At 42.6% G+C, this 72,089-nt stretch overlaps 1 protein-coding gene and 1 gene segment (V, D, J or C); both read right to left on the bottom strand.

Moving 5' to 3' along the window:
* Positions 1-22,098: 22,098 nt before the first annotated feature.
* Positions 22,099-35,314, bottom strand: LOC141133533 (T cell receptor delta constant-like). The segment is given in 5 exon segments: positions 22,099-22,406; positions 27,473-27,589; positions 27,948-28,019; positions 34,145-34,402; positions 35,235-35,314. Coding segments are annotated over 3 exon segments (414 nt in total).
* A 35,367-nt stretch (positions 35,315-70,681) lies between these two features.
* LOC141114435 (olfactory receptor 10G4-like) lies at positions 70,682-71,593 on the bottom strand. Its single transcript, XM_073608146.1, has one exon. It carries the CDS (start codon positions 71,591-71,593, stop codon positions 70,682-70,684), a length of 912 nt encoding a protein of 303 aa, XP_073464247.1.
* Between the last annotated feature and the right edge of the window lie 496 nt (positions 71,594-72,089).

The raw sequence follows: 72,089 nt of genomic DNA, 5'->3' as shown, positions 1-72,089 counted from the left end.
CCTCGTCCCGGTTACTATTGCCAAGCGGAGGCAATAGTAACCAGGGTTTGCAAATCCTGCAAACCCAGGGGGATCAGGTACAGATGGGGGTTCCCCTTTAAGCTCTTGTACTCTCATAATTCCATGCTTCCTCCCTACCTGACCTACGGTGGTACTTTCAGGAACTGCAGTTTGATCTACCCCCCTCTCAAAAAGAGACGCCATCTTCATCCACTCGTCCAAGATCTTCTCAGCCACTTCACAGGCCTTCTCAGATGTCTCAACAAGGCTCTAAAGCCCTTCACTCCCTCCAAGCTCAACGCTTCCAGGATGTGCCCAACGGCTAACAGAGTTGACAAGGTTCGCCTGGGATGTCCTAGATACCCTTGCTGCTCCCTCCACCTTGAGCCTGATATTCCAATCAGCCTGATGACTCTCACTGCCCATCGTGGAATCTGATCCACACTATGTTACTGACCTCATTCAGCTGGGGCCCAGATGACTTAGGCACTTCAGTTTGTGCTCTCATGTACTATCTGTCACTCACTGGATCCGGTTACCCCCTGTTCCCCCACCCCGTTTTAGGTTACTTTATTCCCTGAAGATCCTTCGCCCTGGGGTGCCCCAGTTGAGTGATGGCAGCACTGGGATCTGGAGAACTGGAACTCTAATTGTGATACTAGACCTTCAGAGTATTATGACCTTCACCCTCACCCTCTTTTTCTATTTTGATTGTGTATACTCCTTAAATGTTTTCACTGGTGAGAGCATTCTGATGCTCAATTGGGGGGCCTTCTAATGATGGACAGGATATCTCCATTTGGTTTTCGGAAAATCGTCGCCCATAGTGGGCTGCAGGTTGCGACCCTCTACGTTTAAGTTGAGGTTCAGGAGACCCGGGCTTCAGAGCTCAATGCTGCATTTGACTCATACTATTCCTCTGTGTGATATGATTACCTATATCTAATCTGGTTATCAATGCAGGTTTATTTGCTGTTTGTTGGTTTCCCACCTCTGTTCCACCTACTTGTAAGTGGGTGCTCCTGGGCGTTGGTGACCGGCTTCAGTAAAACAGTTAGATCTTGGTTGTGAGGTTGTTCTTCCTCTTTTTGGTTGTGCCTTTAAATGTTCTTTTAATGTGTTATGTGCCTAATTTCCTTTTATGTACCGATGATGATTCTATTATAGAAAAATGCAGAGTGGTTCTGTTGGGCCACTGCTCCCCTAGTTGTGCCGGATCTTGGTCTGCGCAATAGTCCTGACCAATCACCGACCCCCTCCCCCCAGTGGGCCCTTTGTCCCACTACTGTACGCAACTATGTTGTATGGATATTTTTTGCTCTGAGTATTACTCAGTTTCTTTATGTTTTTCTACATGATCCCCTTTTCTTTTCTCACGCTTGACCTCTTTTTCCTTTCAACCTTTCTTCTCTTTTCTGAGTCAGCGAAAAAAAGAGCGAAAATTTTTAAATATCTCAAGAGGCAGCAGATCGATATAGCATGCCTGCAAGAAACCCTTTTTCAACTGCCTCTTGTCCTAAATATTTTGATGCTCAATATCCTCAGGTTTTCTTGGCCAATGCTCCGACCAAGCAAAAGGGGGTGCTCATTGCCTTTCGCAAATCAGTTCCTTTTAGTTGCACTAAACAGATAGCAGATCCAGACGGTAGGTAGGTTTTTGACCCATACCCATCAAAAGGGTACTCGCCTTCTTGTGGGAGACTCTAATCTGGCTTTGAACCCTTCTCTGGACAAATATACCTCAGAACACGTGGCCCCCTACCCTGACGCCAATAAATTTGTTTGATCTCTACAAATTCATGATCTGGTTGACCTCTGGGGGGAGCTTCATCCCCTGAATAAAGATTACACTACACGATTACACGATTACATTATTCGCATCCCCATCATCATTCTCACTTTAGAATAGATCATGTGTTTATGCCGAGGAAACATCTCCCCTTAGTGGTTTCCACTTCTATCCTTGCCACACCATGGTCAGATCATACTCCCGTTTTGGTGGTTTGTCGCTCCATTCTTGATAAACCTCAACACTCACCCTTGGTAATGAATGATAAAATGAAGTATTATGGATTTGAGTCACCCCTTCTCAATATTGGAAGGGGTACTCGTCAAGGGTGCCCACTCTCCCCTCTTTATTTTGGCTCTAGAGCCATTGTTGGAGGCGGTTCGTTCCCATCCAGATATAATGGGTATTGAAGTAGCAAACTCTCCTCATAAAATACCCTTATTTGCTGACGATATCTTGTTAACTTTAACTTCCCCTAGAATCTCTCTACCAAATTTACTATCCCTTCTAGACACTTTTGGCTCTCTTTCGGGTCTTCATGTCAACCCTTCCAAATCTAAAGCTCTCTCGGTCAACATCTCTTCTCCAGTATTGACGGATTTGAAAACAGCCTTCCCCTTTCAGTGGTATTCTTCTTTGTCTTACCTGGGAATCCGCCATACCTCAACATATGCAGGACTGTACCAGGCCAATTTCCCATCCTTATTTAAAAGATTGTCTGACACGCTTTCCTCCTGGTCCCATTTACCTTTGTATTAGTTTGGCAGGATAACTGCAATTCGCATTTCTTATCGCCCAAAACTGCATTATTTCTTTTGGGTCTTGCCTGTTTTAGTCCCTTCACATATTTTACGTATACACCAACGCAAGCTTTTGAGGTTCATATGGGGTTCTACCCGTCCTTGAATCAATAAGCAGGTTTTGTACGCTCGATGGATCAATGGTGGCCTTTCGGTCCCTAACTTGCTGGCCTACTTCACTGCAGCAAGCATAGCTCCGCTTTCCCATCTTCATGAAAAGTATCAGCTACGGGCCTATGGGCCACAACTGACCTTGTTGATTATAACCCCATACCTGTTTTTTCTTTACCCTGGCTCCCTTCCGCTCATCGCCCGGCTGTAATAGGACCGTGTCTAGCCCACTCTTTACGATTATGGGACACTGTCAAATATTCTGCGGGTTTGATTTACCCTCATCTCCCACTTTTACAACTTCTCCATTGCTCATTGTTTCTGCCAGGTTTTGAAATCGGACCAATTTTCATGGTGAACCATGAATGGGTTCACGGACATCCACTCCCTGTTCATCCCTACTAGGACATTGATGTTCGATGCCTTACGCTCTTCTCATGATATCCCCTTGCGAGAACACTATAGCTACCTACAACTTAGGCATTTTCTCTAACAACTCATTAAATCCCGCACTACCCCATATACTCTGACTCCCTTTAAGAGTATATGTAGAGCTAGACCCCATTCTCTGGGCCTGATATCTCTGATATACTCATCTATAATTTCTGCAAGAAAGCCCCCCTTAGACCTTATCATCTCCAATGGGAAAAAGAACTGGGGAGGCAGCTTGACCCAGAGGACTGTCAGATTATGACAATAGCCATTTCCAAATGTTCAAAAAATTTTCTTATATTGGAGAAAGCCTATAAAGTGTTGTATAGGTGGTATTACACACCTGCTAGATTGGCCCGCTTTATCTTAACGTACTCTCCTCTCTGTTTTCCAGGATGTGCACAAGAAGGCTCCATGGCACATGTTTGGTGGTCATGCCCGAGGGCGTGCAGGCTATGGGTCAGGGTCTATGCCCTTATTCGCAATTTATTTCATGGTAAACTTAAAAGGGACCCCTATGAAGGCCTTCTAGACAAACCTATTGCCGAATTGCTACAGCTGGCACAACATCTTTTTACTGTAACTAAATTGACTATTGCTAAGGCATGGAAAATCCCCATGCTCAGTTTTGAGGCGGTCAAGAATCGTATGAACGATTTCATTAGGAATGAAAAATTGACAGCCATTTTGTTAGACACTCATGACAAATTTCTTAGAGTTTGGCAGCCATGAATTACACATACTCAGCCTTCCCGGTTTGACAGTACGCTCCTTTCGATTTAAGGCTCCCCTGGCGAGCACCTCGTGGACTCTCTTCCTCTTCTCTTATCCTTTCTTATTCTCCTTTTCTTTTTCAGACTCTCTCTCCTCATATTGGTTGCTTCCTTCTCTTCAGTTCATTATGCTTTATGCATTAATCCCATATGCCTGTCAGGCCACCAGGGATAGTCCTGATCGAATTGGTTATATTTCATAACATTGTATTTTCAATATTTGTTTTTTAATTTAGTTCTAATTTCTAAGTTGCATCCACATCGATAGGGAGATTCTTGATCAAAATTTTGTTTGGATATGCTGGGGTCTATATGTGGACAATTTTGTTTACAGATGCCTTATGCTCTCTGGAAAAACTTCTTCTGGACTTACAATTTTTTTTCACCCCCTGCTTACCCCATGGAGCACTACCGTTAGCTCCAGCATATTCCTACTGCTCATGTCCCTTTCTTTTCATTTTCTATATATATTTTCCTTTTTTATTTTGTCTTTTGTTTATTGCACATAACCATCTGAATGCTGACCTGATATGTTGGATTACATGCTAATAAATCTTTGTGAAAGAAAATACACCTACCTGCTTGCTCACAGCAATTCATGGAATGTAAGCTGAGCTGTGCATGCACAGCTCAGCTTACAGCAACCAGCCTGTGCCAGGATGACTAACTTTTGCGCATGAAGAATTACAAAAATGATTGTGCTGAGTCTCTGGGACTCTTACTTGTGGCACAGAAATCAAAGCGTATTTTATGGTTAAAAGAATGCTTTTGTTTTATTTAATCAAGCCCTCATACTGTCAATTTGGCCACACCCAATGTTTGCCGTTACACGCGCCACATTACTACTGTCCTTGGGGCCCCCAAAGGTGTCCCCGGTCTTTAACAATATTATAATGTATACTAAAAAAAAAAGGCTCTTCACTGGCAAAATGTTTGGGTTTATCTTGAAGAAAAGATGGCAACCCTAGTCCCTTCCCTCCAATCAGCTCTTAGAGTTATCCTCACTGAGCTGTGCAGAGTGTAATTTCATCTCTCCACCCACTGTTTTCTGACAGCTCAGATAAGCTTCATAAATTCTGCACTTTGAACAGCTGTGAAGAAGACTGCAGATAAACAGGTACAATGTATGTAGCAGGATTTTTTTCATCTCTGTGTATCACAGGCCAATCACTTGACTGGGTATATGTAAGGGTTTACAACCACCGTTTTCATTTTTGAGTGAAGGTGAAAACTCAAAACAGATGTGAAGTCTCTGCTGTTTTCCCTAGTTTTACCTAGAGACGTGGAAGGTTTTGAACCTCTACCTGGACTTTATTGCTGTTTTTGCTTCTAGAGATTTTCCCTCACTTCCTGCCCCACAGATGGAACAGCAAGTGAAAGGAAATCCAGCCAGAGGTTCTGTACATAATGTTGTCTTTGTGCCTTCTAGTTTCTGTAAGCTGCATCACAGAATGCACACGCTCACATTTTTCTGCAAAATGAATTCAGTTGGAAACAAAAAGTCACCAAAATGTGACAGAGCAATGAAAAGCACAAGTGCCAAGCTATGCTGCAAAATGATCCATGCATGCACAGTATAATAGCCCTCTGTATGTGGTTCACTGAAGCTTTTAACAGATTAAGGCTTTTTTTTATTACAGTGTCCTTCAGTGACTGTTGAGCATACTTGATGTGACTAGATCCAACAAAATTGGAGAAAATCATATCTGTATTCTAAGCACACATTTCCATGCACGCTACCTTTAACAGTAAATCCTGCATAAACAAATCGTAGCTTATGTGTGCACGGATTGCAGCTGCATAGTAAATTCTGTATTAATGCAGTTTTCTTGCTGGTTCAATAGCAGTATGCAAACGTAAATCTTTACCCATAATTAAACCAGTCCCAGGGTATCTTAATTTTTATGTACGGCATGCCAGGTGTCTATCACCTGTGTTAGGAAATCTACTGACAAATCAGAGGTTAACAGATGTAGCTTGGCACTCCTAGGCAGAGGCGTAACTAGAACCTTCAGGGCCCCGTGCAGGAAACTATGAAGGGCCCCCTAACCCCCACCCTCCATCTGAGCCCTCAGCTTCCAGTTCTGGGAGGACGTCCATGGACATCCTCCCAAAACCCTGCCTCTCACGTGCCCCCTGGGGTGCACATTCACAGCACTCTGTGACTGCAGACACAGGTAATCACAGATCATGGTAAACGGCCAGTCACAGCGGCCATTTACCATATGATCAGCTGATCACATGTAAACAGATTTGCTTGGGTTATTGGCAGTCCTTTCCTCCCACGCAGTGTCTGTGTGAGGAAAGGAGAGCTGCTAACCAACAAGAATGTCAATACATTGGAACCTCGGATTACGAGCATAATCCGTTCCAGGAGTATGCTCCTAATCCAAAGTACTTGCATATCAAAGCAAGTTTTCCCATTGAAGTCAATGGAAACGAAAATAATTAGTTCCGCATTGACTTCAATGGGATGTAATACCGCATGCCGCCAGAGGCGAGGGGGCGCCGGAGGAGTGCCCATCAGTGCTGCCTATCAGTGCCCATCAGTGCAGCCTATCAGTGCTGCCCATCAATGCCCATCAATGCCCGCCTATCAGTGCCCATCAGTGCAGCCTATCAGTGCTGCCTGTCAGTGCTGTCTATTAGTGACACCTATCAGTGCTCATCAATGCCACCTCTCAGTACCCATTAGTGCCACCTATCAGTGCTCATCAATGATGTCTATTAGTGCCCTTTAGTGTTGCCTATCAGTGCTGCCTATCAGTGCTTATCAATGCTACCTATCAGTGCCGCCTATCAGTGCCGCCTATCAGTGCCGCCTATCAGTGCTGCCTATCAGTGCTCATGAGTGCTGCCTATCAGTGCTCATCAGAGCCACCTATCAATGCCCGCCTATCAGTGCCTCCTCAGCAGGAGCAGCTGAGAGTGTCCCTCTCACACAGTCCACAGCCTGCACTGACAATTCTCTCTCCCTCCTCCCTCGCATGGATGGGGAAGGAGAGAGCCGATCTGCTCCTTCTCCTCCCACTCCTATCCTCCTGTATGTACTGCAGGAAGTGTGAAATCCAGCAGCTAAATGGAGGAAGAGGCAGGAGGAGAAGGAGCAGATCTGCTCTTTCCTCCCCCATTTGTGCAAGGGAGGGGGGAGGGGGAACTGTCAGTGCAGGCTTTGGGGTCAGAGTTCTGCGGCAAGCAACCCCACTGGGGCCCACTGACAGTGGCGGAATGCCATGGCCCAGTCGCAAGTGCGACCTTTGCAACCCTGGTAGTTCTGATCACTGCCCCTGGGTAGAAATAGGGAGATTGTCCAACATGTGCAAAATAAGTAGATATGAAAATAAAGTCAATCATTTCCAAAATGACATATATATCACCACACAAATGATACCATGGTTGGAGCCCTGGACCGGTGCTATGTGGGACCAATATTTGGGTTATGGTCCCTTAAAGGGAAATGTGTATGTTCACAAGAGTCTCACCCGTGATGGGTGAAGAATTTGGGGGTAGCAATGTAAAGGAAAGGACTTACTCGCAGCCCTCACAGTATTAGTAGAGACGTATTTTGGACCCAGCATTTTGGAGGTTCGGAGTGGCATTCGGGTGGGAAAAGAACACCCACTCCTGACTACAGGGACTCCAGTCCCTACTAGGTTAAGCAGCCCCCAGGAAGCATGACATACGGTAGGAAATTCCAAGTATTAGGTTTGGTGGTGTGTGTAGAAGTGGAAAGGAGACCTTGCTCTGTGTTGCATGTGTGCTACAAAACGTCTGAAGCTGGACGCTGCTAACCCTGGGGTAAAACCTACCTGGACTTTTGCTTATTTGATAGTTTGATTTGTGCTGAAGATAAGTAGACTTTTGTGTTGCATCTTATGAAGCTTGTTTTGCTGCTGGAAGCTCTTTTTGTGTTTGCTTAAAGAAAAATAAAGACTTTATGTGCTTTATGTTTAAGATAACCGACTGTTGTGGTCTTAGGGTGCTACATCCCCTAAATATTACAAGTTATAGAGTTGGTAAGGTTAAATACACCAGTCCATCCTGTTCAACCTAAATGTCTGTGTGTGTGTGTGTGTGTGTGTGTGTATGTGTGTGTGACTGTATGTCTCTACCATTTTCAAGAAACACATCTAAAAGTTTTTTGAATTTATCTACACTCCCCACTGACACCACCACCTGTGGCAGGCAGTTCCACATCTTTACTGCTCTAACAGTAAAGGACCCCTTACGCAGTTTGAGTCTGAACCACTTTTCATCCAACTTCATTGTGTGGCCGCATGCCTTCTTTAGAGATGCTAGGTTAAATAGTTTTTTCCCCAATACTAGAGAGACACCATTCAAAGATTTGTATATTGTGATCATATCTTCTCTAAAGCATTTCTTCTCCAGGGAGAATCATTTTAATGTTTGTATTCCTCATAACTGAGGTCATCCAGTCCCCTTATTAGCTTTGTTGCCCTTCTCTGGACTCTCTTCAGTTCCAGCACATCCATTTTGAAGATTGGTGACCAAAGCTGGACGACATACTCAAGATGTGGCTAAACCATAGTTTTGTAAAGTGGTAGATTCATAGTTTTATCTCTTTAATAAATACTCTTTTTAATTAACTCTAATATTCTGCTGGCCTTGCTTGGTGCAGCTTGGCATTGCATTCTATTGTTAGTATGTCATTTACTATCACCCCAGATCCTTTTCCATCCTCGATTCCTGCAGAGGTTTTTCCCATAGTGAGTAACTTCTTGTAGGTCTTCTTGTAAATTTGCTATATCCTTCTGTGAAGTTATTGCCCTGCTTAGCTTTGCATCATCAGCAAACACTGAGATTGAACTATTTATTCCAACCTCTATATCGTTCATGGACAAGTTAAACAGAATTGGTCCCAGGCTAGAGCCCTGGGGCACTCCACTCACAACTTTTATTGGGCCATTGTGTTCCGACCTCTCTTTTTTACTATTAATATATTTGAAAAACTTTTTGGAATTTTTTTTACTCTACTCAGCAATAGGACTTTCATAATCTATTTTAGCTACCCTAATCGCACTTTTGCATTTCTTATTGCATTCTTTGTAGTTTTGGAATGCCGATGGTGAACCTTCAGCCTTTTATTTTTTAAAGGACAGTTTTTTTTCTCATTAATATGCCTTTTTAGGTTATGCTTAACCACCCAGGTTAACATACTGTATAATCTATAATCTAAAAACAGAGGGTAATTATCTATTTTTATGAAGGAGTAGTAAAATATTGTAATTTAGTTTAGAACTGTGATTTGTAAATGAGGGTCATTAGTTCAAAAACTACAAACACTATTAGTAGTAACGGCAGATAAGAGCCTTTTCATATGTTACACACACATTGTTAAGGCAATATGGTGGCCATGACAAAAGTATAGGACCCTACAAGGGGACTTGCAGTGCTGATAGTCCTGTGCACAGAAACACATCTGAGCATATCATTAGGGGTGAGAAATTCTTCTGGATAAATGAACAGATTTATTCTCCATGTGCTCTTAAATGTCCTGAATATAAATCCACTTGCGGACTGTTCACCTGCAATATACTGTGAACAGAGGCCCGGTACAGACACATCAACGTCCCTACCTGTTTCCGGGCTTTGGGTGCCCCCCGACACCCACTGTGAATGTACACAGTGGGAGTCTGTCAGCAGGTCTCGGCCAATGATTCATGGCCGGGACCTGCTGATCGACTGTGTCCAATCACAGCCCAGAGTCCTGTGTTGACAATCAACACAGGGATCTGTGCAGAGGGAATGATCTCTAGTAAAAAGCAGCACATAATACGCACATTATACATTGTTAGGCACACATTACACCTCTTCATCACCCTAGATGTTAACCTCCTTCCCAGCCAGTGTCATGAGAACAGTGATAGTGTATAGCAGGGATATGCAATTAGCGGACCTCCAGCTGTTGCAAAACTACAAGTCCCATCATGCCTTTGCCTCTGGGTGTCATGCTTGTGGCTGTCAGTCTTGCTATGCCTCATGGGACTTGTAGTTCTGCAACAGCTGGAGGTCCACTAATTGCATATCCCTGGTGTATAGTATTAGCACTGATCACTGCATTAGTGTCACCGGTGATGTCAGTGTAAGTTCTCCCAACATCAGTTAGTGTCAGATTGGCCGCCGCACTATTGCAGTCCCATTATAAGTAGTTGATCATCGCCATTAGTAGGATAAAGTTTGTGTACAGAAAGCATTCACACATCTAATTTCTTGCTGTATGACTAGCTTTTCAAAGGAGTTTACAGAGCTAAAGTTAGCATATCAAGATTGTTTTACTCTGTCCTATTGTAGAAAGTATTTCATGATAGTAATCATTTTGACTTGCATCTACAGGGAAGATGGAAATGCAGTTTCCCCTACTACAGCACTGATTTTTATCCAGTGATTATAGCAGGTAGATCATTACACCTAGTAGCCAGTCTAAAAACTGTTCTGCCTCAACAACCTGGTGGGTAAAAATTGCTCCTGTAGCTCTACCTTTTTTTATAAACTAGCCTGGCCTCCAAAATGCATGTACACAAAGATGTACATGTCATCTGTTTCTCCACCACTAGATGGCAGCAAATATTACATAAGAATTATTATCATCCTATGCTTGACTTTTATATGACCATATTGCAATTTGTATTTCTTCCATTTTTGCAAATTAGATTACCACCATTGATTTTTAAATAAAAATTGTTATTTAAAGGAATTATCCTGATACACAGATCCTTATGGTTGACCCAGAGGAGGATAATATTCCAAATTATAAATAAATAAATAAATTATGTAACCTATGGTTGGATAAATCCATTGTGATTCTTTCCTTACAGTAGCTGCAGATGCGTAAAGTGGTAGTAAACTTGGACATATAAAAAAAACAACAACCCTGCAAGGTAAAGGCATAATGTGCTAGTTTGCATTGCATAGCAATGGACAGGTCAGGTCACCAGGACATTGGAAGAAATGCTGCACATATAGTTTTCTACAATTTCAGCAAAAACTTTAACATTACCAAATAAAGAAGCATATTTCTAAAACTATAGTGGTTTCTTTTGAGAACAAAAAAAAAATTACATTTTACTGGAAAGAATAATTAAGCAAAGAGTAAAAATAAATATTATTTCCATGAAATACCACACTGGAACGTATGGAAGAGCCCTGGGGCCATCATAAAAAAAAAACTGGATTCTGACTTTGAAACTCAGAATTCTGAGATTGAAATTCAGAATTGTAAGTTTAAAAAAAAAATACAGAATTCTGAGATTCAAAGTCAGAATTCTGAGATTCAAAGTCAGAATTCTGAGTTTCAAAGTCAGAATTCTGAGATTAAAAGTCAGAATTCTGAGATTAAAAGTCAAGTCAGAATTCTGAGATTCAAAGTCAGAATTCTGAGTTTCAAAGTCAGAATTCTGAGTTTCAAAGTCAGAATTCTGAGTTTCAAAGTCAGAATTCTGAGATTAAAAGTCAGAATTCTGAGTTTATAAATATAGTCTATAGGAAGATTTTAGGACCAATTAGCAATAATGTAGTAACACCCACAGATCATCATTCTGCAGACATACATGTCTTCTGCTCTGTATATGAATATGTAAATCTATCTTAGTTACAGCACACAGTATAGGGAAGCAGGCAGTGCTGGATTCTCTGGTTCCTCTGCTGTCTTATCCTTCTCTGTCATCTGCTCCAACATAAAGAGCCATGCTGAAAACCTGTGTATTGTGTGTGAGTGGTGTGGGGGGGTGGGGACACAGCTTCCATAGATAACAGAACACAATGGCCAGCACAGCACAGCTCTGTACCCCAACTTGTAGGAAACATTGCACTTTTGCCCCTACATGAGGGAATTGTGAATGGCTAGAAAGCAGCAGGACAATGTGTGTCTATGTTCATAATGGATTGATCATAGCAATCTTATTTGGACTAATAGAGATGTTTCACATACAATTAACCTCATATTAAACATAAAAGCAAACACATAGCATTACTGAGAGGTAGTGTAGTGGTTAGAGCAGCAGACTTATATTGGTGAAGTTCTGGGTTCTAGTCCAGGTGAGGTTTTTTTTTACATATATATTTTAAAATATGAGATAGTGAGGGCTTAAATTTTATTTTATCAATATATCCAAAATTGATTTCAAGGTATATTAACAAAGACACACTGATATATTGAGCACACAAAGTTGTAGTATATGCTGCCTACTATAAATTAGAGAGTAGAGATTTCCAAATATAAATTTTATTCAAAGAAAAAACTGTGTATATATTATTAGGGGGATCAGATGGGATCATTAGGGTGTCATCTTCAGTTTCCCCTGGGGGGCAGTTCACAATTTCAGGAGACTGGTCATAACAAATCAATCATAATTCACTCATCTGGATTAATATAGTTGTTTCACAGATAATGAACCACATATTAAACATTAGGAAAGCAACAGTTAAGAACCCTTAAGTGATAGTATAGTGGGTAGAGTACCAGGCTTATAGTGTTGAAAGTTCTGGTTCTTATCCAATTCAGAGCATGTATTTTAATTATATATATTTTCAATATATTGATTTTATATTAAACTTATTTTAAACTATAAGTTACTGAGAACTTAAATTGTATTTTATTTATATATCCAAATTGATTTCAAGGCATATTAACAAAGACATATTGATAAAACTGTTGTATAAACTGACCTCTATAAATGAGAGAGTAGGGATTTTTTTTACAAATCGGTGTATATATTGGGATGATTTTGGTGACATGGAGCGCCAGTTCTCAATGTCAGGAGATTGTCCCTGGATTCTGCATGATAACCATCATATCTCATAACTCAACCACCGATGCAGGGGCATTTTTCCATCCAGTGACACCACCGATGCAGGGCGATTTTTTTCCATCCAATGACACCACCGATGCAGGGCCATTTTTTTCCATGCAATGACATCACCGATGCAGAGCCATTTTTCTTCTTCACTACTGTTAGCTCCTTATGTGTGCTCCAGTTTTAAACTCTAAGACCCCTTTCACACCGAGCTGCCTATAGCGTTGGCGGTAAAACGCAGCTATTTTTATCGGCATTTTACTGTCGGATTAGCGGCGCATTTCGCCCGCTAGCGGGGCACTTTTACCCCCTGCTAGCGGCCGAGAAAGGGTTAAAACCGCCCGCAATGCACCGCAATAGCGGCGTTTTGCCGGCGGTATCCCAGCGCTGCCCCATTGATTTCAATGGGGAGCAGTGGTGGAGGAGCGGTAAACACACCGCTCCAAAGAAGCTGCTGACAGGACTTTTTTTCCTGTCCTGCCAGCGCAGCGCTTCGGTGTGAAAGTCCTCAGGTAGAGTAATGTGAAGTCCTCGGGGCTTTTACACTGGAGACAATGCTGCAGCTGTTTGAGGGCGGATTGCAGGCGCAGTGTGAAAGGGGTCTTACATACTACAAATATATATATACACAGATACAGTATTTTGCTCTGCATGCCACTATTTTCCCAGAATCCCCACCTGAGAGGGGGGAGGGGCACAGTAACCAGTGTATATAATGGCAGTGCAGGCCATGACCTGTATGTACTGGCTGTGTCAGGGCAGAGATTAAACACAATGTAGTGTCAGGGCAGTGAGCAGAGTGTAATAGCAGTTCTGTCCAATCAGCAGTATATGAGGCAATGCCGACATCCCAAGTCTCCCATAATTGATGGCGGGGCTCACAGACACCCGCGAGTGTGGCACCATCTCCCGGCTGTCAACCACAACAGCCCGAGCCGCCCCTCCTCCAGGCCAGGGGTAGCAGTGGCATCACTATGGGGATCAATTGTATGAAAGCAGGCGCAGCAAAGGACTTCCTATGTGTCCCAGAGTGTAACTCCGCCCTCCTCTCATAACCCTCCACCTCCCCCAATCACTGAGTGCCCCACCCTCTGCCAGTACCCAGGGGGAAGTTCACAAACTGTGCCCCTCCCCCCTCTCAGGTGGGAATTCTGGGAAAATAGTGGCATGGAGAGCAAAATACTGTATCTGTATATATATATATATATATATATATTTGTAGTATGTAAGACCCCTTTCACACTGCGTCTGCAATCCGCCCTCAAACAGCTGCAGCATTGTCTCCAGTGTGAAAACCCGAGGACTTCACATTACTCTACCCGAGGACTTTCACACCGGAGCGCTGGGATACCGCCGGCAAAACGCTGCTATTGCGGTGCATTGCGGGCGGTTTTAACCCTTTCTCGCCCGCTAGTGGCCGATATGTCATTGGATGGGAAAAATGACCCTGCATCGGTGGTGTCACTGGATGGGAAAAATGACCCTGCATCGGTGGTGTCACTGGATGGGAAAAATGACCCTGCATCGGTGGTGTCATTAGATGGGAAAAATGACCCTGCATCGGTGATATCATTACATGGGAAAAATGACCCTGCATCAGTGGTGTCACTGGATGGGAAAAATAACCCTGCATCGGTGGTGTCACTGGATGGGAAAAATAACCCTGCATCGGTGGTGTCACTGGATGGGAAAAATGACCCTGCATCGGTGGTGTCACTGGATGGGAAAAATTACCCTGCATCGGTGATATCATTAGATGGGAAAAATGACCCTGCATCGGTGATGTCATTACATGGAAAAAATGACCCTGCATCGGTGATGTCATTACATGGAAAAAATGACCCTGCATCGGTGGTGTCATTAGATGGGAAAAATGACCCTGCATCGGTGGTGTCATTAGATGGGAAAAATGACCCTGCATCGGTGGTGTCATTAGATGGGAAAAATGACCCTGCATCGGTGGTGTCACTGGATGGGAAAAATTACCCTGCATCGGTGATATCATTAGATGGGAAAAATGACCCTGCATCAGTGGTGTCACTGGATAGGAAAAATGACCCTGCATCGGTGGTGTCATTAGATGGGAAAAATGACCCTGCATCGGTGGTGTCACTGGATGGGAAAAATTACCCTGCATCGGTGATATCATTAGATGGGAAAAATGACCCTGCATCGGTGATGTCATTACATGGAAAAAATGACCCTGCATCGGTGGTGTCATTAGATGGAAAAAATGACCCTGCATCGGTGGTGTCATTAGATGGGAAAAATGACCCTGCATCGGTGGTGTCATTAGATGGGAAAAATTACCCTGCATCGGTGGTGTCATTGGATAGGAAAAATGACCCTGCATCGGTGGTGTCATTGGATAGGAAAAATGACCCTGCATCGGTGGTGTCATTAGATGGGAAAAATGACCCTGCATCGGTGGTGTCACTGGATGGGAAAAATGACCCTGCATCGGTGATGTCATTGGATAGGAAAAAATTTCTGTGTCAATGGTGTAGCTAAGAAAATGGCGCTGCATCGGTGTCAGTGGGGATAAAGTGCAGCCAATCAGTGAAGGGGAGATATGGGCGTGTACATTGTAGTACACACAGATTATAGTGCAGAGCTCAGGGCTGAGTTGTGAGATATGATGGTTATCATGCAGCTTCCAGGGACAATCTCCTGACATTGAGAACTGGCCCCATGTCACCAAAATCATCCCAATATATACACCGATTTGTAAAAAAAATCCCTACTCTCTAATTTATAGTAGTCAGCATATACAACAATTTTATCAATATGTCTTTGTTAATATGCCTTGAAATCAATTTGGATATATAAATAAAATACATATATATAATATATTTTAAAATATGTTTAATATAAAATCAATATATTGAAAATACATAACTAAAAAGCATGCCCTGAACTGGATTAGAACCTACAACTTCCAACACTATAAGCCTGTTACTCAAACCACCAGGCTATCACTTAAGGACACTTTATCAGTGCTTTTTATGTTAAATATGAGATAAATTGTGTGTGAAACACCTTATTAGCCCATACAATTAATTGCTATGATTAATCTGTTATGAACATAGACACACATTTTCCTGCTGCCTTCTAGCCATTCACAATTCCCTCATGTAGGGGCAATAGTGCAATGTGTCCTACAAGTTGGGGTGCAGAGCTGTGCTGTGCTGTGTTCTGTTATCTATGGAAGCTGTGTCCCCCCCCCACTCACACACAATACACACGTTTTCAGCATGGCTCTTTATGTTGGAGCAGATGACAGAGAAGAAGGATAAGACAGCAAACCAAGGAACTAATTAATACAGTAGAGGAACCAGAGAACCCAGCACTGCCTGCTTCCCTATACTGTGTGCTGTAACTAAGATAGATTTACATAATCATATACAGAGCAGAAGACATGTATGTCTGCAGAATGATGATCTGTGGGTGTTACTACCTTATTGCTCATTGGTCCTAAAATCTTCCTAATAAAGACTACTATATTTATAAACTCAGAATTCTGACTTTGAAACTCAGAATTCTGACTTTGAAACTCAGAATTCTGACTTTGAAACTCAGAATTCTGACTTTGAATCTCAGAATTCTGACTTTGAATCTCAGAATTCTGACTTTGAATCTCAGAATTCTGACTTTGAAACTCAGAATTCTGACTTTGAATCTCAGAATTCTGACTTTTAATCTCAGAATTCTGACTTTTAATCTCAGAATTCTGTAGATTTTTTTTTTTTTTTAAACTCACGATTCTGACTTTGAATCTCAGAATTCTGACTTTCAAACTCAGAATTCTGACTTTGAATCTCAGAATTCTGATTTTCAAACTCAGAATTCTGACTTTCAAACTCAGAATTCTGTAAAAAAAAAATTTTTTTTTTGCAAACTCATAATTCTGTATTTTTTTTTTATGATGGCCCCAGGGCTCTTCCATAGGAACGCATAAAGTAAGGAGAGAAAAACTGGTGCATCATTAATTTGATGTTTGACATCTGGCTAAAACTATTGGCAATATAGGCACTTGCCAGCAAAAAAAAGTGCCAGCCTTTCATTATAGATTCTGTCTGCATCTGACCATGATGTATAAAACAATTTTCTCCATTTTATACCATCATGCCTGTAACCTTGATCCATAAAATCCATTAAATGCTGAAGAGGGAAGGTATTGTAACGGGTTAACATTTGGCACTGCTTTGCACACTAGATTTTAAGATATTGCACAGAGCAAAAATCTGAAAAGGTTTCTACACTGGAGAGGTAGAAGTTTTCCATTTAATGACTGTCAAGCATTATTTTGTAGATGGCATGGAAGTCACAACACGATTAGCTATGTTAGGTCACAATGGCAATATTTATAATATGAAGGTGGTTGTGGAACAATCTACTTCTAGAAGTGGGAACTAAACACCACCAATTCACCCCTTTTTTTTTTTTAAAGAAATCTTGAGTGACATTTTGGATGACTCATCTGGAAAAAGTCAATTTACTAGGACAACAAGAAGAGAAGAATTTACTAAAAACATTGCAAAGTTTCACAACCAGTAAATTCAGTGCCAATGTATTGCTACAGATCAAGCTTCACCAAAACTGACACATACAGGGATATTTACTTTTTTTGAGTTGGCATTTTAATTGGGTTAATTTACTTCAGGTCATAATACTATGGTGAGTAGATTGGAGTGAAGATTCTTGCACTATACAGTGTGAGACATGGATAGAAGAGTGCTTTTGTATTCACTTGAAATGGGACTTGATCACTTTTGAATTGTGTCTTAATAATTTTTTAATGCAGATTGGTGGTTGCTATCACACCACTAGCATTACAGTAATGGTTCTTTATTCCTAATTTCTTTAGTATTCAAATAGATAAAAGGTTGGAATCTCTGTGAGGTTTTTATTGCTATTTATGCCTTCTTACACCAGTGACCCCTGTTTAACTCATTTACTACTTATTTACCTTTACAGTATCACAGACAACAATAAAAACCCTGACAGAAGGCTTTGTTTCTAAGGCCACTTCCCTCTGGCCTCCAAAGTAAGGTCAAACGCCAAAGCACATTTTAAATGCAACTGGACATTTCATAAATTTGCAGAGATTTTCCTATGCTAAGACCTGCCCCCTCCCACTAAGTACCACTCCTTGAACTGCAACAGAACTTCACAAATCAGTAGAAAGGGTATAAGGTACATGCACTATTCTCCCTGATCAGTTCCCTCCATGCCTCTTCTCTTTTCACTTTCAGACTGGATTCTCCTCTACATTATCTCCCTGGAAATGATGATCAGCTTCTGCTTCTCTCTGCCCTTCACTCATCACAAGCATTGCAAGAACTGCCGGTCTAGCTTGTCTAGGATCAGATTCCACTCTCTGCTGCTCTCCCCAGTCATATTCATCTTCCTCTCTGCCTCCCATCCATGATTATTCACACTATACCTACTCTCTTGTCTATAATGATCAGTCCCACTTTACTTGTTCTCTTGTCCATGATCAGTCCCACTCTACTTACTTTTTTGTCCACGATCAGATCACACTTGACCATGATCAAATTCCTCTGAGTTCTCTCACTTCTCTCATTCCATGGTTATATCCTTTCTTACCTTCTCTTATCCTTGAACAGCTCTGCCCTGCCTCCTTCCCATGCATAACCATTTGCTTTGGGGCTGTATTATTAAATGATTAAGAACTACATTTCCATCTGATTAATGTGAACTTGCCCAAATACAAGATCACATACGACGCAGAGCATGTCCCTAACAGTTTAATCAAATCTGGAATTCGTGACATCATACTTGTAAGTGCCTACTCTGGATGCCAACTCCTAATTCCGCACATTTTTTTTGTTTTGTACCAAGTTAATGCCATAATAACCCATGTCCTTTGCTACAGCGTTTCATGTGCCAATTATTCTGCTACGTATATTCCCATTTATGTATATTAAGGCTCATTGAGTACTATTGGGTCTTTTTTGTCATTTTGCTTTTTACATGTACCTTATGTGAATTGTAAATAAACACCTTTTAAAACAATTAAGAAATGAAGAAAGGTTTGCCTAAATAAGTGCTAATATCCAAAAGATCATGAATAAGTTTAACACAGGGTTTAAAGAAAATTTTAACAAAGCATCATACTATTCAACATTTGCCTTGGTGTTGACGTGAAAGAACAAGTGTAACTTCAACTTGAACTGTCTTGTGCAAGCTGATTCATTCCTTCAGAAAAGGACCAATAGCCAGATATGATTTACTCTTGTTAACCATTCTATAATTGTTGAGGATTTATCTGTTTTTCAATATTTTGGTATTAACCAGATGTCTTCAAACTTCTTTCAAATAAATGCTTTCCAAACCTACTGTATGCAATTTTGAACAACGATAATATTTGGTGGCACATAAAGTGCACTCTGTATGTGAAAGTTTTGATAAAAATCAATAAAAAACTTTACCGTCTGAGGCTGGTAACCACAGAAATTAAGGTGGATATTATTGCTCTCCTTAATGCAGCAGCTCAGTCCTAAATTGAAAATAACATTTATGAACATTTTACAAAGGATTTTAATACCTACCAGGGGATCCTTGACTACATGAGCTACTTTCTGGAAAAAGGTTAACTTAGACTTTAAGTTCTTAACACTGATAAATGTTAGGCAAACTACACCCCTTGATGTTTTTTTTCTGGCATGTTTTTAACTCAAAGTACAAACATATCGCTTCTATCTAAATCTATATATTTCTTCCTCTGCTAAGTGAGAACGAAGATCTTGGCCACCCACAAGTTTTACTAGGTTTGACTTTCCATTATTCAAGCTGTATAGTCCAACCACAGCTCATAGCAGAACTTGTTCAGCAGAAAACCTCAACACAAAGCCTGCAGCATATCACTCACTTAATACTAATGTTTCTATGGTGACCTCCGTCTAAATACAGCCATCTGCTTTTCCAGTGGTAAATACATGAAAATAAGCATTTTTTTATCATGGTGTAGCTCTACCCCCACAGGAGCTGCTTGGTAATTTGGGTACTTGGTTCTGCGCCTCAACTCCAAGAACAACCTCAGCCCATCTGACACACCTGGCTAAATAAAAGTTACTGCAAGCACTTATAAGAACACAAGCGTTTAGCCTTTAATACCTTTAACTTGGCTGGGAATTAGTACCAGGAAATAGACACAAGACTGTTTAGTGGTAAATTAACTGAATGTATTGGTAAGGGTTAGAACAAATGGTGGTTTGAGCATAAATGAGGACACAGAAGGCAGATTCAGACACTGTCTGCTAAACAGTATAATCACCATGCCAAGGTAACTTAGAATAGAGCTCTGTACCACTAGAATGGAATTAACTTGTGAATCAGCAAAGCTGGCAATAAACAGTGCATATAAGCCTGAACTGCAATGTAAATATTAGTGCTATAACTAATTTAGAGTGCACGCTAGGAGAATGGCTAGGATATAGTACAATGTCCCCTGAGAGGTACCTCTTAGCATAAGTAATAGGTAAAGGTCTCTGTGTAGCACCTGTAAAGTGGCAGTATTCAGTCCTATCTCTACAGCTGGCTAGCATTGGGGCGCAATTGTATTGTTAGTGCACATGAGTACAGTCCCAGTCATACCTGCAGGCTGCAAATAAGGCTACTAGATAGCTTTATGGTCAGTTCCTAAAGGGCTCAGTCTCTTTCTCCAGCATACAGATACTAAATCCCCACAGCAACGGCTCAACAGTCCCAGTGCTACTGCAGCTCACTATCTGGTCACACACAGCAATTAGTCCACTCTCTACTCTGCACCTAGGTGACTCTGGCTGTCAGCACTCCCGAACTCAGCACTTCAGATCCCGCTCTGGTGGCTGATATGCAGGAGTGATGGTGCACACTGGACAGCGATGTGCACTCTCTGGGCTCCCTCACGGCAAGAGGGCTGGAAGGCCAAGGAGCAGGGGCGTATCTACCGCTTGGCTAACAAGGCGTTTGCCTTGGGTGGCAGTTTTCAGGGGTGCGCCGTTGCCCAGGCAGAAGGGACACCACAACTCTGTTCCCATAGCAGAGCTGGTCTTTCCTCCCTCACTAAGTGCACAGCAGTGGAAGGGAATCCCCTGTCTTCTTCCCAGCACACTGACATTCCAAGGCAGCCACTGGCAAAGTGGGGAGGGTGAGGGTGGGGGGGAGACAGGCGTGGCAATTCGTCTCGATCAGATGCCCCAGCCAGGCTCCAGCCCCTTCATCGCCTCTCCATCAGCCGCTCTATGAGCTCTGATCCAAAGGGATGATGTGGGCATTGTGACAGGACGGCAGACACTGGTTAAGGAAGTAGGAGCCTGACTGCTGCCAGGCCCAAGCCGGGTGAAATGTTTTCAAACAGAGCTATTCCAGGGGAAGGAAGAGTGCACGCTCTGACCTCCCTCCACTCTTCTGTTCCTGCTGTCACTCATCGGGGCTCGAATGTGTGTCAGCGGACTACCATGTCCTAAGAAGAGAGGTGAGTGATCTGTGGGCACTGAGCCAAGTCAACACTGTGTACACAGACACTCAACATCATCATCACCCTCCTCCTCTGACAGGGCTTTCCTCTAAACCTCCCCTCACTTGAAGGATTAACTATCATCTGTGCCTGCCCCATGCAGAGTGTGATACCTACCTGTGTGTGTGGGGTGTGTGCCCCCCCTCCACTCGCCTATGTGTTTACTTCTCCAACCCAGACACAGACCCCACATAACCACCAGGGTCCCCGCACAGCCACCAGGGGACCCCACACAGCCACCAGGGACCCCACACAGCCACCTGAGGCCCCCGCACAGCCACCAGGGACCCCACACAACCACCGGGGACCCCGCACAAACACCAGGGACCCCACACAGCCACCAGGGACCCTGCACAGCCACCAGAGGCCCTGCACAGCCACCAGGGACCCTGCACAACCACCAGAGCCCCTCACAGCCACCAGGGACCCTGTACAACCACCAGAGGCCCCACACAGCCACCAGAGGCCCCGCACAGCCACCAGGGGCCCCGCACAGCCACCAGAGGCCCCACACAGCCACCAGGGGCCCCACACAGCCACCAGAGGCCCCGCATAGCCACCAGAGGCCCTGCATAGCCATCCGAGACCCCCAACAGCCACTTGAGAAGAAATAGGTGGGGCAAATTTAGATGGGGAGGGGGCACCCGATTTTAGTCTTGCCTGGGGCAGCACAAAACCAAAATACAACACTGCCAAGGAGGTATAAGAAAACTGATTTTTGATAGCATTAGCACTCATTTATATAAGTGTGCGCAAATCTAGGGAAGCGAAGATACCTAGATTCCCCACATACAGATTTCTCAGTATGTGAAAACATTTTTTGTAAATTCAGGGTATTAAAAAAATACTGACAACATGGGTGATATATGTAATTTATTAAATTACCCATCATTATACTTGGAATAAACATTGCATTGCTTTTGAGACATACAAAACACTAATATTAGGAAGCAATCTACATAATAACAGAAACAAGCCTCATAAAATATATTGTCTGTTCAGATTTATACTAGGATAAAGGAAGATAAATAAACTGTTTTCCAGACTAAAAAAAGTGGAGTAGAGACACAGTGAAGAGGTTTACATAGTTAAAGTATTCCATAGAGTTTGCTTCTGAAGCTGGATAGACGTCAGTGATGTTCAAGCTGGTGTAATAAATGTTATCTGCCAGAAACAGCAAAGAGAAAACAGCAGTCAGGGTTTTTGGAATTCTCTAGCTTTAGGCTCCGTTCACATCTAGGCATTTTTGGGCGTTTTTCTGCTCTAAACCTCAGCTCTAAAAACACCCAACAAGACAAATCCCATTCATTTCAATGGCCCCTGTTCGCAAAATGCTCGTCGCTTAAAAAAGTGTGCTTCTTTTTTGGCAGACTACAGGCGTTTTACTGCTTTTACATTGTTGACCTTTTGAAATTCAAAACACCTACAAAAAAACGCTGCAAAAATCGCGCGGAGAAAACACCCAAAAAACACCTGTAAAATAGCAACGCCTGGATGTGAACAGAGCCTCACTGGGAAGCAGTTACTATTGTACAAAGGGGCTATAGATGCATTTGAACCGTTCCTAAATGTGGCCCATGCTGCAACCTCCATTGTGCTCCTCTGGTGGATATTATTTACTGTATTTGTCTGCAGAAACTACTAATAATCCATTTTCCTCATATTATCATAATAACATACAGATGCTCTTGATACACACAAATGAGTACTTCAAGCACAATTACCCTCTAAAAATATAAATATACTGTATCTGTACCCGAATGATAGCTAGAAATATAAAATTAAGTTTATTAGAAAACTAAAATGTCATATAATGAAGCACATTGAAACAGTACAAACAAGCACACTGACACAAAGTCAAAGCGCATAAAAATACACATATGAGCCCATCCACCACTTCATATTCAGCCAAGTATTACAGCTGCCTAGTGATTAAATAAGTGTCTTGGGCTGTATTGACCTGGCTCAAATTCATACAGCCAAATTGCACCTAATAGGAACTATTGCAACTAAATAGCACACTTGTTAAAGTGTTTCATGATATTTTAATAACCTTATTTTTTACATTTTTGAGCTCTTGCTTCATATGATCAATCATATAATGCTAATAATAATTGTAGGTAGATCCCTTGATGACATGCATACTCATGAAAACGAATAGAGAAGAGCCTCGCATGCTGACCCCACGCCGCTGTGTCCTAGATTGGGATCGGCGGCCATTGCTGTAAGTTCGGCCGCTGAAGTACATCCTTTATTTTAATTGTATGTCATCAACTATATAATAAATTACTAGACCATAAACCTTTTCTCGAGCTCCGTGTGGTGAGCACCCTTCTGTGTGAGAGACTGCTTCATCTGTGGATGAGCCACGTGATGATTGCTGAGAACTCTCAAAGGATTTTCTGATATGATATATAAAACACCACGAAAGTGTTATATATATATATATATATATATATATATATATATATATATATATATATATATATATAGGCATACCCCACTTTTGAGTACACAATGGGGTAGGCTCACTTCTGCATAGAAACCAATGAGCTTCCAGGTTTTATTACAAAAGCTTAATTGAACAAGCCGAGGTTAGAAGCTCATTGGTTTCTAAGCAGAAGCGAGCTTAATTTTGCACTTTCCAGCTTTAGTAAAAAAAAAACATTGTGTACTTAAAAGTGGGGTATGCCTGTATATATACACACATTTTCACTGAAATATCAGTGCTACCATACACATAAATGAGATCCTATAAAATCTTCCAAAAAAACTTGTACAGTAGTGAAAAAAGAAAAAAAGAAAGTTAATAAAACTCCTTAATATGCAAATCAATCAATATGGTATGTGAAAAATGTAAAGTCCATCAGTAGAACGGCAACTGCATGTCAGGAGACCATCACCAAACACCTCTGCATGCAATACCTGCTCACCTTGGATTTTGAGCCATTGCAGGTTGTGTTTAGCTTTTTAAATATTAGTGATCTGGTGTAGCTCCACTCAGTTATTTACTCCTCTTAAGCTGGATAACGCTTCGCTGGGGAATGGGTACTCAAAAATATGAAAGGATAGGTTTATAGCGTAGTATGTCTTAAAAACAATGTCTTTTAATAAGAATAAGGACACTGTACACACGATCGGACATTGATCGGACATTCTGACAACAAAATCCATCAATTTTTTCTGACAGGTGTTGGCTCAAACTTGTTTTGCATACACATGGTCGCACAAAGTTGACCGAAAATCCGATCGTTCTGAACGCGGTGACGTAAAACACGTACGTCAGGACTATAAACTGGGCAGTAGCCAATATCTTTCGTCTCTTAATTTATTCTGAGCATGCGTGGCACTTTGTGCATCGGAATTGTCCACACACGGTCGGAATTTACGCGAACGGATTTTGTTGTCGGAAAATTTTATAGCCTGCTCTCAAACTTTGTGTGTCGGAAATTCCGATGGAAAAAGTCCGATGGAGCCCACACATGGTCGGAATTTCCGACAACAAGCTCCGATCGCACATATTCCGTCGGAAAGACAGACTGTGTGTACAGGGCATTATAGTTGTAATACTTGCCAAATCGCATGAATAAACAATCCTTGGGATGGTAAATCTCCTCCTCATCGCAATACTTCCATGCTTCGGAGACACCGGAAGTGACTTCACCGGTTCCGCCCGACGTGCTGCTTCACTTGTTATGTGACTTCCTCAGGGTTAGGGCGAGGGTTCCACCCTGAGGAAGTCATGTGACAAGTGACGCAACGCATCGAGTGAAGTCAGAGATGTCACTTCCAGTGTCTCCGAGGCACGGAAGTATTGCGGTGAGGAGATTTACCACCCCAATCTTATTAAAAGACATTGTTTTTAGGACATACTACAATATAAACCTTTTCTTTCATATTTCTGAGTACCTATTCCCCAGCAAAGCGTTATCCAGCTTTAGAGGAGTAAATACCTGAGTGGAGCTACATCAGATCACTAATATTTAAAAGACTAAACATAACCTGTAATGGCTCAAAATCCAAGGTGAGCAGGCATTGCACGCAAAGGTGTTGCTGTTCTACAGATGGACTTTACATTTTTCATATACCATATTGAGTGATTTGCATATTAAAGCGGAGTTCCACTAGTTTTTCAGTTTATTAAAAGTTTGCAGCTACAAAAAGTGTAGCTACTGACTTTTAATAAACAGACACTCACCTGTCTCACGGTCCAGCGATGCGGGTGCCTGAAGCCTCGCTCCTCCCCCCCTTCTCTCCGCAGCGCCGTCATTGCAACTGTGGGCACCTGGCTGTGACAGCTTGCAGCTTCACAGCCAGGCGTGCACTGCGCATGCGCGAGTTGTGATGTGCTCTGTTAGTGGCCAGGCAATCTTCTGGGACCTGTGACGTGTCCCAGAAGATTGCAGAGAGGGAGGGAGAGAGGAGCAGTCGCCTAGGTGGCCAGGCGACTGAAGCAGGAAATGGGACAGGAAGTACCTGTCAAAAGTAGGTACCCCCCCCCAAAAAAAAAATGACATGCCAAATGTGGCATATAAGGGGCGAGGAGTGCTTAAAGTGGAAGTTCCACTTTTGGGTGGAAATCTGCAGAGAGCCATAGATCGCACAAACACGGGCAGATATATTCCACTGTTGGCGATCACCTGGAGAAGGTTACTGCCTTTGCTGTGAGGAATATCATACCAACGGATAACCCGCTGCAGGTGAGAGGATCCCTTCACTGGATGAACTCGTGGAGGTGCATTCCTTGGCTGAGCGATCCAGCAACTCTGGTAAGTGGCGCTGATTGATTGTTTTCATGAAAAGAACAACAGAATGATCCTTTGAGTGTCCTTCAACATATTTGGACTTACTGAAGCACTTTATGGACTTTAGCACAATTTTTATTATTTTGCCTAATCATATGGTTTTCATCACTTTGTGTCATAATCCCCCTTTTGTATTAAGGGAGCTATATTATTTGGTTGCACACTTTACTTTTTACACATAACTTTATACATACTGTACTTCCATCATTTGGAATGCAATTGCCCACCCATCCATCTCCAATACATTTCAGGCTGGTGAGTGACCATTCATGGGCATGAGCAATATGATTTTTAAACCCTAAATTTTTCAGTTGCCCTACCTTTCCTAACAAAGCAGCATGTAGCTGTGATATGGGTGGAGCTTGCCACTTCACCAGTTCTGCTAATGACAAACCAACTTTGCCACCACTGGTATCTTGAACGGATCATTGGTTTATTGAGGGACTGACTGCATATTGTATAATCTATTTATAATATTTTGTTGCATAGGTTCCTATGATGTGATAGTGCACTTGAAAAGGAACTTCATTCCCACGTTACCTGTTATTCTGGGTTGTCTTAGATTCATTTTCCCACCCTCCCAGGGAATCCAGCATTGTCCTACTTTGAGGTGCTACAGCCTGGGTCCTGCATTGGCATCTTCTTCTCAGACATCATTGGGAAACTAGCTGTCTCTACAGCTATTTCAGGCAGCTGCCACTTTGATGATGAGCACCACCAGCCACTGGGTGCCCCTGCAGCCTTCAGGGATAGGAGATGGGGATATTCCAGAAGGCTTCAGGGAAAGAACATCACTCTCGCCTAGGCGAGAATGACGACCAGGAGGCAGGGTGGACTAAAAAAATAAATAAATTCAAAAACTCAACAAATCAAAACACTGTTTTAGAGTGGTGAGAAGTGCAGTGATGCTTAGTCCATCTATTGAATGCAAGTTTGCTTTAACATGAATTGACCCAGGTCATTATAGTACAGGAATCTTATTAAGTCCCTAAGCAGCTGCAATACTTGGCTGATTATGAACTGGTAGATGGGGGCCATATGTGTGTGATTTTAACATTGTATGAGTGTGCCTGTTTCTACTGTTGTGTGTAATTATACAACATTATTATTTTCTAATAAAAGTATATAAAAACATCTAAATCACAGTGATGTTAATATGTTTACCAAGTGTAATTTTGCTTGAAGTACTGTTTTTTGTGCTCTCTCTCTTCTGCATGCTCAGTAGTGTGGATTCTTCTGTTCTAAGGATACATGCAAGTGAGGACATCATCAGGCTATGCCTGTGATTATGTAATTTCTCTATTATGAGAGAGAATTCCTACTAGCATTTGTTTTTTAGATATATATTTCCATACTTGCACCCTGTGGCTTTTACATTTGTGGAACATCTCAGATAATCTATGTAGCTAGTAAAGGAAACCTCACCTTACATGAAGAAGACCTTTAAACTCAGGATCAGGTTGAAGACCACAGTTTTAGTGAACAGCACTCTCATCACCAGAACCGTTATAGAGACCACATTAACCCTTTCAATGCTCTGAGCTGGAAGGAAGAAACACGTCTAATGAGTAAAGTGACTGTAATTTCAATTCAAATTGTTTGTGTTACTGTTGGGCCAAAATGGGCAACATATGTAGAATAGATGTAGATGTACAGTAAAGTACCACCATCGATCCACTTGTGCACCACCACTGATCGACTTATGTACCTAATCTCCCTGATGGCTCCCTGAAGGTGTTCCACTCTGGCGTATAATGTGAGAAGGTTAGATTGCCTCAAAAAGTGGCTTTTGCACAGATAGCTCCCCTACCCTGACACTAATCTGAAACAATAAACAACATTCTATTTTCTGCATTCATTTTTTTAACATAAATGTAATGAGCGAGAAGGTAATACTAACCAGAAGTGTCACTTGTCCCCTCACACTCAGTGACTTCTGAAGCTTGTTCACTGCCAAACTGATTGTAATCATCTGTCACAAAACAGCAAAATTCCTTTATTAGACATTTTTTTAAGCTACACAGGCAAAATCTGATAGGGCATTAGCACTACCTAAATTGTTAGTGAGTAACCACAATCAGTTTCAAAACAGATTAAATAAATTGTTCCCTATGCTATAGTAATGGTTAATTGCACACTATGCAAATGGTTGCTACCAAATTTTCTCTTATTTCACCCCTTAAAAAAAAACAATAATCATTAATGTGGTTCTAGCCTAGGTGTAACATTTTTCATTATTATATTAGGAATAATGAAATAAAAAGATTAATATATTTAACAGGGGCAGAGCTACCACTTGTGCAGTCTGCCCTGCCTGTGTATAGGCTGCCTCTGTCTGTAATGAATTCCAGGGCCTCAGAAGTTGGACCCCTGCCCATGCCTTTCCGTGTAATAAAAGTTCACCTGCTTCCAGGCTGGAACTATAGGTGGACTGATCTCCTAAGTATGTTGACATAGCTCTGGTGCTATTAACATTAAGAACAGTTGACAGCAAAACCAACATCTACTCTGCAGCTAATGCTTGAGGTATCTAACCACAAAAAAATAGCAATGCAAATGGGCATTTCTTTCACCGACATCAATGTAAATGGGGGAACTTGACCCTCTGATCACCATTGTAAGGGGGCTCTTGCCTTGCTGACCTACACTATAAGATTACACTTCTCCCTATGCCTACCAATTTAAGAAAGTGCTTCTCCCACTGACCAATAATGCATGGGGCTTTTCTACCATTGACTACCAGTGTAAGGGTGCTCCCACTGGCCACCTATGTAAAGGGGCATGTCTATTGATCACTAATCTTAGGAGGTCCTTCTCCTACTGACAACCTATGTCAGGAGGCCCTTCTCCCTCTGATCTTAGGGCCAGATTTAGACCTTGGGGGGCATGGTGCACTTTAGGTTCTGGGGGCCCCTCATACACAGAGTTGGTTTACATTCTATATGACAATGGCACATTTCAAATGCATGACACAACATCATTTTGAGGTTATGCATGCACACACACGCAGTTATAGTGCTATATGTGGTTCATTCCAGAGTAAAAACTTTTACAGTGGACAGCAAAATATTACTTCCCAAGATAAATTTAATAAAAGAAAGTACTTTTTTTATTATTATATTTTTATTTTAAATTGTATAATATTTTATATTGTTTTATATTATTTTTGTATAGAGGGGGCCCATTCTGTCAGAGGGCCCAGGGCAGTTTCCCCTTTTGCCCCCCTATAAATCTGGCGCTGTCTGACCACCAGTGTAAGTAAGCCTTTCTCCCACTAGCCACCATTGTATGGGGGCAGGTCTTCCACTGAATACTGATGCATTGAAACCTCTTCTTTAACTGGACACCAAGGTAATGGGGATTTTTTTCTCCCACAGGCCACCATTTTAGGATGATCTTTTACTCACTAACTGGTAATGAAAGAGGAAACTTTTCCTACTGAACAACAAAGTAAGGGAGCTATTCTTTATTTGAATATCAAAGTAAGGGGAGCCACCCTTCTTCCACAGAACAACAATGTAAAGGGGGTGTTTACCAGGGACGTGCAGTCAGGGGTGGCAGGTGAGGCTGAGCCTTACCTGCCATGAACATAAAAAATAAAAAAAAAAAGATCAAGGTTCGTAGCTCAGTGACCTGGGGTCACAGAGACCCCAAATTTGAGGGGTAGGTAGCCAAAGTCCTACCCCACCACTGGTCAAAATTTGGTGCCAGAGATACGGGGCTCCATGCGCAGCCTGTCAGAAGTTACATACAGCACAGCCAGTTTAAATACAAGCTGGCACACACTGTTTGCAGCAGACTGAGAGGATGAGCTCACAGTGTCTCTGACTTCTTGTTAGAGGCACTGAGCTCAATGGACAGCTTGGAGCCTTGGACCAATGGTAAAGCACCATTGGTGCAAGCTGTCCAATAAAAATGCTGCAGTGGAGGCTCTCCTCTCACTCATAAAAGGGGGCATATGTCTAACAGACAAATGCTCCCTTCCAACCAAGCCCTCTTAACTACAAGGAAAAAACATGGGTTTATGGGTATAAGGTTTACCCATAATCCCATGTTTTTCTCACACAATTAAGAGGGAGGATCTGCTGCTGCTGCTGAATAGTTACTTTATTAATCAAGCTAAATAATATATTATTATGCTATATGTTATAACATAATAATTTATTATTTATCTATTTACTGTGAAATTACTGGTTTGAAGTTATAACATCAATTTTCAGTAACTTGTCCGTTAAGCCACTTGCTTCAGTACAGTTTTTGAAAATATAGTCAATTACCTTAAAGTGGTTGTAAACCCTTTACAACCACTTTTTATTAAAGGTAAGCCTGTAATAAAAGCTTACCTGTAGCTACCGTGGATATCTCCTAAACCTGCATGGCTTAGGAGATATCCCCTGTATCAGCATGTGCCGAAATCATCAGCGTTCGTGCTGTTGCTTTAGCTGATGTGTCGCTACTGGTGGGTCCCGCATGCATGCACGGGAGTGACGTCATCGCGGCTCTGGCCAATCACAGCGCTGGAGCCTGCGATACCCGGAAAAACCTCCGGGAGTCATGTCGCCGGGCAGAACAGTGTGCCGGGGCTGCTACGGGGGGCTTCGATCTAAGGTGAGTATTTCATAATGAGCTAGTATGCTATGCATACTAGCTCATTATGCCTTTGTCTTGCAGGGTTTTTTTTAAAGGAGTTGTAAAGTCTCATGGTTTTTCGTGCATTAGGGTGAAAAACCTTCTGTGCTGCAGCAGCCCCCCAGAGCCACCCTTTTTCTTACCTGAACCTGATCATTCCAGCCACGAGAACGAGCCCAGCAGCTCCAGCCACTGTTTTTGGTCCTCAATGGATAGATTGATAGCAGCGGGAGCCATTGGCTCCCACTGCTGTCAATCAAATCCAGTGACACAGGAGCTGGGGCCAAGTCCTACTGTCTGTATCAATGGATGCAGCAGCAGAACTCTGGAGCATGCCCGCACGAGTGCCCCCATGGAAAGCGGCTCTCCGTGAGGGCACTCGAAGAGGAGGGGACAGGAGCGCTGCCAGGGGACTCCAGAAAAGGAGGATCGGGGCCGCTCTGTGCAAAACCCTTGCACAGAGCAGGTAAGTATAACATGTTTGTTATTTTAAAAAAATAAGAGAAAAGAACAAACCTTTACAATCACTTTAAAAACAATATATAATAATTATTTGTATATGTAGCGCCCTGCTCCTGTTGATCAGGCGCTTGCATGTAAATTTAGTGGGTTATCTGTTCTGTACACAGTTCAGATTCAATGATATGGCTAAATTAGCCTCTGTTCCAGCATTGGCTGTGTTGCGTGCAGTTTCACACTGTCGCCTGTAGTCACCACAGGCCAGTGATGGAAGGGCAAGAGGCTAAGGTGTATTGAGTGTCCTTCTTTCCCAGAAACAGCCCAGTGGGAGTGGTTCACCGCTGTGCATTCTGGGAAAGCATACTTAAGGGGCAGACGCCATATTTTTTGCTTTCTCTCCTCCTTGCCCTCCTGGCCTAAGGTATGTGACAACTCCTTTTCTGTCTCGGAGCCCTACTGGCCCGAGGCTATGTGACCGCAAGTAGGCCCAGAAGCTATTTGGGGCCTACTGGTTCAGAGGTGGTCCTGTGCTGTCTGTCCTGCGGGAAGAAGCCGAGCAATTGAAAGATCCGGAGGAGGACTCATCTTGGAGAGGACTGAGCGAAAGGCTGGTATCTCAAGAGGAGCCTGGTGCCTCAATTGGAGGATGCATCCTAACCAAATCTACCTCACAGTACTGCCGGATGGCTTAAAGCAATTATTAGTACTGTGTTGCTGTGTTCATTACCATTGCCTGTGGCAGAGGATCGTCCAACTAATACTAAATCCTGTGGCAGAGGATTGTTCAACAATTATTGTTCCTATTAAGTCTGTGGCAGAGACTTTTGTCCGTGCATCATTCTGGCTGCTAGGTCAGTGAGAGAGGCCTATCCGGGTGAGCAAGATCCGCTGACTGAAGGAGTACTTGATCTAAAAGTTCCTCAGTGATCTGCACAAGGTATCTGAACTTTCCCTTAAACCATTCATCCCTCTGCTGCTAAAGTTGTTCAACAAAAAAGCAAGAAAAAAAACTAAATGACTTATGCATATATCGGTGGGCGCAAGGCCCAGTACAGACTCTAAGTTTCTGGTGTGGTGAACTGTGAGTAAGGGGTAACGGCAAAGACCCAAAATAATAACCAGCAGCTCCTTCACGGGTAATTGCTACATATATATTACTTACTTATGGTAATTAACCACTTGTCACCCAGACCAATTCTGACACTTCTCTCTTACACGTAAAAATCATAATTTTTTTGCTAGAAAATTACTTAGAACCCCCAAACATTATATATATATATATATATATATATATATATATATATATATATATATATATATATATATATATATATATATATATATATATGTATATATATATATTTTTAGCAGACACCCTAGGGAATGAAATGGTGGTTGTTGCAATTTTTGGTCACACGGTATTTGCGCAGCAATTTTTCAAATGCTTTTTTTGGGAAAAAAACTGTTTCATGAATAAAAAAAAATATGTTGTTTCCAGCATTAACAATCAGGGTGACTTAAAAACATCCTAAAGGGACAGCGTTTATAAATACAAATTACAAATGGGGCCATTTACACTTACAACCAACATTTCAGGGCCATTTACACTGAGCTCCAATGTAAAGGAACCTTTAAGACTGATAATTAGTGTATTCTTCTTTGATCACAAGTGTATTGGGAGTGCTTACACTGACCACCAATGCAAAAAAGGGCAGTTATACTAACCACCGAAAAAGGGAGCTTTTATTGGGAAGAATTTAAAGTTGGAGGAGAGTCATAACATTCAAGGGGGTGCTGGTGACAGAATATATGGCTGCACATTAGGAAAGTTAGTAGTTTCTAGATATGAGGGAGCTTTACATTACAGTCCTAATAGCCATCCACAACTCTGCCCCCAGCTACATAACTAACCTAGTCTCAAAATAACAACCAAATTATCCTCTCCGTTCCTCCCAAGACCTCCTGCTTTCTGGTTCCCTCGTCACCTCCTCCCATACAGGCCTCCAGGACTTCTCCCGGGCCTCACTCATGCTTTGAAATTCTCTACTCCTATCTGTCCGACTATCTCCAACTCTATCCACTTTTAGCCGATCCCTGAAAACCATCTTCAGAGAAGCCTACCCTGCCTCCACCCAACAACTGTACTTTTATTTTCTTAATCAGCTCATCACCCACGGTTATTACCTTTTGTATCACTTAACACTCCCTCTTAGATTGTAAGCTCTAATGAGCAGGGCCCTCTGATTCCTCCTGTATTGAATTGTATTGTACCTATAATGTTTTCCCTAACGTTGTAAAGCGCTGAGCAAACTGTTGGCGCTATATAAATGCTGTATAATAATATTAATAATAATAGACTTCTGCATGGGGTTGTATATTAGGATGGGTAGAAATGACTGAGTTTGAGAGTGTATTTTTAGCGGATACATGAGAAAGTTGGGGGTGATAGAATATGAGGGGAACTTGTGATGGATAATAATGGCTGGGAATAAACTGCTCTGTCATCTAATGTTGTTGATGTGACAAACAATTTGATGCTCTTAGTTACCATAAAATGTTTTTGCAACATGTTTTGCTGTTGATATAATGTAATATTGCAATCTAATATGTTCTTGATGGGTGATATAATGTGCCATTTTGATGTGATATATTTTAGAGTTGCTGTATTGTTATTGCAGCATCAAATGTTCTTGCAACCATTATTATTATTTACTGCAATGGCATGATACAGTATAATGTGTTTTACTGGGTAATATAATTGACTAATAAAGATTTTTGTTCTTCTATTTTCTCCTAAAATGTCCAATCTACAGCTATAATGTTGTCCAAATGTGGATCATTTTGCCTGAAATAAGCATTTAACTGTTACAAAATCATTTCTGCATAGGGAGCTCTTGCTGACTTTGTTTGCCTCTGACTATGCCTTAGGCTTTGTTTTATGAATTACTTTATACAGTTCTAATAACCTGTAGATCACACAGCAGATAAATAAAACAATTGAACTGTTACCTTTCAAGTCCAAGTTTGTCACCCATTTTTCAAGGTGTTTGACCTTGCATTGAAAGTTGCTTGATTCCGTGGCTTCAACAAGGACTGTGCTATAAAGTCCCTTCTTGGTAAGCACTGAAGGAATCTCCTTTTGTTGGCTAGTACTATTACCAAATTCTATGCCACTTGGGTAGTAATCCATCACCAAACAGGCTGTAGAAGGGAATTCCTCCTTAGGTATCATCATAAACACTGATGGAGCTTTGGTATTCTTGACATCTTGATCAAAGTGACAAGGAGATGATTATTTTCTATATTTGTCAATTTTTACCCACTTCTGACATTCCTTCAAGCATGTACAAAACTATTTAATCTGCTTCTTACAGTTCCTTACTTTTCCTAGTTTTTAATATTTAATAAGGTAATTTTAATAAACAGTCTCTTGTTAGTCGTAAAACTTGCTGCTTAGGTATAATATAAAATCTTTTTTTTTCCCTACAACTTAAAATTCAAAAATATTAGTATCTTTAAAAAAAAAAAAAAATATGTTACAGCATGTACTCCTCTACATTTCTTAAAATACACCATATGCGCAAACTTTTACACCGCGCACTCTGTATGTTCATAATCATTATTTATGTGTAGTGAGATGTATTTCAAATCTGTCCTAAGAAATAACCCTATAGAATATTATAGTAATATTATATTTATATATTATGGTCGTATTTTACATGGGTTTATGTTGATCATTTAAACATTTAAAATAAACAGGAATAAAAACACTTACCTGGCTGAATTGTGAGCTTTGTGCCTTTTCCAAAGGTTAGAGCTACCGTCTCCCTCACACAGCTGCACGTTACCCAACAAAAACTCAAGTGTTAAATCCTATTCACTCTAGACCTGTAATTTCCCTACTGCTGCAGATATTGGTGACACTCATTTATAATAGTTTGTAACATACATTTTAACAGCTTTAAATACCCAGAATTGAAGTGTCATGACTCTATCTATAGTATATGACCTGCATATGACATTAGTTTTTACATATCATAGCATGGTGACACAAATATTGTTTAAAATACACACATATATACAATAGTTATTTGCTCACCTGGTTCCACAGTCAGTCTAGTACCTGGTCCAAATACCAGAGATCCTGTATATGGCCCTCCCACATGCACAATGCAATACAGCTTTGTTAAAAGAAAAAGGCAAAGCAATATGCAAACAATACACAACCCAATGAGCAGCTAATATATTACTAGCAATGTATAGCTAGATTCATACAACAATAATCTTGTTACAAAATATACGTTCAGAACAGTGCTTAATAACTGGACAGAGTAACAAATATAGCCAAAAGTATACAGATAAATATACTTTAATCAAATTGTACAATAATTACTAAATATTTGCATTGATTAGATTCAGGTCTTTGAGTAATTTGTAGGAAAGTGCGTGCGTGTACAGGTTGCATGTACATTCATATGGACAGCTTTTCATGACAATTTATAAGGTATATAGAGATATCATTTAGGGCTTTTGTTTTTCATAAAGCAGGGCATCCAGCAGTGTTAATTTAGTTGACGAAAATATTTTTGTCATCATTTTCGTCAGAGGCATTTTTGCAGTGACGAAAGCAAAATGAAACGAAAATGACTCAGAACTTTCATCAATTGACAAAAACTATGACGAAAATCAATTCCAATTTTTGTCAACGAACAAAAACGTAATGAAAATGTGAGGGAGGGATATTTTACTTATAAAACGTTATATAATGGCTGTGTGTCTATGTAGTTTTATTCAAACCTTAATGCAATAACTAATAACATGTTATTGGATTTTTTTACTCCAGGAGTATATTATGAGTTTGGAAATTCTGTAGAAATGCTTATAGTGATTGTAAAGGCAGAAGGTTTTTTTTATCTTAATGCATTCTATGCATTAAGATAAAAAGCCTTCTGTGTGCAGCAGCCCCTCTCAGCCCCCCTAATACTTACCTGAGGTCCATCTAGATCCAGCAAAGTTACAGGGATGTCTCGGCTGCCCGGGACTCCCCTCCTCATCGGCTGAGACAGCAGCGCGGCGCCATTAGCTCCCACTGCTATCATTCATAGTCAGTCAGCGAATGAGCAGTGAGAGGGTGCAGGGTCGGGTCGTGGCTTCGTGTCTGAATGGACACACAGAGCTGTGGTTCGGCTCCGGTGCCCCCATAGCAAGCTGCTTGCTGTGGGGGGCACTCGACAGGAGGGAGGTGCCAGGGGCTCCATAGAGGGACCCGAGAAGAGGAGGATCTGGGCTGCTCTGTCAATTTCACAGAGCAGGTAATTATAAAAAAAAAACAATACTTTACTATCACTTTAAATAATGCATTGCAATTTAACTAAACCAGTTAGATTTTAGTTGACTAAAATGACTTTAGTCGACTAAAATGTACTAGAGATTTTAGTTGGCTAAATGTAAGATATTTTAGTAGACTAATATGTACTGCAGATTTTAGTCGACTAAAATACAACTAAAATAAAAACACTTCAGAAGACTAAAATTAAAATGGCATTTTAGTCAAAATCCTATGACTAAAACAAAATTAAAATTTGATGTCAAAATTAACACTGGCATCCAGTACTGGGGTGGAATTACTATCACTGGTGGAGTCATGACCTATGTGGTGCCTTGCTGCATCACACTATCCTCTGCATGTGAGCAGGGCAACTCTGTGGCAGTAGTGTAAAGGGACCAGGCAAAAAAGTCTTGTAGTTCAATTATGCAAAACGTATATCCATCAGCTCAAGAAGTGCTCCTTTAAATAGGTTCCCTTAGGCAGTATCACAGGTATAGTATAAGTCCAGTAAATCTTTATTGGACACAACAAAAGGTCACAATAAGAGTCAAACCGTTAAGCGGTCCAACAGTCCCCCTACAGCGGGTCTTTCATACTGAGGTTACTAGGCAATACACAGCTGTTTTAAGGTATGTTTGTCGAGCATTTTATTATGTATAGCATGCCTTTCTTTTATGCTCTTACTTTATTTCCTTACACAAGCTTTCAGCTGTATCCCATAGCCTTTATTAAGTGCACTTAATAAAGGCTATGGGATATAACCAAAAGCTTGTTTAATAAAATAAAGAAAATATTAAATAACGCAAGCACATAGAAGCTAGGTGTACTGCAGATTTCTGGGAAATTTGGATTTTGGGGTAGAACAGAGCAGGTGATTCCACAATATTGATCTGGCAGCGAGAAACCCTGCACATGATAGGCACACTAAGGAACAGTTCAGGTAAATTTATTTATCCTGTGTCCTCCTCCCCCCTCCCTCCCTGCCTGTTGGCTCCTGTGTCAGGGCCTGCCCCCCCTCATGCTTCTGCTGTAATAATATCTTACTTTTTATAATATGCTCTGTCTTCTAAGGACATGTCCCCCTGTGTGTGTGTTGTATAAAAAAAAAGCCGTATATACCTTATTTGTGAGCGCTGATCAGTGGTAACGTGATGCGCTAGCTCTCTCCTCCTCCCCTCCTCCTCCGCTCTAGACTGACGATAGCAGTGGAATCTCTGCCCCTCCCACCGCTACATCTGTCAGACAGGGAGAGGAGAGATGCAGCGCATCACGTGACCACTGATCAGCGCTCACAAATAAGGTATATAAGGCTTTTTTTTAATACAACACACACACAGGGGGACATATCCTTAGGAGACCGAGCAGATTATATAAAGTAAGACATGTGGGTTAACAAACCCTTTAAAAGAGAAGTATGGGTTTGGAGGTTTTCCTCCATCATGAGATCTGCTACTGATGGCTTGATGCCAGATACCACAGCATACCTTGAGAAGTCTAGTGGAGTCCATGCCTTGATAGGTCAGGGCTGTTTTAGCAACAAAAGAGGAGCCTAATCAATATTATGTGCAGGCAGCCCATCCATTAGGGGCGCGGGGGCGCCACCCCTCCATCCATATGTCTGACCTCCTAATATACATGCAGGGTACTGGGCGCATGTTTTCCAATGGGGGGGGGTGTTTTTTTTTAAGCATGTGATTAGAGCCAGAGGCTCTGAATATTTGCTATTTTCACACTGATTCTCCTCCTGGCCAGAGATCCGTTTCCCGATTGGCCGAAATGAGAAGCGCTCCGATTGGCCGCTCAGAAGGAGGGAGGAAACGGAAGCTGCCGTGATGCCTGCGGAGGGGAGCAGGGGAAGACACCCATGATGCCGAGGAGGAGAGCAGGGGAAGGAGAAGCCGCCACCCGTCGACTGGGTGAAGCGCTGTTCACCATAGAGTAGAGTTCACCATGAGTTACTACTCCAGTGCTGCTGATGACCCGACTGACCAGACCGGGGGAAAGGGAGGGGGGTTGGCTGTGGGTGCACTGTTTGCCACCCCCACCAAAAATTTACCACCAGCCACCACTGATTATGTGGGTGGTCATGTTATGATGGGTGGTCATAATGTTATGGCTGATTGGAGTATATGGGATGATAACAAGGATATACTTATGAGACTACATGAGGACCACAAATACAACTTATAAGCAGTGTGCCACAAAATGATGTGTGATGTGTTTGACAGGTGGGTAAAGTAAAGACTGTTAGTAAAGGAACAAACTGTGCATTGATTCAGTAAGTGCTAATCCATGTGCATTTCCAACATAACAGTAATAAAAGTTTTGAAGGCCAAATTCCTTAGACTGCAGTTCGTGTTTCTATTTAATTTAAACAAGGCTGATTGGAGCTCATATGCAATATTACTATCACATAACACACTTTCCAGAACACTCCAAAACAAAGGGGCAGAAAATCTAGACCAATTTTGATTTCAATTGAAATTATATCTTTCATTAAAGCTACTGTATTTATTATCTGTACCAAGTAAAAAAGATTTGTTGAAACAGATTTTATAATTATTATAAACCTAAAAAGGATTACAGATATGTTATGCAGCTTCATTAGCAGAACTCTACAGTAGCACTAATGCCGCGTACACACGAGCGGACTTTACGCCGGACTTTGTCGGGTCCTTGCGCCGGACTTAAAAAAGGGACGGACTTGGACACACACGATCACTGCAAAAGTCCGCTGGTTTGGAACGCGGTGACGTACAGCACGTACGACGGGACTATAAAAAGGAAGTTCAAGCCCCACTACAGCACCCTTTGGGCTCCTTCTGCTAATCTCGTGTTTATCTCGTGTTAGTAGAAGTTTGGTTAGAGACGATTCGCGCTTTTCACACTTCAGCTTATTTCGATCGTTTTCTGCGGTTCAGTTTGTGCTTGTGAGGTTTGTATCTGCTTTTCAGTGCGTGTTGGTCAGTTCGTAACCTGCCTTGCAGGCCGTTCTGGTCCACTCGTTCCTGATTTTCAGGTCGTTCTTCATAGGCCTTGCTGTTCTTCAGTGCGTTTGTTATAAGTTTGTTTGTTTGACCAGCCGACCGTTTTGAAGCCGTGTCGCGTGGACGTACTCGTTCTCGAGTTCGTGCTGTGTGGGGACTTGGTGTTGGGGTTAATACTTTGACCCGAGTCCAGTCCATGAACAGGGCGAGGAGGAGTTCATGGATGAAGAGTTGGTTGACCAATTCTCACATATGCCTTTGCTTCGTGAGCTCCGTGAGAATAATCCTGAGGATTTCAGGAATTATCTCCGGATGACGGACCCCGTTTTTGAGCGTCTGCTGGCTATGCTGACCCCCTATATCAGCAGGCAGGATACCTGCATGAGGCAAGCCATCAGTGCGGAGCAGAGGCTAGTTGCCACTTTACGTTACTTGGCGACTGGGAGAAGTCTTCAGGACTTGAAGTTCTCGACAGGCATCTCCCCCCAGGCTCTGGGGATCATAATCCCAGAGACTTGTTCTGCCATCATTCAGGTCCTGCAGAAGGACTATATGAAGGTAAGTTTTATCCTTTAACATTACATGATATGTATTAAATGTCTGCTAATGTATAGTCTAAATGTCCTCCTTACCTAATTACCATGCTTGGAATATGCTGTGAATGTCCCCTTTATCTTCATGCCTGTTTTTGGACATTAATCATTTATTGCCCTACATGCATATTTATATTCAATAACCTCCCCACCATGCAATCCTGGGTCCATTTATATCTCTAGCCTATAGTCCCTTGAACAATGTATATTGTCAGCTCCATTGTACTGTTTGACCCTCCCCCACCCCTCAAATGTTTGAAAATGTCAGGTGTGTTTTTGAATGCAAAAAGTGGTAGCAATCAGCGCAGACAAATAGTAATGATGATAATATTGCAAGCTGAACACTAAGGGTTAACACCAAGCCCATATAACATATCAAAAACGCAAATTAAGTGCAGCGCAAATAGTATAAAGTCCATATATGAGGGAAAGGCAATTCTCCTGAAGTACAATACTCCTTCCTATTATGGGAACACCACGAGATCTTCTCCACTAATGTGCATATAAAAATGCTTACCAGATGGAAGGTCATACAAGGCATGGATTCCACAATCCTGGATGTACACAGCTCGGATCCTCCAGTGATCTTCACTTATTCCCGGCAGATGTCTCCAATGAGCAGATGGACTCTCAGTGAGAAGTAAAAGAAGGGGAAAAAACATCTAAGAGCGATCCGTATGGAGCAGCCATGAAGTAATTTATTAAAAGGTCATAAAATGTAATCCACTTTAAAAAGCGCGCTAGTATAGCGCTGATCACAAGCAGTGAAAGAGCCACAGTGTAAAACAAAGCTGAGACAGACTGTTCGCTCCCGAAACTACAATCTTGGGGCATTGAAAGAGTAACGAAACACTGGAAGGGTGGTAACTTTACTAGGCAACTTAGCCGTCGAGAATCTTTATGAATTCACGAAACAAGAGTTGCAGCCCCTAGAGGGTTAAACATTGAGTTTGACCTCAATTGTTTTATTTCTGATAAATGAGCATAATGCACCTTTTAGATTTTTATATTCTGTTTTCTATTGTGTATACTGATACATGTATGCATTTATACACGGGGTTTTGCAATGTAGATTAGTTCATGCGTAATTATTTTATACCTGCTGTGTATTTTAATGACTGTAAGATATTGTTTCAGATGTTTTATGTGCACCAGATTTTATGTATGAGATGGCCATGGGTGTTATTTATAGTTTACTTCTTATATGCACACTAATTATGAAGTAAACAACGGGTCCTATTAGAGACCAATAATTGCTCAGGAATCTGGGTGTTTAATTTTATTTTTAAGTGTTTTTATTAATCGCCAGACTATTGGTAGATGTCCCCACTGAGGAATCATATGTTTTCTACATCCCGTTTCGGTTCCGATACGAGACACATCCTCTGCTGACAGTCGGCTATTATAAAAGCATGTGGGTGACAGCGAGACTCCGCCCTCACTGACGAAGTCCAGTGGCCGTAACGCCGCGTACGGGGGGCGGAGTCTTTTGCTCTGACGTCACCCGCTGCCATCTCACAGCTGTTCGAGAGCGAACAGTCTGTCTCAGCTTTGTTTTGCACTGTGGCTCTTTCACTGCTTGTGATCAGCGCTATACTAGCGCGCTTTTTAAAGTGGATTACATTTTATGACCTTTTAATAAATTACTTCATGGCTGCTCCATACAGATCGCTCTTAGATGTTTTTTCCCCTTTTTTTACTTCTCACTGAGAGTCCATCTGCTCATTGGAGACATCTGCCGGGAATAAGTGAAGATCACTGGAGGATCCGAGCTGTGTACATCCAGGATTCTGGAATCCATGCCTTGTATGACCTTCCATCTGGTAAGCGTTTTTATATGCACATTAGTGGAGAAGGTCTCGTGGTGTTCCCATAATAGGAAGGAGTATTGTACTTCAGGTGAATTGCGTTTCCCTCATATATGGACTTTATACTATATGCGCTGCACTTATTTTGCGTTTTTGAGGTGTGTTTTTGACCCTAATTAGAACCCCTCCCCCACCCCTCAAATGTTTTAAAATGTCAGGTGTGTTTTTGACCCTAATTAGAACCCTTCCCCCACCCCTCAAATGTTTTAAAATGTCAGGTGTGTTTTTGACCCTAATTAGAACCCCTCCCCCACCCCCCAAATGTTTTAAAATGTCAGGTGTGTTTTTGACCCTAATTAGAACCCCTCCCCCACCCCTCAAATGTTTTAAAATGTCAGGTGTGTTTCTTAACCTAATTAGAACCCCTCCCCCCACATTAAAATTGATCAATGGGCCATCAGAGGGGGTGATTAATCTTATAAGTAGGCCTTATGTTTTTTTCTAATTTAAATAACAAACACACATATTAATAATGTTTGACTGCTGTTGTTCACTAATGTTTTTGTGTAATCTGATATTCAAGTTATGTTTTAAATTCCTTATATTAATTTTTTTGGTTTTTTCACTCCACAGTTTCCTTCCAGTACACAGGAATGGCAGACTGTGGCCTCCCAGTTCGCTGACCGTTGGGACTTTCCCAACTGTGTCGGGGCGATTCACGGTAAGCATGTCCGCATTGTGGCACCACCGCATTCGGGGTCTTATTTCTATAACTACAAGGGGTTCCATAGTGTAGTTTTGATGGCGGTGGTCTCGGCACATTTGGACTTTCTGTTTGTGGATGTGGGGAAGAACGGCCGGATGTCTGACGGAGGAGTGTTTGCACAGACCGAGCTGTACCACCGTCTCCAGACTGGTGGCCTGGGATTGCCACCTGATGACCAGAATGTGGATGGACTCCCCTCAGTTTTTATTGCTGATGAAGCGTTTGCTCTCGGTGAGCACTTGATGAGGCCGTTCCCCCAAAGAACACTCACCCCTGAGAGGAGGGTATTTAATTACCGGCTGGCCAGAGCAAGAAGAGTTGTGGAGAATGCCTTTGGCATTCTGGCCAGCCGGTTCAGTTTGTTCCTTTCAGCCATAAATCTGGCAGACTATAAAATTAATCACGTCATACTTGCTTGCTGCATACTACATAACTTTTTACATAGACATTCTGCTACATATCTAACCTCTGTTGGGCCTGAGGCCGGACTTGTACAAGATCCAACAATGACAGGCCTGGAAATTGGCCGTATTGGCTTGGCCCCCCGAACCGCACGTCAAGTGCATGAGCGATATGTGAATTATTTTAATGGTCGGGGGGCCATTGCTATTCAAGAAGAGCTTTAATTTTACAAAATAATAAAATAAAAATATTTTGAAAAAATATCTTGTTTTTCTTCTTGTTTGCATTTAGTTTGTTCTGTCTCCTAGTGCACTTGTAGTAGTGGCAAGTGCATTTACCTTTAGTTAATAAGGCCCTTTGTCACTGTAACCACACAAAAATTTGCTAAACATATTATTGAGAAATAATCAGCCACACACATTGTAGTAGTAAAAACATTTTACTGTGTGCACATTGAAAGGTGCATTTTTTGAAACATTTTTTTGTTTTTTGTTTTATTTATTTATTTATCTATTTATTTATTTATTTATTTATTTTTTTAAAAAATTTTTTATAAAACATTATTAAAGGCATATTTAAACAAAAATACACCTTGTTTAAAATCTTAAAATTCACAACAGTGTTTTGAAAAACATACAAAAAAAAAATCAAAGAACTTACAAAGTTCAACATTTTAAGAACGGTGCTGGTGATGTCACCCTTGTAAATCGAAAATTTTTAAGATGCTCAAAATAGAGCATTACAAAAGTGTCAAGTCAACATGTGCTATCTCCCATCATGGGGGAGCAATGTACGTGTTTTGTGTGTGCAATCCCTTTGTTCCTCTCACCACTCAATAATTTGGAGGATAAAGGGGTTGCAAACACAAAACAAGTACATTGATATCCCATGATGGAAGATAGCACATGATGACACACCGTGTGCATCATAAAAATTTCTTGGTAACAAAAACACTTGAAACCAAAATTTCAAGAACAAATAAACTTCCCAAGGAAATGAAGAACATGATTGATGTTGTTAGGCAAAATGTTATTATATTCTGCCCAAAACATCAATCATGTTCTTCATTTCCTGTTGCATGGAGTCCAGGCGAAGTTGCATGCTGTGAATTTGGTCACGCATTTGATCAATTTGGCCATTCCACAGCATTATCTGGCCAATCAGTCTTTGGGTACTGTCTGTGGTGAATGGCTCTGCCGCTTGGCCTTCCACAACCAGAAGCTCACCTAAAATGTGTGAAAAAAACAAGGGTTAAAATATGCACGCCTAAATACATTACCTTACGCTGGGGTGTCAGTCACTCACTTGGTGGGGTTGAAAGCTCGCACACTTCCTCCACCTCTCCTTCCTCCAGCTCGTCGGGTGGGCGTGGTCTTGGGCTGGGGCTTGGGGTACCTTCAGCCTCAGGCTGGTGACTTGGGGGGGTCCTGGGATCCTTGGACTGTTGTCTGAGTCTTTTCTCCCCTATGATAAGTCAACAAAAGGTATAGTTAAAACACAGTGATATTTTATATTTTTTTAAAAATAGTCTGAAACGTTGGTTAGGAGTTATGGACAATTGCCTTTTTTTGTCCTCAAAAATTTAGAAGACAGGATGAACATTCCCTCTGAACAACAATTCTAAACAATACACATTTTCATGCAAGTTTCACAGATGCAGACACCTCAATGATCTCCTATGTGTATTACCCCTCTAAAATTTCTTTATGGTCACATAGTACACTATAGTGCTCATGAGTCCAGATGTGGAAGCAGCTGCTGTGTCCTGTCCTTACATTACACTGAATCATTTTTGAATAAGCATTATATTTTCCAACACATCTACACCACATCCATAAATTAGTGGAATACGAAAAATGATCAAGACATAAATGTATATGTCCAACCCTGTACCATCGTATTTGGCAAAAAAACCCCGTCATTTTCTTTAGTATCATATGTCTTTTACAAAGAACGGTCTTTATGAACGATGCCATATAAACGAAAAAAATATGGATGAGCATGCAAGTTAAGTATCTCAATAGGAAAACACAACAAGTACTTACTTTTTTTAAGCAGCTTCTTCATTCGCCAATATTGTTCTGGCTCCCGACTTTTGATGTCAGACCACCGCTTCCTCAATTGTTCTTTAGACCGTTTTGTGCCAAATTTAGCTTCTAGAGCGGTTACAACTGAGGACATTATTTTGTCTTTCGGTCGTGTGTACGGTCCTTTTTTGCCATCGTAGTCCTCCCTTCTCAATATGGACACCATCTCCACCATCTCTTCAAAAGCCATGTTGGTGGCCTTATACCTCCTCCGGGATTTGGATGGTTGTGGCTCTCCTTCGCGCTACTTGTGGCTTTCCTTCGCGCTACTTCCACTGCTACTTCCACTGATTCTCTCCGCCGTCTTTCTTTATCTACTCCCACTGCGCAATGAAGAGTGAAGGGGTGGGGACAAATCGTACTAACGACTGTCAGGGGCGGGCGACGCAGGCGGAGCATGACACATGCGCATTGTATATAAAGCTATTACGATGGCCTACGTATGTTCGTGTATTCTTCACAAAATAATCCTGGGAGTTCTGACTGACATTACAGTTTTGATCTTGTATCTTGTCTTTCAGCAACAATGAATCCCTTTAAAGAGGCAGATTTTTTGTCGAGATTTATCGACTTATATCAGGAAAAAGAAAAACCTGTGGGAGGTCAAACACCCACTATATTACAATAGAGATGTAAGGAAGGCAACACTGGGCACACTTTTAGAATTTGTGAAGACTCGAGTCCCCCAGGCAGACCTCAAGTTTGTGGACAAGAAAATTGGTATCTTGCGAAACATGTATAAGCGAGAACACAATAAAATCCAGGAGTCGCTCAGATCAGACTACTCAGACTACCACAAAATGCGATTCCTGGATGACCAGACAGAAGCCAGGCAATCACTTTCGACCCTTCCCCCCACCCTTCCCCCCACTCTTCCCTCCAGCCTTCCATCCATCTCCACCCCAGCTGAGGAGTCCCAGGAAGAACTGGGCCTTTTCATCCCTGATGAAGTGGATGCGCCCAGTTTCAGCCAGGTATTCTTTTTTGTGGAATTTGTGATTGTGTAAATGTTATTAATGATGTTCACGTGTCAAATTTTTAAGTGCTTCATAAAAAATGACTTCTGCACAAAGATTAATATGTAGACATATCACTAGACAGTAGTGGACAAAAATATACTTCTGCATAGGTGGGCGCAGCCTCTTGCATTAGGGTGTGCACCCCAAAGCTCAAATACATATGCATGTGTATATGTACTGATGGTGTCAGTAGGGCAGTGGACAGTGTAATTTTGTTTATTTTATTTAAAAAAAAATAATTTTCTTTTATATCAGTTTTTTTGGGGATGAAATATCAGTGGTCTAAACAGGGGGAATATGCACCACACAAGGCAATTAGGGTGTGCCCAGGCACACCTGGCACACCCTGTGCGCACGCCTATGTACTTCAGATATTGTTGATCAGCTGTAATAATGGTGGTGTCAAATAGATAGCCTTTACTATTTGGTGAGAATTATATTTGCAAGTCATGAGCTGAAAATTGTGTGTGATTGCGTAACACAAAATTACAACTATGTCCCTTTTTTTGACACAGGATGACCTCAGCCAGGAGGAGGCCTTGACCAGTGGGAGAGAGGAGGAGGCCTTGCCCAGTGGGAGAGAGGAGGAGGCTGTGGCTGGGCCGAGTAGAAGCCGTACGGAGTGTCAGGTGCCTCCCCTCTGCATTCTCACCAAAAGGCCCAGGAGAATGACCCAAACTGAGGAGGAATCCCTAGCCCTCATACGTGAAGCAAGCCTGATCCTGAGCAAACCACCCAATGCAGAGGAGGCATATGGGACCTATATAGCCACCAGATTGCTGGAATTGGAAAAGGGGCAACGCCTCCTCTGTGAGGGTTTGATTTTTCAGGCCTATTAGAAGGGCTTACTGCTACAATGTATCTGGCAGATGAAGCCACTTCTCCTCCTCCTCCTCCTTCTCCTCCTCCTCCTCCTCCTGCCCCAAGTACACCACCAGAGGCCCAGCCTCCGAGGAAGGCTGCAGAGAAGCGTGGAGGGAAGGCTGCAGAGAAGCGTGCAGGGAAGGCTCCACGGAAGACTCGAAAGTGATTGCCTGGCTTTTGTCTGGTCTGACTGTGCTCCCTGTGCTCCCTAGTCGCAAGATATCAATTTTCTTCTCCTAAAACTTGATGTGTGTCCTGGGGGATGAAAGGCTTCACAGATTCTAAAAGTGTCTCCAGTGTTGCCTTCCTAATTTTTGGTTAACCAAAATAAATGGATTTTTTTGTTACCTTACATTATTGACTATATGTGTTTGGGAGTAGGAAAGTACAGGTCAAAAAGACTATGGGGTTGATTTAATAAAAGCAAATAGACTGTGCACTTTTCAGAGTGCAGTTGCCCTCTGCAAGTGCAATTGCTCCAGAGCTTAGGAAATGAGGTAAGGCTTGACTTTGCAAAGAGTACCCAATCCTGTGCAAGGAAAATTCAAAAAACAGCATTTTTGCTTGCACATGATTGGATGATGGAAGTCAGCAGAGCTTCTGCTCATTTACTAAGCTCTGGAGCAACTGCTCTTGCAGAGGGCAACTGCACTTTGCAAAGTGCACGGTCTTTTTACCTTTAGAAAATCAACCCCTATGTGTGTTTTTGCCAAAAGGCTAAATCATTTCTAAAATCAAGTGCTAAATACTAGTGGGTAGTGCACTTTAGAAATTGCACAGCAAGTGCACTTGTTGGAAGTGCAGTCGCTGTAAATCTGAGGGGAAGAGCTAAAATGAGGGGAAGCTCTGCTGATTTGATCATACAATCATGTGCAAGAAAAAGGTTTTTTTTTGTGGTTCCTTGCATGTGCCCCTCGGATCCACAGCGAAGGCATTTCAAAATGCTCTTTCTGTGCAATTCCAAGTACAATTTGCACTTGTAGTGAAAAATGAATTTGCCTTGGGAAAATAAACCCCCTATGTCTAATTAACAAGGGACACCAAGCTCATTAAGGTTCATTAAAACAACACAAAATATTAAGGTTATTGTGGTAACTTGAAACTACAAAAATAAAATAAAAAAAAAAGTTTGTATAATTTAGCACACATTGTAAAATAGATAGTGTGGAAATCAATCCAAAAAAAAAATATGAGTCCAAAATCTAATTTTATACTTTATTTATGGAGATCTGGATTTTTAAATATATCATATTAGTCATGGCATGAGGATAAATCATGAAGAAAGTAGTTTGTGAGAATATAAAGCACCAAAACAACTTCATTCCTCTCGCATTATAAATAAAAAAAAAATTTTGTATTAAAAGATCACAGAAGAGGAATCTGCTAGCTTCAGTACGAAGGCTAGTTTTACCAGACCGAGCGCTTCCGTCTTGGAATTGCTTCAGAGCATGCGTCAGTTTGAGTTCGTCGGACTAGCACACAGACGACCGGTTTGTCCGCTAGAAAGAAGAGTCCGTCGGGTAGATTTAAAACATGTTTCAAATCTAAGTCCGTCCAACTTTTTAGCAAACAAAGTCCGCTGGAGCCCACACACGATCGAAGTGTCCGACGAAATCCAGTACACCGGACCAAGTCTGCCGTAAAGTCCGCTCGTGTGTACGCGGCATTACAGACAGAAGTTCCGGCAGTAAAGGACCCTCCATCATAATATATACAGTCCATGCAAGAAAACAACTCATTATAGGCACAGTCCTTTGTGAGCTTATAGAGCAGATACATCGGATAAATTGTGCCATATCTGAATGTGAAGTAAGAAGGAAAGACAAGGGGAACCACTGATCCTTCGGTCTAGTAAGTCTAATGGCATAGGTAGACTAGATATTCCATCCTTTCTTTACTCCAGTAAGAGTTATGGGGAAAAGGGAGGACAGTTGGAACAGATGGGACTTTGTTTCTCTACTCCAGGCATTAGAATTAGGCTGGGTTCACACTGGTACGACCCGACTGTTGTACGACTGTCATCCTACTTTGCCCTGAAACATCGGTCCAACATCGGCCCTACTTTGGTCTTACTTCCATCCTACTTGAATGAACAAGATAAAAGTTTGCTCCGACTTGTAGATAGTACGACTTGTCCTTTGACCAATCAAAACAATCCCAGAGTGACATAAATTCTTTTTACTGCTGCTGTAATCACCATGTCGGATGTCACAAGTCGGATGGTTAGGACAAGGATCCTACTTTGCTCCAAATTCAATGATATTCAATGGGCTGAAGTAGGACCAAATTCTGATCAAAGTACTGCAGGAAGCATTTTCAAAGTTGGACCGACTTGTGTCGAACCAGTTAAGACGGCTCCCATAGGGAAACATTGATTTGCACACGACATAAGCTTCCAATGTCGGAGCGTTTGTCGTACAAGTGTGAGGCCGGGTTCAAAGTCAGATCCCTGTTCACTGAAGTCGGATGCATGTCGGACTTCAAGTCGCAGGAGAAAGTCGGATCCAAAGTGGTACGACTGTTGTGTCGTACCAGTGTGAACCTGGCCTCAGCCAGGAAGACAATATGCTTCACCTAGCTACATTTAACCACTTCCCTACCCAGCCATAGACATATGACGTCCACAGATGGGATCTCCGATCCTGGGTGGACGTCGTATGACGGCCAGGGATTCCCGGCCGTCTAGGGGGCGCGTGTCCGCCGGGCACCTGCGATTGCCCGTTAACCGGGCCGGACCGTGGATCTGTGTGTGTGTAAACACAGATCCACGTCCTATCAGTTGTGAGGAGAGCGATCTGTGTTCCCAGAACGGAGGAACACTGATCGGTCTCCTCCCCTTGTGCGTTCCCTCCCCCTACAGTTAGAATAATTCCCTAGGAAACATATTAACCCCTCCCCGCCCCCTAGTGGTTAACCCCTTCACTGCCTGTCACATTTACACAGTAAATTGTCCCCTTGTGAATCCCCGCCCTCTACAGTTAGAATCACTCCCTAGGAAACATAACCTCTCGATCACCCCCTAGTGTTAACCTCTTCCCTGCCAGTCACATTTACACAGTAATCAGTGCATTTTTTATAGCACTGATCACTGTATAAATGTGAATGGTCTCAAAATAGTGTCAAAAGTGTCAATAAAAAATAACAATAAAAATGCCATAAATGTATCCCCTATTTTGTAGACGCTATAACTTTTGCACAAACCAATCAATATACGCTTATTGCAATTTTTTTTACCAAAAATATGTAGAAGAATACATATCGGCCTAAACTGAGGAAAAAAAATTATTTTTTTTTTTTTAAATGGGATTTTTATTATAGCAAAAAGAAAAAAATATTGTGTTTTTTTCAAAATTGTTGCTCTTTTTTTTTTATAACGCAAAAAATAAAAACCGCAGAGGTGATCAAATACCACCAAAAGAAAGCTCTATTTGTGGGGAGAAAAATTATTGAAATTTCATATGGGTACAGTGTTGCATGACCGCTCAATTGTCATTCACAGTGTAACAGCGCTGAAAGCTGAAAATTGGTCTGGGCAGGAAGGGGGTGAAAATGCCTTATATTGAAGTGGTTAAAGTGTAACTACACTTTTGATGAGAAAAATGACATTCCCCTCTGAGTGATCTATGTACATTGCAAGGATTATAACAACCTTTGTTGCAGATTCCTACCTTTTGTTATTCTGAAGAAATCCATGTGTGTTTGTCTGTGCCTCTGTACTGAGTGGGTCTAATGGGAGTGGTTTCATAATTAACTGTCAGGTGTGCAGCTGCAGGGCACTAATGAGGAAATCTGCTGGGCCTGCATTCCTTTAGATGTGCTCCTATTGAGAGTATCTCTCCAAAAATGATATTTTAGTTGCAGGGGATGCCTGAAATCTGACTTCTATCTTAGGTAGACTTCTGGGAAAATTGGTGAGCCAATCACACAAGCAGGAAATTATGTTTCTGGGGAGTGGTCAGTACACATTCTGTGTACAGAATAACTCCAGGTAGCTATATTGTAATGTATTCTCAGAAAATTACAGTGGCTGCAGTTTAAAAAGGAAAGGTAATTTTTAATAACATTCAATTACAATATGATTAGTGTTGAAATGATATGTGCTATATTATTTTTTCTTTATTTGCTATTCCCCCCCACGAAAGTGGAGTTACCCTTTAAACACATAACTTTCAAATCACAACCAGATTTTTACAGTATAAACTACTTTATCTACCTTTGAAATAACAGACATAGGATTGCATAAGCCACACTCAACACAGCAGACTAGCCTCACCTAGCTGCCTACAATTCACTGTTAAATAACATCTGAGTCAGTTACTGTCCTTCCTTGTAGTAAGGTTCTTGTACACCTGTTTAACTGCATTTGATCACGGTGAGCCTTAGGACACAGTAATAAACGCCAGAGTCTTCTGCTGTAACTGGCGATATTGTTAGGGAGAACAATCTTTCCTGACGTAAGAACGTTGCGAGAAATCGATCTCTGAACCTAGGCATCAAGTCATCAGACGTAGACTGGTCATGTTGTATAAATGTAATGGATTTGCTTGGCTCTTGAAGGTACCACATAAGAGATGGATACCCCCCACTGTAAGTGCAATTGAAGGTCACCGATTCTCCTTCTTTACTAAGTAGATCATTTGTCGATTGGGTCACCATTTGACCTGTGGTAAAATCTATAAAAACACATTTTATGTCAACTTACTTCTGTAGTTACGTTGTCATATAACCTTCTAATTTGCTAATAATTAAATACAGACCATACCCCAGAATAACATTTCTAGAAGTAAAGCATGGATTATCTTCATTGTGACACCACTTCACCTATTCTTTACGGTTCTGAGCCAAGGTCTATGTGTGCACAGCTGTGAGTCGTCCACAAAACAAGAGATCTTGGCAGTCACTGATGCCTTTAAGATGTTAGATGTGTGTGACAAAGTTCCTTTTTACCGACTACACCTCAAACCTACATGGCTAGTATGACACGCCCCACTTTAGCAGTTTCCGAGTGATTTACCCAGTTTTCATCTAGAAACACGAGCTAAGGTTTTTTTTTTTTTTTTAAACACATACAAAGTTCTGTGTTTTTTGTCTGTATGCTCAACTGGCTATGGTATAATATTCCAGCTTGATCACACATTAACCACTTTCTGGCCGCCCAATAGCAGTTTTACTGCTACAGGGCCGCTGGGCTGCCCAGGATCACGTGTGTATATATATATATATATATATATATATATATATATACAGTGGAACCTCAGATTGCGAGTAACAAGGTTAACGAGCATTTCGCAATACGAGCATTGTATTTTTAAAAATCGTAACTCGGTTTGCGCGTGTTGTCTCGCAAAACGAGCACGATTCAGGCCAAAGCGGTGTGCAGTACCGCTTTTGGCCTGAGGTGGGGGGGCGCGGGAGCCGAGCAGAGCCGAAAGTCCCATTTGGAAATGCACGGAAAGGTCCAAGTACAGCACGGCTGAACTCTGCAAATCTCAGGTAGGAGGTCTTTCCGAGGTTTGCCGAGGTCAGCCGAAGTGTCCTTGGGCCTTTTTGGCCATTTCCGAGGCTCTCCGGTGCCCCCCCCCACCTCTGGCTGCATGCGGTATTGCATCCCATTGAAGTCAATGCGGAACAAACTATTTTCGTTTCCTTTGATTTCAGTTGGAAAACTTGCTTTGATATGCGAGTACTTTGGATTATGAGCATACTCGTGGAACGGATTATGCTCGTAATCCGAGGTTCCACTGTATATGTGTACATATATATACACATGATCCTGCACTTCCGGGTATCATGCATGAGTGCACACCACTGCCGGCTCTCTCCCGCAGACCCGATGTCTGACAGCACCTGCTGAGCGTTCAGTACAGAGGCAGACAAACAAGATATTTGGGGGGCACGCCCTAAAAGATGCATTAAAGATGGTGCAGCCATAAGACCGTACAGTAGAAGAAAATATTACAGCGCACATATGCAAAAAAGACATTTACCTCCAGCAAGGCTAGTTTAAAACACCTAAACATTTTTAAAAAAATATTATCAAAAAATATGGGGATTTGGTCACACCATATTGCTATATGGTGCTAAGCCCACTTACTGCGACAAAGTACCCCATGATTAGTGGGTCCTACACTATCCATAGATTTGGGAGATCCTGCTTCTCTGAACCATAAGAGCAATACACTCTTCTAAAATGGGAGAATCTTGAGGTCTCCACACATGACATGACAGTACAGAGGCAGAACGCCAATCTGCCTATGTAAACAAGGCAGATCGTCGTGCTGTCAGTAAGGAAGGCATGGATCCTGTGTTCCTGCAAAGCCTTCCTCTAGTAAAAGCACCACACAGTATAGTAAAACACCATCTTAGGCACACAGTTAACCCTTTGATCACCCCTGACGTTAACCCCTTCCCAGCCAATGTCATTAGTACAGTGACAGTGCATATTTTTAGCACTGATCACTGGATTAGAGTCACTGGTCCATAAAAAAAGTGTCAGTTATTGTCAGATTTGTCCACCGCAATATTGCAGTCCTGCTATAAGTCACTAATCGTCGCCATTACTAGTAAAAAAAAACAAAAAATACATAAATATATCCAAAAGTTTGTAGACGCTATAACTTTTGCGCAAGCCAGTCAATATACACTAATTGGGATTTTTTATTTTTTTTTACCAAAAATGTGTAGCAGAACACACATTGGCCTAAATTGGTGAAGAAATTTGATTTTTTAAAATTTTTTTAATGGATATGTTTTATAACAGAAAGTAAAAAATATTGTTTTATTTTCAAAATAGTCTGTGAGTTTTTGTTTATAAAAAACAACAAAATGCAAAAAACAACAAAACACAGAGGTGACCAAATACCACCAAAAGAAAGCTCTATTTGTAGGGAAAAAAAGGACAAAATTTTTATTTGTGTACAGTGTCGCATGACCGCGCAAATGTCAGTTAAAGTAACAACGCAGTGCCGTACCACAAAAAAAGGCCATGTAAGGAAGGGGGTTAAATCTCCTGGAGCTGAAGTAGTTAATAAATCAGTTGCATTACACTGAAAAAGTTACTATGCAAAAATGAAGCCCTCACAGACTCCCACTGTGGGGATACAAAGGAAATTTGGGGAAGGGGGGGTTACTGTTTTATTCCTTTTTCGAGTGTTACTATAAAAACATAGGGACATAGGGGGAAAAACTCTTTCTAACATCATGCATCTTTACATAGTAATGAGCATGTATGTTAGACAATATAGGGCCTGCATGCCCATGATGTAAGAATGACAAGCAGTCACTATGCAGACCACCTTTTCTCAACCTTTTTATGTGGAGGAACCCTTGAAATAACTTTTCAGGAAACATTGCTGATAATTCTATATCTACAGCTCAAAGTATATTAGTGCGAAGGTCACTAGGAAGAGTGCTCTGTATATTTGTGGTCATTGGAAAGAATTCCTTGTTATAGGTGGCTAAAAAAGATCATTGGTGTTCATAGTTACTCGAAACTAAAAGACAGAACTTGCTCATTGCTCAAGGAACCCCTAGGAACCTCTGGAGGAAAACTGGTTAAAAAAGGCTGACATAGACAATGCTGTGCTGCACATGTACTTTACAAAGAGGTTTTCCTAACTCTGCAACAAGTAATCAGAAGGTGGCTGGAGTTTAGGACATAGTCTGGACACTGTCATAGGCACTCTTTAAAATTCCATTGTGTCTCTGCATGACAGATGTCGGTGCAGGCAACAGACTCATGTACCCGTTGAAAACAGGTACTGTACATGAACCCACAGCTAACACCATGTGCGGAGGCACACTGGGGTTGATTTACTAAAACTGGAGAGTGCAAAATGTGGTGCAGCTCTGCATACAAACAATCAGTTTCCAGTTTTTTTTTTCCGTCAAAGCTTAGTTGAACAAACTGAACTTAGAAGCTGATTGGCTACCATGTACAGCTGCACCAGATTTTGCACTCTCCGGTTTTAGTAAATCAACACCACTGAGTCCAGAGTGTCCATATGGACACTCCATCCTCAGTTCAGCTGAGCTTTCTCCCGGCTTCACAAAGGTAGTGCACTCTAATAATCTAAGGATCCTAACATTTGTGCATTTGCATTAGCGTGCACTACTTTTGTGAGTGTAATTTTTATTATTTTAATAAAGTGCATATTTTAAAGTGGTTGTAAACCCTTACAATCCACTTTTTACTGCAGGTAAGCATAGAATAAGGCTTACCTGTAGCTACCCCGGATATCTCCTAAACCTGCACGGTTTAGGAGATATCCCCTGCATTAGCATGTGCTGACGTCATCGGCACATGCTCACTGAAGCAATGGCACGTTCATATCCTTGCTTCAGCTAGTGTGCCGTTACCGGTGGCTCCTGCGCACATGTCACTGTGACAATCACTGCGCCGCAATACCCAGAAGTAACCCCGAGAGCGATGTCGCCGGCCGGAGCTGTGTACTGGGACCGCTGTGGGGGCTTCAATCTAAGGTGAGTACTGTATTTAAGAGGTAAAGCACGATGATGGTGTTTTAAATAGTTTTTAAGCTGAGGGGCTCTTGGATCGGGATTGCTTCAAAACGCTGTGCCCAATAACAAGAGTGGAAATGGCCTGATGATAAATCTGGAGATATCCTAAGGAGACCCCCTAATAGGTGACTAGGGATGAGCTTCGTGTTCGAGTTGAACCCATGTTCAACTTGAACATCGTCTGTTCGCCCGTTCGCCAAATTGCGAATGAAATGGGCCGTTTGCGCCAAATTCGTGTGGCACGTCACGGCCCATAATTCACTGCGGCATTGCAGTGCATTACTGGCTGATGATTGGCCAAGCATGCACTATGACGCGCCATCTGTAGAGAGAGCTGTAATTGGCCAAAGCCACGGTGGCTTTGGCCAATTATGGCTCAGGGGGTTTAGTACACTTTATAAGGTGTGTAGTGTGTTCCGGCGTTGAGACAGAGCCAGAGAGACGGTGTCATTTGATTTAATTTAGATAGATTAGGCAGGATAGTCAGTCAGTTAGCTGCATCCCGGGTTTTGTATATATATATATATATATATATATATATATATATATATATATATATATACACTGTATTCAGTTTAGCTAGATCCGTTCCTGTTATTATCTTCCTACTGACAGGCAGGCAGGTGTTGTTACAGTACAGCTACCTGAAGAAAATTGCTGGTGTTCTTCTGATCCTATAAGTACCACAGTCAGGCAGCTACACTATTTACAGTTAGTGTAGTGCATCCTCTGAACAGTGTTCAGCTAAAGCTACAAGTTAGTGTAGTGCACAGTGTTCAGCTAAAGCTACAAGTTAGTGTAGTGCGACCTCTGCACAGTGTTCAGCTAAAGCTACAAGTTAGTGTAGTGCGTCCTCTGAACAGTGTTCAGCTAAAGCTACAAGTTAGTGTAGTGCACAGTGTTCAGTTAAAGCTACAAGTTAGTGTAGTGCGACCTCTGCACAGTGTTCAGCTAAAACTACAAGTTAGTGTAGTGCGACCTCTGCACAGTGTTCAGCTAAAGCTACAAGTTAGTGTAGTGCGACCTCTGCACAGTGTTCAGATAAAGCTACAAGTTAGTGTAGCGTGTCCTCTGAACAGTGTTTAGCTAAAGCTACAAGTTAGTGTAGTGCAACCTCAGCACAGTGTTCAGCTAAAGCTACAAGTTAGTGTAGTGTGTCCTCCTCACAGTGTTCAGCTAAAGCTACAAGTTAGTGTAGTGCACAGTGTTCAGCTAAAGCTACAAGTTAGTGTAGTGCGACCTCTGCACAGTGTTCAGCTTAAGCTACAAGTTAGTGTAGTGCACATTGTTCAGCTAAAGCTACAAGTTAGTGTAGTGCGTCCTCTGAACAGTGTTCAGCTAAAGCTACAAGTTAGTGTAATACACAGTGTTCAGCTAAAGCTACAAGTTAGTGTAGTGTGTCCTCCTCACAGTGTTCAGCTAAAGCTACAAATTAGTGTAGTGCACAGTGTTCAGCTAAAGCTACAAGTTAGTGTAGTGCAACCTCAGCACAGTGTTCAGCTAAAGCTACAAGTTAGTGTAGTGTGTCCTCCTCACAGTGTTCAGCTAAAGCTACAAGTTAGTGTAGTGCACAGTGTTCAGCTAAAGCTACAAGTTAGTGTAGTGCGACCTCTGCACAGTGTTCAGCTAAAGCTACAAGTTAGTGTAATGCACAGTGTTCAGCTAAAGCTACAAGTCAGTGTAGTGCAACCTCTGCACAGTGTTCAGCTAAAGCTACAAGTTAGTGTAGTGCGTCCTCCTCACAGTGTTCAGCTAAAGCTACAAGTTAGTGTAGTGCGACCTCTGCACAGTGTTCAGCTAAAGCTACAAGTTAGTGTAGTGCACAGTGTTCAGCTAAAGCTACAAGTTAGTGTAGTGCGACCTCTGCACAGTGTTCAGCTAAAGCTGCAAGTTAGTGTAGTGCGTCCTCACAGTGTTCAGCTAAAGCTACAAGTTAGTGTAGTGTGACCTCTGCACAGTGTTCAGCTAAAGCTACAAGTTAGTGTAGTGCGTCCTCTTCACAGTGTTCAGCTAAAGCTACAAGTTAGTGTAGTGCGACCTCTGCACAGTGTTCAGCTAAAGCTACAAGTTAGTGTAGTGCATCCTCTGAACAGTGTTCAGCTAAAGCTACAAGTTAGTGTAGTGCACAGTGTTCAGCTAAAGCTACAAGTTTGTGTAGTGTGACCTCTGCACAGTGTTCAGCTAAAGCTACAAGTTAGTGTAGTGCACAGTGTTCAGCTAGAGCTACAAGTTAGTGTAGTGCGTCCTCTGAACAGTGCTCAGCTAAAGCTACAAGTTAGTGTAGTGCACAGTGTTCAGCTAAAGCTACAAGTTAGTGTAGTGCAACCTCTGCACAGTGTTCAGCTAAAGCTACAAGTTAGTGTAGTGCGTCCTCCTCACAGTGTTCAGCTAAAGCTACAAGTTAGTGTAGTGCAACCTCAGCACAGTGTTCAGCTAAAGCTACAAGTTAGTGTAGTGTGTCCTCCTCACAGTGTTCAGCTAAAGCTACAAGTTAGTGTAGTGCACAGTGTTCAGCTAAAGCTACAAGTTAGTGTAGTGCGACCTCTGCACAGTGTTCAGCTTAAGCTACAAGTTAGTGTAGTGCACATTGTTCAGCTAAAGCTACAAGTTAGTGTAGTGCGTCCTCTGAACAGTGTTCAGCTAAAGCTACAAGTTAGTGTAATGCACAGTGTTCAGCTAAAGCTACAAGTTAGTGTAGTGTGTCCTCCTCACAGTGTTCAGCTAAAGCTACAAATTAGTGTAGTGCACAGTGTTCAGCTAAAGCTACAAGTTAGTGTAGTGCAACCTCAGCACAGTGTTCAGCTAAAGCTACAAGTTAGTGTAGTGTGTCCTCCTCACAGTGTTCAGCTAAAGCTACAAGTTAGTGTAGTGCACAGTGTTCAGCTAAAGCTACAAGTTAGTGTAGTGCGACCTCTGCACAGTGTTCAGCTAAAGCTACAAGTTAGTGTAATGCACAGTGTTCAGCTAAAGCTACAAGTCAGTGTAGTGCAACCTCTGCACAGTGTTCAGCTAAAGCTACAAGTTAGTGTAGTGCGTCCTCCTCACAGTGTTCAGCTAAAGCTACAAGTTAGTGTAGTGCGACCTCTGCACAGTGTTCAGCTAAAGCTACAAGTTAGTGTAGTGCACAGTGTTCAGCTAAAGCTACAAGTTAGTTTAGTGCGACCTCTGCACAGTGTTCAGCTAAAGCTGCAAGTTAGTGTAGTGCGTCCTCACAGTGTTCAGCTAAAGCTACAAGTTAGTGTAGTGTGACCTCTGCACAGTGTTCAGCTAAAGCTACAAGTTAGTGTAGTGCGTCCTCTTCACAGTGTTCAGCTAAAGCTACAAGTTAGTGTAGTGCGACCTCTGCACAGTGTTCAGCTAAAGCTACAAGTTAGTGTAGTGCGTCCTCTGAACAGTGCTCAGCTAAAGCTACAAGTTAGTGTAGTGCACAGTGTTCAGCTAAAGCTACAAGTTAGTGTAGTGCAACCTCTGCACAGTGTTCAGCTAAAGCTACAAGTTAGTGTAGTGCGTCCTCCTCACAGTGTTCAGCTAAAGCTACAAGTTAGTGTAGTGCGACCGCTGCACAGTGTTCAGCTAAAGCTACAAGTTAGTGTAGTGCGTTCTCTGAACAGTGTTCAGCTAAAGCTACAAGTTAGTGTAGTGCACAGTGTTCAGCTAAAGCTACACGTTAGTGTAGTGCGACCTCTGCACAGTGTTCAGCTAAAGCTACCTGTAGAAGGTTGGTGCTGTTCTCCTGATCCTATCACTACCGCAGGCATCTACATTATTTACACGTTAGTGTAGTGCGACCTCTGCACAGTGTTCAGCTAAAGCTACCTGTAGAAGGTTGGTGGTGTTTTCCTGATCCTATCACTACCGCAGGCAGCTACATTATTTACACGTTAGTGTAGTGTGACCTCTGCACAGTGTTCAGCTAAAGCTACCTGTAGAAGGTTGGTGGTGTTTTCCTGATCCTATTACTACCGCAGGCAGCTACATTATTTACACGTTAGTGTAGTGCGACCTCTGCACAGTGTTCAGCTAAAGCTACCTGTAGAAGGTTGGTGGTGTTTTCCTGATCCTATCACTACCGCAGGCAGCTACATTATTTACACGTTAGTGTAGTGCGACCTCTGCACAGTGTTCAGTTAAAGCTACCTGTAGAAGGTTGGTGGTGTTTTCCTGATCCTATCACTACCGCAGGCCGCTACATTATTTACACGTTAGTGTAGTGCGACCTCTGCACAGTGTTCAGCTAAAGCTACCTGTAGAAGGTTGGTGGTGTTTTCCTGATCCTATCACTACCGCAGGCAGCTACATTATTTTAACGTTGGTGTAGTGCGTCCTCTGCACAGTGTTCAGCTAAAGCTACAAGTTAGTGTAGTGCACAGTGTTCAGCTAAAGCTACAAGTTTGTGTAGTGTGACCTCTGCACAGTGTTCAGCTAAAGCTACAAGTTAGTGTAGTGCACAGTGTTCAGCTAAAGCTACAAGTTAGTGTAGTGCGTCCTCTGAACAGTGCTCAGCTAAAGCTACAAGTTAATGTAGTGCACAGTGTTCAGCTAAAGCTACAAGTTTGTGTAGTGCAACCTCTGCACAGTGTTCAGCTAAAGCTACAAGTTAGTGTAGTGCGTCCTCACAGTGTTCAGCTAAAGCTACAAGTTAGTGTAGTGCGACCGCTGCACAGTGTTCAGCTAAAGCTACAAGTTAGTGTAGTGCGTTCTCTGAACAGTGTTCAGCTAAAGCTACAAGTTAGTGTAGTGCACAGTGTTCAGCTAAAGCTACACGTTAGTGTAGTGCGACCTCTGCACAGTGTTCAGCTAAAGCTACCTGTAGAAGGTTGGTGCTGTTCTCCTGATCCTATCACTACCGCAGGCATCTACATTATTTACACGTTAGTGTAGTGCGACCTCTGCACAGTGTTCAGCTAAAGCTACCTGTAGAAGGTTGGTGGTGTTTTCCTGATCCTATCACTACCGCAGGCAGCTACATTATTTACACGTTAGTGTAGTGCGACCTCTGCACAGTGTTCAGCTAAAGCTACCTGTAGAAGGTTGGTGGTGTTTTCCTGATCCTATCACTACCGCAGGCAGCTACATTATTTACACGTTAGTGTAGTGCGACCTCTGCACAGTGTTCAGCTAAAGCTACCTGTAGAAGGTTGGTGGTGTTTTCCTGATCCTATCACTACCGCAGGCAGCTACATTATTTACACGTTAGTGTAGTGCGACCTCTGCACAGTGTTCAGCTAAAGCTACCTGTAGAAGGTTGGTGGTGTTTTCCTGATCCTATCACTACCGCAGGCAGCTACATTATTTTAACGTTGGTGTAGTGCGTCCTCTGCACAGTGTTCAGCTAAAGCTACAAGTTAGTGTAGTGCGACCTCTGCACAGTGTTCAGCTAAAGCTACCTGTAGAAGATTGGTGGTGTTCTCATACTACAGGCAGGCAGTTGATTTTGCTAGCTGCAGTATCAGTATATATATGTATATATCCGATTGATTTTGTTCTCACGCATTGTTAGATATCATGTCATTAAACCGTGATATCAAACTTACAAATCACTCGCAAATTTCACTACGTACCGCAATGCATACCACTCGCACCATCGTTATGTTACCGTTTCTTGTTATTAGTAAACCACAGAGACGTAGACGTCGCTTCATTCAGGCATGACTAACAAATGGTTACCATGCGTCAGTAGACAACCGTTGTGATTCGCAATTCGCTATTTCTTATCGACTCATGTCAGTTCGATACTAAGTAATTTCTCATTTCGGAAACAGGTATTCGCCACATTTCGGTACATGCTCCAGAGTCCGATTCGTAGTCAGCCACAATAGCGGCATGATCGATTTGCGCCTCTGTCATGGCAAACAAACCATTACATGTGCACTCACCGCGCTCCGGTTCGAATCCAGTCGCATCTACGATGCACCGATTCGTTACGGCGTGCCTCAGGGCTCGGCCTCATTTCAGTACATGCTCCAGAGTCTGGATCGTAGTTAGTCGCAGGTATCGGGTGACCGATCCGCATCTCTGTCATGGGAATTAATTACCAGTCATTTCACTCCCACATATCGCATCACCGTTTCGAAACCAGTCGCATCCGAGATGCACCGATTCGTTACGGAATGCCCCAGTTGTTTCGGCTTATCCATACCTGTACCAGAGCTCGATTCGTTGCCAGTCGCAGATGCGGCACAACCAATCTGAGCCTCGGTCAAGGTAAAAAACATTTCTGTCATTTCGTTGTTTCATACTGCGCTCCGATTCGAATCCAAAGGCATCCAAAGATGCACCGATTCGTCCCGGTGTGCACCAATGTTTTCTGTTGCCTCATTTCAGTACATGCTCCAGAGTCCAGTTCATGGTCAGTCGCAGTGGCGGCATGACCGAGCCGGAGCTCTGTCATGGCAAGAGATTTTCACTCATTTCATGATCAAGGCAAAACATTTCAAATCATTTCATTGTCAATATACCGCAAATTACCATACTAGTTACTACTTCAAGCTAGTGAGCAAACCCTTCACGAGTTATCACCTTTCATTTTCCTCCAGGTCAGTCGAAGTTCAGTAGGTCCACCCTGCACCAGGTTGGACGATATCCCCCCAGGTAAAAAGAAAAAAAAAAAGGGAGAAGCACAAGTTGGGTAAGTATGGCTTAGGGAAACTAAGCAAACTTGAAATCCATGTCACCCCTAATAGGTTACAGTCAACCAAGACACGATCCCAAGGACAGGATATCTTAACCAGATCAACCATGTCTCAGGCCGGCAGTGAAGACCTCATGGCCCCTCTGTCACCTTCTCTGGTTTCAGAGAGCGGCAGCGTGCAGTCCCTCAGGGGATGGACTATCCCCAAGTTGATGGCAGAACTAAGACGCAGAGGCGTGCCCTTCCCCGCTACAGCTAGGAAAGGCTAGCTCTTCAAGCTCCTCTTCCCTCCACCAGCTGCAGCAGGACCCAGTACCCAGCAGGCATCCCTCCAGTCGATATCCTCTGCCATCTCACAACTTTACACTATGGTGGCGTCCCTGTCTTCCTCGGTCACGGACGTACAAACCAGGGTGGCACTCCTGGAGGCTCGGCCGGCCGCGGCTATCCCCGACCCTACCGCAACCCAAGTTTTGACACCACTTCCCGCAGGTACCACAGGGTGGTCATTTGGTCCCAACCAGCATCAGGAAGGACATTTTGGATGGCAGGGACGTCAACCTGGCCTCTCTCCTGATTTCTGTCCATGATCTGGCAGAAAATAAGGCCTATACCTGGGGTGACGTATCGGTGGTCCTTAAAGCCAAAGACCCCAGACTGAATCGGAAATTATCTGTCCCAGAGTTCACATTGGCCTTTGGCATGCTAAGGGATGTCCTATGTTCAGCCGCTCGCAGCAGAAGGGAAGAGCTGGACTTATACCTCCATACTGTAGTAGACCTGGGCTACAAGTATGGAGGATTTTCCTTCTACGACTACCACCGTTAATTTTCCGCGAAGGCAGCAACCAGACTCACACAGTTTCAAACAACGACAAATTGGAGTCTCATGGATACAGAGCTGTTCTGTCGCCATTTTGCAGGCTTACGCTCACCCCTGTGTGCGATTTGCCAGTCCTCACTCATACTACCACCTGGTGCGCCAATGCGACAATCAGACGTCCCTTTGAATTTCCCTCTACCTCCGGTGCACTTCAGGGTCAGTCGGCCCCTGTACAAACGCCTCAGGTGGACAAATTCGGATGCCCAGTCTGAACCGTGGGAGGGGCAGCCATCTGCAACAATTACAACTATGGGTCCTGCAACTTCAGTCAGTGCCGCCTACTCCACATCTGCACCTTATGCCAAAGAGCGCATCCAAGAAACTTGTGCGAAGTCAAACAACAGAAGAGGGCATGACTAAGCCGGATCAACGTCTTGTGGCTAGGACTCTACCTCACCTCACACCCCACCCCCTCCCTGGCCACCTACCTTATCCAAGGATTCACAGTAGGCTTTCACACCGGCCTCATTTCACTACCCCACAGTACCTACGAATGTAGGAATCTTCGGTCAGCGGCCACTGACGAACAGGCCATAGATCAGCTCTTGCAGACAGAGGTAGACCGAGAGTTCGTTATAGGCCCCTTTACTCAGCCCCCTTTCAGTACTTGGAGAGTCAGCCCTATTGGGCTTGTCAAGGGCAAGTTCTCAAATAAACTACGTTTGGTGTACGACCTGTCTGCGCCTCATTCTTCCCACATTCCCAGTCTCAATTCCCTGATCCGAAGAGTTCTCCCTAAAATATTCCTCCGTGGACATGGCAATCCAAGCAATCATCAAAGCAGGTACAGGCGCCTGGCTCTCCAAAGCCGATATCTCGGATGCCTTCAAGCTCCTGCCTATCCACCCATCCCTTTGGTGCTGGCATGGCATCAAGTGGAGAGTGGCATACTATTTTGCCACAAATCTGACGTTCGGGTCCAAGAGTAGCCCTTGGCTCTTCAACACATTTGCTCAGTCCCTCGCTTGGATACTCTTGCACAAAGCTCAGTGCCAAGAAGTCATTCACTACCTGGACGACTTCTTACTAATTGAACCACCCAGCAGGCCCCCAGGAGACCTCGACAAACTCAGAGTTGTATTCGGAAATCTCAATGTTCCCATCGCTGAGCACAAAATCGACGGCCCAGCACACAACATCACCTTTCTCTGGGTCAGTTTAGACACCTGCACCATGCAGGCCAGTCTCCCCCTTGACAAACTAACCCGTATTAGGGCGGTACTTCATAAATTCACCCACACCAGGGGGTTACCAAAAGACAGTTGCAATCTCTCCTCGGAATGCTTAATTTCGCTATGCGAATTATTCCACAAGGCCGCACCTTTGTGTCACGCCTGCTGAGATTTCTGTCAGAAACACAAGACCCTGATCACATCCTAAATCTAGATTCCGCAGCTATAGCGGACCTATCTATGTGGGAGGAATCCCTGTCCCCCTGGAATGGCATATCTCTGTTTATACCCGTGGTTTCGGCCCTTTCACCCCAGGTGGTGACAGATGCTGCAGCTTCTACAGGCTTCGCGGCAATTTTTGGCCACCAATGGTTTTCAGGACCCTGGCCTCAACAGATACTGTTGATACCTGGCTTTACCCGAACATCCTCCCTCTTCGAGCTCTATCCCATAGTGGCAGCCGCACAGCTCTGGGGTCATCATTGGACAGGGCAAATCGTGGTCTTCACCACCAACAATCAGGCCACGGCAGACATTGTCAACAAAGGCAGGTCCAAGTCCCTATCAGTCATGTCCTTCCTGCGCAGATTGGTACAACTGTCTTTACAACATCAGTTTAACATCCACTGTTCATTTATGCCAGGTAAATACAATCTAGCTGCTGAGTCACTGTCACATTTTAATTACACCTCCTTTTTCAAACAGGTTCCCGGAGCCGATCCAGTGTCGGCCCCTATCCCTGTTTGGTCTCAGCTGACCCTGGACTAATAGAACATTTACAAGGAGCAACCCAGCTCATCAACCACTCACTGTCCCATAACACACTCAAAGCCTACCAGACAGCTTGGAAGGCGTTCAATAAATTCCTGGCACCCTGCTGCAAAGGAACTACAGATGTCAAGCAAGTACTGGCCTTCATTTCATATTGCCACACTCAGCTGGCCTTATCTTATAATACCATTCGGCTATACCTAACCGGCATACAACATTTCTTGACTCTTCAAGACCCTGCAAAGTCTTCACTGTTCTCGTCCCACGCTATCCGAGCCATCCTACATGGCATTCAGAAACACCAATCAGTGGTCAGCACCAAACGTTTACCTATTACGGGGCCCATCTTCAGGGATATGTCAACCATCCTAACTACTGCTCCATTTGGTCTTCTCCCCAGTACGGTCCTACAAGCAGCCATATATTTGGCCTACTACGGGTTCTTGCGACCTGGCGAGTTCACCTGTAACAACCCCGCAGGCCAAGTACTACGTAGACGGCACTTGGTTCACTACCAAGACCACTTCGTCCTTCACCTCGAGGTTTCTAAAACCCAACAAACAGGCTCTGGAGTGGACATTCACCTTTACAAAACTAATAATAGCTGGTGTCCAGTCACAGTACTCAACCATCTTCTGTCCCTCCTGCCTGAACAGCCGGACTCCAGTCCTCTTCTACCATTCCCAGTTAAACCCTTAAGTGCCTGTCAGTTTGTGAAACACATAAGGATACTTCTCCGCAACCTTCACTTTAACCCTAGTCAGTACTCCGGACACTCCTTTGGTATCGGAGCAGCCTCCGCAGCACCCCGTCACAGGGTCCCAGATCACGTCATTAAAAGACTAGGCAGGTGGAAGTCAGCCTGCTTCGCCCGGTATATCCCTAACCCTCAAGTGGAGATGGCACAGGCATTTTCAAAATTGGCTCAATGAATAACTGAAAATCAATAAAATATTATACCCCTACCTGAATGTTTTTGCCCCCTTATTTTGGCATACTATCCATCAGACCAAGGCACACTTTCAGGTCCATTTCATATGGTAAGTCCACACTTTCAGGTCTATTTCCAATGGTAAATCTTATGTTAACTATAAATGTTATTATGTCCATATCGGACATAGGGCTCCAACCATAAATATATATATATATCCCAGCTTAGTGCAGCTACATCTCACTGCAGGCCATTAGTATGTCTGGAAGGCCAACAAGGAGAGGCAGACAGTCACAAGCCAATAAAAGAGGGCAAGCAGGCTCTGTGTCTAGAGGCAACAGTGCTGGTCGTGCATCCTCATCAGCACGTGGCCATGGGACACGCTTGGCCTTTTTTTCGGCAGCTGGCCGCGTTGAGCCCCAACATGCGGAAGACTTAGTCGAGTGAATGACCAAGCCGTCCTCATCCTCCTCATCCTCTCTCACCCATGCTCAGGGTACTTTGTCTGGCAAAGCAGCTGCCAACACGGCCTCTTCCTTTGGCTCAATGGCATCAGTGACTCGTTCCCTAGCCCCACCATATCCTCCTGAGGAGTCCCTCGAACTGTTTGACCACAGTGTTAGGTACATGCTCCAGGAGGATTCCCAGCGTTTAGAAGGCTCTGATGATGATACTGAGCTAGATGAAGGCAGTAACGTGAGCACGGACAGAGAGGGTGCCCAAGAAGGACAGCAATCTGGCAGTCATGCTCCCCCTGCTGCAGCATACTGCCAGGTTTGCTCCAGTGATGAGGAGGGAGGGGATGATGAGGTCACTGACTCAACGTGGGTGCCTGATAGGTGCACTGAGAGGAATGAAGGTGTAGAATTAGGTGTGTCACAGCCAAATACTTGTTGGCAATCTGCTTTTGGTACACCGACGTCAGATTGTACCAGGCAAATTTCCCTGCCCCAGCTGCTGCAAAGCCGAAATAAATTCGCTCCCAGCCATCCACATGCCCAGCGGTTGAATGCTAGCTTGGCAAAATCGCTAGCACTTCAGCTGCTACCTTTTCAGTTGGTAGACTCTACCCCCTTCCGTGAGTTTGTGGAATGTGCGGTTCCTCAGTGGCAGGTAACCAAACGCCACTTTTTCTCATGGAAGGCGATTCCGGCTCTCTACCAGCATGTGGAAGGCAATGTCCAAGCCTTGCTGGACAGGGCGGTCAGCGGTAAGGTGCATATTACCGCTGACTCATGGTCCAGCAGGCATGGACAGGGATGTTACCTAAGTTTCACTGAAGGGTCTGGTATAGATTTTGAGGGGGACCCCATGCCATTTTTTTAAAATTTCCATACCAGACCTAAAGGGCCTGGTATGGAATTAAGGGGGACCCCCCACGTCATTTTTTTTTTTTATTTTGGTTCGGGGTTCCCCTGTGGGGAATTCCCATGCCGTTTTTATCAATTAACTTTTATGTGTATTGTCGGACCGGCAATTCATTAATAGCCACGAGTAGTTTTAAATGACTTTTTTTCCTTTGAAATGTCATTTTGCTGTCATATTACACTTTTATTGTTTCACTTTAAGCATTATTAAAATCACTGCTCCCGAAAAAACGGCCGTTTTTAAAACTTTTTTTTGCATTGATCCATGTCCCCTGGGGCAGGATCCGGGTCCCCAAACCCTTTTTATGACAATAACTTTCATATAAGCCTTTAAAATTAGCACTTTTGATTATTCATGTTCGTGTCCCATAGACTTTGACGGTGTTCGCGTGTTCGAACAAATTTTTTGCCTGTTCACATGTTCTGGTGCGAACCAAACAGGGGGGTGTTCGGCTCATCCCTATTAGGCAGTGCTTGCAAAATACAAGCAAATTCCTTACAAAGCACAACATTTACTTATAAAAATACAATATGAATAGGAGTTGACACACTCTCTCATGGTCAGACTTAGCCCCTCATTAGCCCCAGACTTAGTTCACATTGGAGTGACTTGTCAAATCGCATGGCAAGTCACATCCTATTGCCGGCAATCGCACTGTTCAAATCGGTGCAATGCCGACTTTGCAGTGCAGCATTGATTTGAAAAAGTAGTACATGCACTGAAGCTGCACAGATGTCTTCAGAGTTGCACCCGAAGTCATACTGATATGCTGCTTTGAAATTGTGCGATTTCAGATGAAGTCGTACAATTTCAAAGCCGTAGTCAATGTGAACGGGGGCTGAGGTTACATGTACACTAGCCTACCCTGACCACCGGCAGTCAAAACATTTCTATCCTAAACAGGATTCTTCTGCGTTCAGTAGAAGGTGGTTTAACCTCACCTAAATGCGGCAGCTCTTAAACTCTGCTAAAAGCCTATGTGTACATGGACACATAGGGGGTTATTTACGAAAGGCAAATCCACTTTGCACTACAAGTGCAAAGTGCACTTGAAATTGCACTTAAAGTGCACTTGGAAGTGCAGTCGCTGTAGATCCGAGGGGGACATGCAAGGAAAATAAAAAACAGCATTTTAGCCTGCACATAATTGGATATTAAAATCAGCAGAGCTTCCCCCTCATTTCAGATCTACCCCTCAGATTTACAGCGACTGCACTTCCAAGTGCACTTTCAGTGCAATTTCAAGTGCACTTTGCACTTGTAGTGCAAAGTGGATTTGCCTTTCGTAAATAACTCTCATAGACTTTTATGGAGGTGAGTTTAGGAGTTTGGGCAAAAACATGCCAAAAGCTCCTAAACTGAAGCTTAGGAACTGCCAGGAGCTGCTAGTATACACAAAGCTTAACAGTACATTTTGCATTATACAATAATACAATGATGACCTCTAGTGGGCAATGTTATTTCTATGTTGTGTAGGTACAGTATAGGTAAAATGATAAGGTAGGCATAAGGAAAGAGATATGAAAATCTATGAATCCTGTTTTCCTTTTTTTAAACAGAATTTCACCTTGGCACGTGGCTAATTTACATATGTTCACCACAAGAACAAGTTTGTTCTCACCTCCGACAGTCCTCTGAGCACAAGAAAAACAAATTCACCTCATTGGCCCCCTTGCAGTGATGTTAAGAGCTTCAGTGGTTTTAATAAGCCATAGTAAATGCAAAACAAATTGTGTTGTAATGTGTGAAAAAAATACTAGAAGTACTATGCATTTATGATCATGTATTTTATAGGCTTGATTGCAATATAGTAACATGATTGTACATTAAGCCAAATTCTATGTATAAAAAATATACTTAAGAAGGCTGTTTGATTAAAAATAAATCTGCACGTGTGAAGTGCAGACATCAAAATCTGTAGCAGCATCTAGATCCCCCCCCCCCCCCCCCCACCCCCCATTTAGCTTTGGCGTTTGCAGCTACCTAAAGGAGTACATTTTTCACATAGTCAAGTGAACCTTTGTTCATTTTGAACTCCTAATTATGTGCACAGGAATAATAAAAAAAAAAATATTTTATTTATTTTGGATTGGATAATTGAAGTGAATATAACTTTTCTGCACTAAGTACCTTACAGCAAAACTCTAGCTAAAATACAGGATATCAATTAATAGCCTATTAAAAAATAAAAACAAACAAGCTTTTGCTGCACTATTCATGTTTAATCAAAAGTTTTCTGCTGCAATACTTTTCTTCTTCCACTAGTGTGGTAGCCTGTATCATTGAACTCATCTGCTCTGAGCCCAAGGGGTATTGGATGTGCCCCAGCCTGGACAGTGAAAGGAGAAGCAGCATCGTCCTCTCATAGCTCTACGCCGGGGGTCAGCAATCAGTAGATCACAATCTACCTGTAGATGGCAGACGGGTGACTGGTAGATCATGGTCTGGGCTTGCTGACCCACCACCCCAGAACATCAAACAGAGTGCAATGCAGAGGGACTATTAGTAAAGTTGGATATGTAGTAGAGAGCAAAAGCCACATAAGCCAATGCCTTCTCTGTAGTGCTGGCTCCTGTCCCATGCAGAGTGATACCAACTGCACTCCACCTCTTTTCCCGGCTAGCGGTCTCCAGAGTGGTGCCAGCAGCAGGAAAGAAGAGATCTTCAGGTCAGTGTGAAGCAATACACTGGGCATAATAGTATAGGGCTGCTTTCACACTGCTGCGCTGCGGTTTACCCACACCTACCTGCAGCTTTCCTGTGGGTTTGCTGCACTTAGCCATAGACTTCCATTATATACTTCAAGTTTGGTGCACTTTTTGAAAGCGCACCAAAACTCCTGAGTTTTGGTGCTCTTTCAGAAAGTGCACAACACCAGCAGGATATAATAGAAGTCTATGGCAAAGTGCAGCTAACCCAGGAAATTTGCAGATGCACTGCGCTGCACCCGCGGTGTGGGTAAACCGCAGCACTTCAGTGTGAAAGCAGGCTTATAGGGGCCTCAGAATAGTACCAGTTCATTCACAAATGCAGCAGGCACTGCTGCTCCCCTGAAAAGAGATCCGAGTGTGTTTGACAGGTGCTGAGGAGGCGATATGTTGGCTCCTCACCACCTGATTTAAACCCATGATTGCAATGCATGCAATTGCTACACGGAAGTATTAGAGGTTTAAATAAGGTGTGAGGGGACGACACTGTACCCAGCGATCTTTGACTTCTCCCATGTTGTTTAGGTACATCTCCACCTCTTCAAGGTTGCCTACACCTGCTCTATGCTATAGGGACTCCAGGGCAAATCCAGATACTTTAATTTAAAAAATGCATTTGATGATCTATTAATCACAACAGATTATAAAAATGTAATAATATCACAACAATGTAATTAACTGATATAACATACTGGAATGTGATTCAATTTAACATAATAATTTCTTTAAAGCTTCCTTCACCTCTTTGTTTCTAAGGCTATATATAATGGGGTTTAGTAATGGGGTGATCAGTGTGTAAAAAACAGCTACTACCCCATCAAAAGTAGATTTCGAGTTAGGACGCATATAAGTAAAAATGCATGGGATATAAAACAGTGCTACTACTGTTACATGAGACACACAGGTGGAGAAAGCCTTTTTCCTTCCATCCACAGTTTTTATTCTTATTATGGCTAATATAATATTTATGTAAGAAGTTATGATCAGAAGGAAGCAGCTTAGGGAGATTGCTGCAATATTAACCAGAATCATAGTTTTGTTGATCGAAGTGTCTGCACAGACCAGTTTCAGCACTGGGATTATATCACAGAAAAAATGGTCTATCTCATTAGAGTGACAAAAAGGAAGATGGAAGGTTAACACGGTGTGAGTAATGGAGTGCAGTGACCCGGCCAACCAGGATCCAAAGGCAAGGCATGTGCAAACCCACCAACTCATCAGTTTGTTATAGTGTAGGGGCCGACAAATGGCCACATAGCGATCATAGGCCATGACGGTGTACAGAAAACATTCAGAACTTGCCAAGAAATGGAAGAAGTACAACTGGGAGACGCAACCACTGAAGGGAATGGTTTTCATGGACAATGTGTTCTCCAGCAACTTGGGTAAGGTGACTGAGGACAGGCAGATGTCCAGCAATGACAGGTTTGTAAGAAAGAAATACATTGGAGTATGAAGAGATGGAGTTCTTTTAACCGTGCTAATAAGGAGGGCATTTCCAATCAAAGTGGAAATATAGATAACTGTGAGAAGCAGAAAGAGGGGGATCCGTAACTCATCCACACATGGAAGTCCTTTAAGAATGAATTCTGCCAGGAGAGATGAATTCTTATCATCCATTTATCCATCAGTCATATTATGAAATATTATAGACAAAGAGAATGGTTCACTGTGATGCTGGATAATATGTTTTATTTCATGGATGTACTAAAAAAAAGTCATGTTTGATGACTTTGTTGATAATGTTGCTAATATGCTGACCCTTATTCACTGTTTATCTGCTCTATCACTACTAATGTAACATGTATATGATTTCTTTCAGAAAATATAGACTAGGTTACCCAGCATCTCGTAAAGGAGTAATCACTCACTAGATATAACAGCAATGGCAAATGATTGTAATCATAGCAATCTGGCAGGGCAGAATGATATGTTATTGGTCAATGTTATCAATATAGAGATAAATATACTCTATGTGTATCAAGTATTTCATTTATTCACTGTGATAAATATCCAGTATATTTTCTGAAAACCAAACTCTGAGGCTTCAGCCAGTGTCTCATTTGGCAATGTGTCCCCTAATCGCTACTTTTATAAGCCTTAAGGAATCCTAGGA

Source organism: Aquarana catesbeiana, linkage group LG01 (genome assembly GCF_042186555.1).
Source record: "Aquarana catesbeiana isolate 2022-GZ linkage group LG01, ASM4218655v1, whole genome shotgun sequence".
In the NCBI taxonomy this organism is placed as follows: Eukaryota; Metazoa; Chordata; class Amphibia; order Anura; family Ranidae; genus Aquarana; species Aquarana catesbeiana.
The sequence above is the reverse complement of the archived record's forward strand: the minus strand, read 5'-3'. Positions and strand labels throughout refer to the sequence as shown.

Excerpts from the sequence above, each read along its gene's own strand:
- LOC141114435 (XM_073608146.1), bottom strand. The coding sequence starts at position 71,593 with ATGGATGATAAGAATTCATCTCTCCTGGCAGAATTCATTCTTAAAGGA.